The 72089-nt window shown below is 40.0% G+C and overlaps 4 protein-coding genes across 4 annotated transcripts; 3 read left to right on the forward strand and 1 right to left on the reverse strand.

Annotated features, from left to right (window-relative positions):
* The first annotated feature begins 14561 nt into the window (after positions 1–14561).
* Positions 14562–33257, forward strand: LOC131682966 (uncharacterized). The gene is made up of 4 exons (XM_058964797.1): positions 14562–14819; positions 32360–32597; positions 32657–32787; positions 32846–33257. Exons 1-4 carry the CDS (start codon positions 14726–14728, stop codon positions 33145–33147), a joined length of 765 nt encoding a protein of 254 aa, XP_058820780.1. The 5' UTR covers positions 14562–14725; the 3' UTR covers positions 33148–33257.
* A 1798-nt stretch (positions 33258–35055) lies between these two features.
* LOC131679391 (uncharacterized) lies at positions 35056–38282 on the forward strand. Its single transcript, XM_058960104.1, has 2 exons — positions 35056–36152; positions 36245–38282. Exons 1-2 carry the CDS (start codon positions 35056–35058, stop codon positions 38280–38282), a joined length of 3135 nt encoding a protein of 1044 aa, XP_058816087.1.
* A 15830-nt stretch (positions 38283–54112) lies between these two features.
* LOC131679044 (uncharacterized) lies at positions 54113–55327 on the forward strand. The gene is made up of 4 exons (XM_058959581.1): positions 54113–54426; positions 54488–54734; positions 54798–54928; positions 54986–55327. The coding sequence occupies exons 1-4, from the start codon at positions 54315–54317 to the stop codon at positions 55279–55281; spliced, it is 786 nt and encodes a 261-aa protein (XP_058815564.1). The 5' UTR covers positions 54113–54314; the 3' UTR covers positions 55282–55327.
* Positions 55328–58401: 3074 nt separating this feature from the next.
* On the reverse strand, positions 58402–59931 carry LOC131679392 (uncharacterized). The gene is made up of 3 exons (XM_058960105.1): positions 59834–59931; positions 58866–59234; positions 58402–58660 (listed from the first exon to the last, which is right to left on the reverse strand). The coding sequence occupies exons 1-3, from the start codon at positions 59929–59931 to the stop codon at positions 58402–58404; spliced, it is 726 nt and encodes a 241-aa protein (XP_058816088.1).
* Between the last annotated feature and the right edge of the window lie 12158 nt (positions 59932–72089).

Here is a 72089-nt window from a genome sequence, read left to right on the forward strand (position 1 = left end):
CCATTGCTGAGAAACACGAATGAGAATTTGTCCGTTACATACACACACACACAGACACACACACACACACACAGACATTGTCCCAAATCGTCGAGCTGAGTCGATTGGTATATAAGACTCGGCCCTCCGGGCCTCGGAAAAAATCTTGAAAGTTTGAGCGAATTCTATACATTTCTTTTATAAGAAATGTAAAAAATCCCCAAAAGTGAAATATACCTATTAATGTGAAACACAGTGAATAATACATGCAATAAAGACCCATTTTTATCAGTCTCATGGTGTATTTTAGGCTGACAAAATGGGTACATTGACTAAATCGGGCAATTTTTTTCTTTATAATAAACTGAAGCTGTTAAAATATTCTTCTCGTCCCTTGATGTAGTCTGATAACTATTTCTGATTATGATGAACTTTTTACTTTACATATTTCCATCTCCATGATAAGGAAAACGTGCTCAAGAAAGGATTTACTCGAATTCAGTCTTGTTCGTCTGCTAGAGCCCATCAAACATATGTTCATATTTGGCTGATAAAATCGGGGTTTTAATGTATTATAATAGATATTCAGCATTCGAAGACGTTTCTTGTGAACGAGTGTAGAACGACTTTGTTTTTACTTACTGGAAGTCAATTATAAAATTATGCAGAATTAATTTTTCAGAAAATAGTAACAGAGTTCGTGTCTTTAGCGAATTTGTTGAGACTTGTCATGAATATTAACCCGAGAAAATTCACCATAAATACTTCTTGGACGATATATCGTCAAAATTCTTTTATCAAATGATGCGCTGTTTAACGTTTGTAAAACTCATTGAAGATACTAAACTTCCGAAATTGGCGGTTTCAAAATGATGCTATCTTGACCTTAAATTACTGTTTTTGAACATTTGACCTATACATATAATTGGTCATACAACAAAAATCAAATGCCCATCAAAATCGATCAGGACCTGCTAGAGTCGAATGGAAATCGTCATTTTTCATAAATTTCTCTCTAAATTCGGAAAGTGTTATCCTCGTTATTAATCATATTACGTTTTCGTCTCAACTCGATGCATTCCCAAAATAAAAACCTGTTTTAATCCACCTAGTGGTGCAATTGTGCTTGTCTAATTTGTCCAGACTACGATTCCATGGCTGGTTATGTTCAATACAATGGTGGAAATGAATATTACATGTTCAGTACGATTTGCACATACATACAACGGATCGACAGCTACGATCTTGAGATACTATGTGATACTGAAACATCGCTTGAAACCAGCGGCGGATTATGGAGAAAGATCCGGGAAAATTTTCAACTTGTTAACAAATTTTAAACTAGTTTTAATTTTAAGTAGCAACCCCTCACTGCATATTCTCTCCGGGCCGGTATCATTGACGATTTTTAGAGTGATTGCATAACCTTTCTATATGAGAAAGGCAAAAATGTACCAAAGTCCAAAAAGGTCAATTTTTGTCATGCATTTTAATGTTTCATGCATTTTAAAGTCATTTGGCATCCAAAATACAAATTTGATTTTGAAAAATTTTCATTTCAGTTTATATGGGTATTTGCTGTGTGATTGCACTCTTCAACTCGTAACTCCGGAACCGGAAGTCCAATCAATAGAAAATTCAATAGCAGCCGATGGGAAGGTTGTACCTTTCATTTGAGACTAACTTTGTGCAAATCGGTCTAGCCATCTCTGAGAAACAGAGGTCAATTTTTTTTTCCACATACACACATACTCACACATACACGCATACAGACATATACATACACACAGACATTTTCCGATTTCGACGAACTGAGTCGATTGGCATATGACACTCGGCCCTCCGGGTCGGGATTAGATTGACGAATTTTAGAGTGAATGAGAAAGGCAAGAACATTTTTAGCAAATGTTGAAAGTTATGCAATGTTTTGGTGAGCAGTTCTATGTTTCATAGACATTAAATCAATTTTAACTTCGCTTTCTATTAAATAAAGACCCTTATTACAGTACATCTCTACAAAAGCGAGCTCAATTTGAAAAGAAATCTGAGGATTATTATTGATTACAGAACTCTGGAATTTTCTATTGGAATGTTTTCAGGCAGGAATTTGATATTGATGCTATTAGACAACTGTGAAATCAAGACCAATAGAGCAGTTACATATCAGGACCCCATTCCGACAATTTATCAAAAGTCCTCATGATGTTTACAACAACAGGTTATCAATCTACGGATCAGATAATTGTTATTGTAATATTGAATTAAATCAGTCTGCATCAATAAATTTTCAACTTCAATCCAATATTTTTTTTTGGGTGTGGTGGGGGAGGGGGGTTGTATGGTGTTAAACTCCAAAACCTTCTCTTGGCTATGCCGTTACTTGGGGTTATTTATTTCGCTTTTCTTTTTTCGATATGTTTCAGATCGATCCGATGGTTATAAGTTAGAAAAATTGCAGTCAGAAGGTTCGCACAAATGAACATTTTTACACTGATAAGTTATCAAGTTCCTTCCAGACAACTTGGAAGTGTTCGGTGATTATTTCTAGCGGTTGTAGATAGAAAAATGAAATAAAAAATTCGTTTTATCGAAATAATGTTTGGCTTATTTCAATGGATAATTACTATATTGAACAATAAATAGCCAACAAAGAGTAAGCAACAAACAACAACCCATAACTTTTAAAGTATTCAAAATAGATATTTGAAGTCTTCAGTAAAGTTATTCGCAAAAGTAAGAGCTACAAATTTGCTGAAGGCATCATTTAGATATAATCACTTCCAAGAAAATTTGTGAAAATATCTCACTCATAGGGGGATTAATCAGCAACAGCACAATACCAAAAGAAAGGGCATATTACCTCCATTAAATTCTCCGAAGATACAATTGACCTAAAATAAGCCGTTTTGGCGTTAATAATAGATTATATGTTTTTGGTCATATTTCTGGCAATGGGAAATGATAAAAATCTTTCGTCCGTATTTAATGTTTAATATCTCTTTTGATAATAGTCCGATTTCAACAATCTATAGCTTGTTCGAAAGGTATTCGTTAAAGCTGTCTAAAAACATATAAATTGTTATTCTGTCATGTCAGTTTCGGCAGATAATTGAAAAAAACTGCAAAAAACGCCATTTTTACGCATTCAAACATTCATATCTTGGAAACTAAACATCAGAATCAAAAACAAATTAATAGCGTTCATACTGTTTTTTAGTTCTTTCATTTAAAATTGGTTTGGATAAGATCGGTTCAGCCATTGCTGAGAAACACGAATGAGAATTTGTCCGTTACATACACACACACACACAGACACACACACACACAGACATTGTCCCAAATCGTCGAGCTGAGTCGATTGGTATATAAGACTCGGCCCTCCGGGCCTCGGAAAAAATCTTGAAAGTTTGAGCGAATTCTATACATTTCTTTTATAAGAAATGTAAAAAGTGAAAAGTGTGATAGTGATGCCGCAAAAATCGAAAGAGAAAGTAAACAAAGAGAGTAACTCATTGCAGATATGACGTTTTGAAAAAACGCTCAAGAAATCATTTTCTTCCACTCTTCTCTGAAGCACATAATGAGAGAGCGATGATTTTACTGCAAAAACCATTCGCTATGGGAAAATAACAACGCGTATATCACACACTCTCGTGAACGTAAACTACTGACGCGTTTAGTGTCATTGGAATTGAGCTGTTCGCAGACAAAAAAGCGTAACTGTGTATGAAGACAGAAGTTCTTACAAACAGCACAGTGGTATTCATGTATAGAATACACCACCTTTTTGGCAGACTCAGCAAGCAAAACCAACTAATACTTTTACATGCAGGCAGATAATATGGTAGCGTGTATTCTCAATCAATTTATTTCATCATGAATCAAGCGGTGTTGGTATAATGCCGTAGCTAGGCTTGGTCTACATTGCGAAGAAAGCATGATTCTAATTCGGAATATGCTCGAAAGGATGTAATGCCTTTTTTGCATTGGGAAATTGTTTTGGGTGTGGTACTTACCAAGTTTTCCGAAAAGTTTATTTGTATACAAAGTGAGTCCGGAAAAAATATTGTTTACGATTTTCCTATAGGCAGTTAACCCTAGAACGTTGCACTGGGGTACCAATGTACCCCCCGCCGTCTTTGGAACCGTGCGAAGACGAGAATTCGGCATTTATCGACCAGGGGCCCTAACCATAATTCAATTTTAAGTTCATAATAACAGTGAGAAAAGATGGTAGAGCCAGTTTGCTTTTGGCCTTCGTATAAGCAGGAGTCAAAGTTAGTGTGGGGCACATTTGTACTCCAGTGTACGGTTGCCGTTAGTGTTTCGTTCTGTCGGTGGAAATATGACTCGTGACAATACCAGTTTAAATACTGATTGTTTTACTACTTAAGTAACAATTAGTGTTATGTAATCGTTTTAATTATTTATTCAATTAATATTGAAGTAGAAAAAATTCGTTTCATGTACGCTGAGTTTAACCTTTTTATTTTCTATTTTCAATAGTTTTAAAGATAATGGCTTGCAAGTATAATCTGCGCACAGTAACTATTGTAACAGTAGCGTTGCGGCTTACCAATGTGTTACTGGTCAGAATTTTTTTTTCAATTTTCGCCCCATTTCGTGGTATTTTCCAACATCCGATTTATCGATTTTCACTCTTCCGAATAATTACACTTTTTCAAAAATTTGAAAATTTCATGTTATTCTGTTATTGGACCATTCTTTCAAATTTTAGAATCATTTGATTATTTTCAAATCTGTTGAAAGTTCGCAAAGTTATAGTAATTTTTTTGGAAAAATATCAAAACCACGATTTTCTCGCTTCTTTTTTGCTCAAGTCAATTTATGTACCATTGTTTAAATAAAGTCCGTAGTTTCACCTAAAAAGCTCTTTTAGCAATTAAAAAAAACAAAGAAAATGATATATTATTAATATGTTTTGTTTGTATTTTTACCTGCGAAAATTGCGATCAAGCGCGTGGAGTACGTTTATACCCCAATGCAACGTTCTAAGGTAAAAAAGTAAGTGTAACGTTCTAGGGTTAAGGGCGGTTAAATGACGCATTTCGAGGGCGATTTAAGGGCACTTAGAGCGGCAAAAAATGACGCGGGCAAATCGCCCAAATGATTCGTTAGCCAGCAACTTGCCCTTTTAGACTGGGAGGGACCAATAATGGTTTTTATTATTAGCACAGATTTGCAAGCATTAGTTTTTATACCGATCAAATTTCATAGGGCATATTCAGCAACATGGGTTTTTACATAGGACATTCAAAGTAAAATTTGGAACGGAAACAATCGGGGATATTTGACAGCGCAGAGCGTTTTGACTTATTATTTCAAACTGTTTTGTTTCGAACTTTGAAACTGATATACAGGGTGTTTGGTTCATGGTTAAGAATCTCTCGGGGGGTGATAGACTGCCATATTTGGAGAAAAAAATTGTTCTACACATACCATCAAATCTCAACCGTTACAGAGTTGTTGAACTTTTTGTGTAAAAAACTTATTTGTCTTAAAATACCTCTAACTTTAAAAGTATACTTTATATTTTAAATGTTTCAGTTGCATTCGAAAGGTGAGAAAATTACCTATTGAATGGTGTTCTCATATCTTTTAAGTAATTAGTTTTAATTACCTTTTAGCTGTAAAGTAGTTAAAAGTTAGTGTTTTTGGGGAGGATTTTGCTAATTTTCTCGAAATAATGAAGTATGATTATAGCAATATCCATTATCCAAAAGTTGGGTTTTAGGACGATTCATAATTTGTTCTTGGACGTCAGATTTCTATCTCTTCTCATTTCTTTGTAATTTCATTACTATGCTTTTCCTGTAACCGACTTGCAAGTGCTTAAAAGACTCTAATCTAAAAAATATGATTTATATCGTTATTTACAAGATTTCATTGGAAAGCTGAGAAAATGTCCTATCAGTGTATGTACAAATACCTTTTAGTTAAGTGTACTAAATGATTTTTTACTAACGAAATAACTCAGAATTTGTGTTTTTTGGAGAGTTTTTTAATTATTCTAATTATTAATCAACAAAATTTATCGTTACTATTATTCATTTGATGCCCCTTAATGTTCTCTATAACGTTTTATTAGACACTTTGTCTATATCTCTTTTCATTTTGCTGCTATGTAATAGTTAACACAGCAAGAGCTCGCCACAAATGTAGTGGGTTCGAAATCGTTATTTTTGCATATGAAACGATGCGATAAAAACGATTTTGCGTCGAAACCAAAAGAGATAATTGAATGGAGTCAAAGAAAGAACTGTAGAACTTGCTGAGATGTATTATTTCCATGATAATAATGGTGATGTTTATTATTTACTATTTTAAGAAAATTAACGAAAATGCTAATAATAGCACTAACTTTAAACTAATTTACTTTTAAAAGAATACTAAATTCACTTAACTGAAAGGTATTAATACATTTTTCACTGTAAAATTTTCTTGGCTTTCGAATACAAAGAAAAAAAGTACAATGAGTGCCATAATTTTTCAATTAGAGCTGGTACTAGTGAAAATTAGATAAAAATATCCAAGTTGAATAACCCAAAATCATGAAAATAAGAAAAGGTAAGTGTATCATGTCAAAGAACGAATTAAGCAGCTCATCAAGACTAACAATCTGAATTATTAAAATGATAAGGTTAACTATTAGGATTTTCAAGAAATGAACGAAAAATCGTTTAAAATTGTTTAATTTTCAATAAATTACTTTGAAAAGGCTACTTAAACTCATTAGCTGAAACATGTGAGGGCATCACTCAATGCGAAATTTTCTCACCTTTTGAATGGAACTAAAACATTTGAAATACAAAGTATACTTTTAAAGTTAGAGGTATTTTAAGACAAATAAGTTTTTTACACAAAAAGTTCAATAACTCTGTAACGGTTGAGATTTGATGGTATGTGTAGAACAATTTGTTTCTCCAAATATGGCAGTCTATCACTCCCCGAGAGATTCTTAACCATGAACCAAACACCCTGTATGCTGCCGTTCTGTTTGTTGCTTCATTTGACAAACATTTTGACATGTGTTTTGAATAAAGAGTATTCAGCACACTACACTTAGAATTCGTTAAATAAACATTGAGTTTTGTTTTCTAAACTTGAAAAAAAAATCATCCCAAACGACTTTCCGATGACAATTTACGGAACAAGTTAAAAGAAAAAAACTTAAGTGTATTCTACTTCATTGCAGTTATGTCCCTGACATTACCTACCCAATTTTGTGTTCTCATCGTTCATCTAGCACAACTTTTTACTGATCATATCAAGACAAAACTTTTTCCACTGAAACACGTGTATTTTCCAAGCAAATCACAGTAAATTTTCAGCTTGTTTACGTCTCCCCTCTATGAACAGTCTGTTTTAAAGTGGTCCGATAAAGGCCTTCCGTTGGTCAATTAAGCGTTGCCTCTAGAGCACTTTAGTTAGAGTGTGGCCATGAGAAAAAAGAAGAAACATAAAGTATCCAAACGAGCACGAAATTTGACGTATCTCTGTGGTGTATATGTCAAATTTCATGTTCGTTTGGATACGTCATGTGTCTTCTTCTTTCTCATGGCCACACTCTAACTAGAGTGCTCTGGTTTCCCCATGCAGCGATATTTATCAAAGGGCGTATGCTAAAAAGTTTTAGATTGCAATTTGAAATCTTAAATTTTTTAGCAAATTAAATAAGGAACAATGAGTATCCGTCAGTGTCATTCTAAACTAACAAACAACCTCTCTAATCTATGTATTGTTAGGCATTGTTCCGTGGATGACAGTTGTCATTTGTTTAACAAACACTTATAATCCATACGAAAATGACAGTTCCGTAGTTCGTAATTTGTTATTATGTGTCAAGATTGAAATGATGGACAAGCTTGCTTAATATATCCATTCGGTGGAGTAGTCGCTGTCACTTTGTAGTCAACCGTATTGTCAGCCGTTGAACTGGCGGCAATGAAATGCTTATATATGAAATATGTAGGGATATGGAAGGAAAATATGTACGTATTGCACCAAACAGCAAGAGACAGCGAGTACAAAATGATTGTTTTGGTTTGACTTTTACCGCACGGAGGTTCACAATATCCGCAATTAGAATAAAAACACACATGTTTTCATCGTTATTATTATTTTAGAAAAAGATACTACTTTTTGACATATAGGGTGATGTGCCTATTATGGCAGTAGAGCCTATTGTGACCCTATTTCGTACCCCTTGGATTCGAACCAAGCATATGAGATCAGGCATGGGAAAATTCGTTCACTCGCGCGACTGTTGCTAACTGTGGATCACAAAGTAGTCAAAATTTTGTGCTCACTAATTAACCATAATCAACGCACGAAGGGAAAAGTCTAATAACTTCAGAGCAGGTCACTAGATGGGCAAACTGCGAATCAAAAGTGAAGCTTAAAAAATTTAAGAGCAGCGTCAATTCTTCGCTCGTGAATGATTGTCACGTAGCTTCGCGAAGCTCACAAAGGTTTCTTCATGCAAGATTAAAACATAGTACCTATTTTTGCACTGGATTTTTTGCTGACAGATCGCGTTATGGGTAGTTTTGTGATACACTACTAGTAATTTGATCTACTGAAGTTCCTTGCGGCCTATTTATTAGCAGTGCATTGTTGCAAATTTTTAAATCAATTGATTATCAGCTAGTTTTAAAATGGTATATGGTTTTCCAAGTATTAATTATATTGTGCGAATATGAAAATGAAATAAAACTATATAATGAAAATCCTATGCAAACCGCGAACCGCTCGAGAAGAGCTTCGCGAACGAAGCCATCCGCGTTGGGGAAGGAAACAATTAAAACACAACTGATGTGCTTCTTCGTTGGTTGTTATAGCTTTGAATCGCATGTGTCCGTAACGACAGGTTGCTAGGTATCATCTTCGACGCTAACAGAATGCATCACAACTGAAGAAAGCTTGCTTGCGAAGCGCGAACGATCGGTTCACGATGCGATTTTTCCCATGCTTGTATGAGATAATGACACTATAAATTTGGCTAAAACAGGTGAGAAAAATAAGCTATAGTTATATTCTTTATTTGTTGTGCACATATGTATTTAGAACTATCCTCTAAATCCAACTTTTAATTAAAACAAAATCACCTTATTGAAATATCTACTAATCCGCCTCATTCACGTAGTGAACCGAAACTGGATGCAACGGCGCTTAGCAAAATAAACACTTACGAGCCAGCATTTACCGCCTCATATCTCGTTATTCCGGCACAATTTCACGATAATTTCACTTTAAAATCACTCGTCAAACACTAGAATAGGCCTTGTGTTATAATAGGATAAAACTAAATACGGGGGTTCCTATTATTGGCATGTTTTGCTGATACACTACCACAATCAAATCCAACTTTTTGTATCCATCATACAGAAAAGAATCACCAGTGCGGCCAAACCAAAACATGAACTTGTAAATATAATGTAATGCAATTTCAGGTATAAGTAATCAATTACTTCAAGTTATTCAACTAATTGTTGATTGCAGATATTTTATTTTCATCTGCACATACAATTCGGATCGGGAGAAAGCAATGTGTGATGTGAAACTTGTCATTCAAGTTGCTAACGTTCGAATGGTTTTTTTCTGCGTGCGCAATTCTGGGCGCTCTTCTACTAACAGCTGATGAGTTTCATTGATGTGCGATGTTTACGTTTGTTTTGATCGGCTGAAAAAAGCAGAGTGATTCGTTTTACAAATCACACGTTGGCGTCCATGATCTGGATATCTAGTTAGAATCGACACAAATGGAATATGAGGCATTACGTTTCAACTAGATGGTTTTTCGATGAGGTGGAAATTGGCACACCCATGAGGCGATAATTGAATCGTTGAGGTGGGAATAGATGCACAGAATGGAACATTTATTTTCATTTATGCTGAGAATTGAGGCAATTCTGCAAAATAAGCATTATATAGATGTTTAAGAAACAGTACACTGATACTTTATTCTGAGAAAGGTTATAGATAATAAGGCTTCTTTTAAAGTTGTTCAAAAAATAGTGCGACCCTCTCCCTAATGGTGCCAAAATAGGCTCATCACCCTATGTGAATTGAAATGATACAATACCACATATAGTGCGAAATCGCATGCACCATTCGCATATCCCCTGAATTAAAAAAACGCGTACTTTGAGACCGAGCATAAGTAGCCGCTTTCGAGTAAGTTCACAATATTGTGCTTACGGGAATAAATCTAAATATCAACGCAACTGATTTGACATTGGTAAACTGAAAATTTTGGTTTTCGTTGAAATATTTCGTTAGTATTTTTAAATCCGATTCAATGTCGCGCACAATATCCAGGCAGTTATTGTTCGGGTAAAACAACGCTGTGTCATCAGTAAAAAGACGGGGAGTCCCTTTTAACCCGAGTCTACCTCGGTCATTGATATATAATAAAAAAAATAGTGGCCCAATATTACTGCCTTGGGGTACTCCTGTGTCTATTGGTTTATAAGAGCAAAAAGAGTCTCCAATAGATACGAATTGGTTCCTATGCATGAATAATATGATTTGCCAATACCCTGATACCATAGCATTCCAACTTCTTGAGCAAAATTGAATCGGTTGAAAAATGATCGCGTAGAAATTTTTCTAATGCCAAAAGTTCCGGAAAATAGTTTTTTGCCATAAATCAAGATTTTGAGGGAACATTTTTCAAACATTGTTTTGTGTTGCATTTGGCGAGATCCACAACCTATACTAGGTCACTATAAAAGTACAAAATCACTGTAGCATAGTGTAATTATTCTTCCGCGGGGCATTACATAAAAGGATAAAGCCGGGTGGAATATAATACAGGTATCTATTCATCTATAGAAAATATGATCTTAGCAATATGTACGAAAGTCGCTCAATTTCCAACAATTGGAAACGAGCAATTTGAACTACGAACAGCCGGCCATCGGGAGTATTACATCTCATAAACACTTCAATGATCATTTCCAAAGTTTGCAGTACTAAGCAAGCGTTCAAAAAGTATAAAAGATATCCCAAATGAATGTGAACAAATTCACTGCGAAATGTTAATGACAAGTTGGCATGTTCACTCTCCCTATCAGATACGTTTCCATAAATGTAAACCAAATGCCAAATTGCAAATAACATGTTTATTATGCGTAATAAATAAAATAAACATAACAACAAGGGCTCTTGATCCATCGGTGGCTCAGAAGAAGAATGGATGGGAGGAGAACAATACTGGCAAAGATCGACTGCCAGCGGTTCAAACTCGAAAGTGTGACACAGAGTACTGCACTGGATGATTTTGAAAGAAAGGACCAGGAGTGCGATTTTACGAAGTTTTAGCTTCCGATGGTCCTACATTTTCCGACAGTGTGAAGTTCTGGAGTATTGAAATGTTTAAAGAAAGAAGAAACCTATCACGTTGATACACAATCGGGAATAGCGAATCAGAAAAGGTGGCTATATGTTAGAGATTCACTCAATACAGAAATGGTAAAGGCTATGATGCAAAACCTTGAGGCCCAGGCCCAGGTTAAGTCTTCGGTATGGAGCAAAACCTTGACCTACTCCTAGCATGTTGCTAGTCGCCTCTTACGACATGGGAGCAGGTTTCCAGTGGTTCTATTCTTGGCTTGTAAAAAAAAATTTAGCCTGCCGGACATCCCACGGCTTTGGCCCTAGTTACTAACACAGAGCTGTACAAACTAACTATTACAGTTAGTCCACGGATCCGGCTGCATCCTAATGATCTCCTTTTCTCCCGATGTTGAAATCTTGTCTCCGGCCATCCAACAAGGTTGACTAATAGAAACCGACCAAAATCACAATTCTTTCTGCTCAAAATATGCGGTTCAGTGCATGAAATTAGCGGGGATCAATCACGAACGAGCTTCGGTCGGGTGTTTCGTTGTGTATCCTACTTTCTATCAATCAGAAATGAAAATAATGACCTCTGCTAGTAGTTGGTAAACGACACAAACTGATTCATCCACCAGCCGTGTACAGCTCACAAATATATCCTTCACGGTATTGTACAGCCCTTCGTGGAGACGCTCTATACGCTCTAAACAGCCCAACACGAATGATAGTTAAACGAATCTGTAGCGGACCTATAGGGGAAGATTTTATCAAAAGTTGCTAAAAATTTTTTGACAAACTGTAACATCAGCCGGAAGTCTATCATAGTAACCATGCAGTGCCAAAATTTCACAACCGTATATCAATAGCAGCCTGAGAAATAAACAAAAACAAGAACATGTTCTTCTAGTGTGATTGATGTGGCTTATGTAATCAGGATTTTCAACTCACATAAATGCTGTTTTACCTTATTTATCAGTGCAATCCTGTGTTATTTTTACCGTTATTCTAGGTCTACTTATCAATTCCCCTTTTGCTACATTTATATCTTTACTCCATCGATGCAAAATTTTTCAAAACAGTTTTTCGCTATTAATGCATGTCATACATAGTCCAAAATTTAATACAACATTGCTGAAAACATGTTTTCGACAAAATGATGAAATCTATGTTGTACAGTAAAAGATATAGGCTTTCAAAATCTTACACGACTTTCCTTCCAAAATTTTGAAAAGGGAGTCGTTAGTTACGACAAAAAATAATCCAGATCATTGCTGATGAATCTGCGTCGTTAACAATGCTCCCCACACCTTATTATGACGCGCCTCTCAGACATGATTTTATGTAACATACCAACAAGCTAACGTGTGCACTATACCATCTAATGTTTTGCCTAGCAAGGCACGTGTGATGACCGTCTACGGTTGCTTCTTCGCAGGCAACCCATGGCGCAGTTTTTTTTTTATTAATTGCTGACCTAATCAACTTCTGTATGTACAAAAAAATAAATAAACGCGGAAGTGAGACGTTTAATCGCGATGATACCGTTTCATACGCAGACATCATTGAAACGCAAATTGTGTTCGAGTTCAGTTTTGAGCCCGGGTTCACTGAAACGGCAAATGTTATTTAACACGTCCGAATAAAAAAAAAATCGGATTAGCTTTTTTTAATGGACTGTTAGATTTTGTATATATTTGAAACTATTAAAAGGAATATCTTCGAATTTGAACACACGCAAAAAATCTACGAGCATGTAGATTACCTCCTATGTAACATTACCTCAAACCGTTTGTGTTTTTTCCGAGAATCATTTATTCTCAATCTACCACTGCTGAATCGGTATACGAGCACTTGTGACGAGGTGTCAGTGACAGTCAGTCAGTCAGTCACTCTCGCCTGGAAGTTTATCAAATTATACCAATCTGTACGTCAATTTCAATCTAGCATGCGGCTTTCATAGCATCATCATCTGTCGTCTCGAATCAGCGACACGTTGACCGAGGTTCCAGCGGGGCGAAGATGCGGTGACACTTTGCCTGTCTGGAAACCCTTTCTTCTTTACCTTCCGTTTTTGCTCTCGTGCGATCGATACTTCCTTATCACTCGCTGGTGGTGGTGGTGGTGGCGACCTTGAATGAGTCATTTACCGGCAGTCAAGGTGAGTACGTTTGTTTGCCTTTTCTTTCGTCTCCCCATGTTCCGATAAGTTCGTTACATTGGAGAAAGAAGATAGAAGTAAGACTTTACATGGTAATGCCTACTCGTTCCAGTTACCTTACCTAGCAACGTACTCAACAAAGGCACATGATGCTATCTTCACGGCTTGATTTTATGAGCTTGTTGTCCAGCGCATGCTGCGATCCTCTTATGCGTAGAGATACCTACCTAGAAGTCGAAAAGCAACAACTAGCCGGAGTATAAAGGAAACATTCTCACATTTTTGTCATTATCGTCATTTCGCTGAGCACACTTGCTATGAGCAGTCGGGAAAGACTATATACGTACTCCTCGGCGTACTCTCTTTTCTTCAAGCTATCAATGTGTTATTAATTGCACTATAGCAAAGAGGGAGGTATTGTCGATCAGGAAGCAATTTTGGTATGTTTGCCTTTCAAATATGTATCAGGTGTAATATCCTCAAAAGCTGCTAGTAATTTTTGTTTGGATCAGCATGCTGGTTTCGGAGGCATGGGTTAATGAGCGCGGTCATATATGAGATTCCCATGAAAATCTATAAGGCTTTAAATGCATAGAATTGCTGATCTAGCCGAGTTGTAGTATCAAGTATGAATCAAACCCTATCAATTTGGATATCAAAATTTTTGGAACAGGCTAGTTTGGATCTATGATCGATACATAAACAGGCTCCTTTGCAAATTTGTTCTTTTGCTCTTTTGTTCCTTCACTCCGCAGCTTCTTCGCTCTTTGCAGATTTATTTATACTGAAATTTAAAGACTGTCTCCGTCCAGTATTCAATCCCGTACGGTTCCAGAGCATTTGATGATCGTTCTTCGTCCATAGTATCGTCGATCTTGCAATATTTTCCCGCTCTGCTGGGAACGGCCGGCTTCTCGGCTGATTATAATTGCAATGACTATGCGGATGGCGATCGTCATCATCATCACCTCCATCATCAGAAGCTGACCATCATCGGGTTCTCTTTTCTCCAAGAGTTTTATTGGTCCATTCCTCGCAGCCGGTTCTGTTAGGCGAAACCCGGGCAAGATAGAATTTCATTCGTGAACTTACTTTCGCAGCCGAAGGGAGTGTTTGTTGTGAGGCGTGATAAGTGTGATTATATTGGCTTCGAGACTGAACCGTTTTTTTTTTATTTTCTTCGCTGAGGCGTACGTGCAGTGCAGTACCGAGTGATTGAAGATTATGATTTCGGGTTCCGGGAAGCTGTGGCGGCAGGTGGCGTTTGCGGTGGCACTGCTGGGAGGAGGGATTCTAACGGTCGTCGGTGGATTTCCTCGTAAGTGCTCCAATTTCGATCATGCAATCAGTGTCAATGTGCAAACTGCAGTGTATGTATAAGAATAGAACTGTGGCCGACGCGGTCATAAATCATTGCCGGAATCGGAGAAGCAAGCCGCAAAAAAGCCGACATGCACCTACCGCGGGGTGATGTACGACGATTGCCGGAAAAGGAAAATTGTTCCGCGTTGTCTGAAGTGAATAAGCACAAAGGAATAAGAACAGTGCGTAATTGGTTCTCGTTGTCTTTCTCTCTTTCGCTGACTGTGCGATAAGAATGAGATGGGATCGCCCTGGTAATTATTTTCAAGTTATGACCTGACGCGGAAAGGTATCCGAAGAATAAGGAAGAGACGGAAGGAGTGAAACGAGGAGAGGCGAGTTATTCACTCTCGACATTGGCCTTGAAGCATCGTACACTTGATCGTGCAAAGCGTATGTAGCAGTGGTTTGGATCATTGTTCGAGGAGGGGTATGGTATGCGATGGGATGTTCCACGGTCTGGCATGGGTGCAAGTGGAATTAAAAAAATATCGAGTGGCAGTGACAATGTTTTATTAAAATTACAGCTGTCTCGAATTATCTCATTGTGAGATGGCACTATTTTTATATGATAGAATAACTAAAATAAGGTGAGGTCTGAATTTTATCGCATGTTCAACCAAGGACCGCAGGGCCGCATCTCTAATACCATTCGACTCAGTTCGTCTTCGTCGAGCTCGAAAAATGTCTGTATTTGTGTGTATGAGTATGTGTGTATGCATGTTTTATTTTTACCACATTCTTCAATATCATTGAGGTATATATATGAAAGAGGTAGTTTCAAAAATACAATCGATATTCGTCTTGTATTTAATCATTCGCATCATTTAGTCATATTTCAACAATTTCTGGATGGGTCAATTTCTAACGACTCAAATTCGACTCGTTTTGGCGCTAGACGGATTGAGGCAGGCAGATTGCCTTTCCTTTGCTGATGTTATTAATTTCCAACCGATTGTGAATTTCGTCAGAGATAACTGGACAACTTTAGTACGTGATGTAATCTAACCGGAAGCAAGTGCGCAATTGTCACGCGACACGCGTCTAAGATACTCTTGGCGTCATCTTGGATTCGGCGCATCATACATCAATTAGTTATGGAATTTTTTGGAACTAGAGTCAATCCGGCACTAACTTAGTCGTATCACTAAGTTAGTGTCGTATTCTGATGACTTGAATCAAATCCATTCATAAATTCATGAACAAAAAATTACGATTTCTTGAAATGAACGATATAAGTAAAATCGTGATCATGATCCTGAAATTATGGATAATAAACATCGTATTCATGCAACTATTTGTGTTTTCAAAAAACAAATTCGCGCTAAAAATGTACATGGCGTTACATTTCGTTACGTTTAGTTGGGTTACTGTAGTTGTTCGTTGGAAATGTTTTCGTTTCTCACACCTGTTTCTCATATATTGCTGAATCGATTCTCACAATCTTATTCTTAAATGAAGGGTATAGTATTCACATTGATTGCTACCGATTGTCATTTTAACGAAGTATTGGTTCCGGAGTTATAAGTTAAAGAATACGTTCACACCATAAATTTCCCAATTAAACCTTTTTGCCCTTCTCCTATTGAAAAATTATGCAATCACTCTGACAATCGACTTTTCAACAGAGGTCCGGAGAGCCGTAACTCTTATACCATTCAACTCACTTCCTCGAGTTCGGCGAATGTGTGTGTGCGTTGTACATACGTATTTGGCTAACAATCGCACATCGGTTACTCAAGGTAGATAGTATTGCTAGGTTGCTTTTGAATTAAATTCTGATCCGACATCCTGTTTCAGAGTTGCTGGTTGACAAGTGCGATCATACAGTAAATTCCCATATAAACTGGTACTGTCATGATACCTAGAAGATGTAAAACTTATTAAAATGCTTGTTAAATTACTTAAATTCGCTGGCCTGTAGTCACTTTGATCACATTGGTCACCTAGAATGTCTTCATGCCCCGGAAATCTTGCCAACGTTCAGAGTTAATTTCACGCCTATTCCTCAGAGAGCATTCTTGACCGTTTTCCATCATATTCTATATATGAAGTGATTGGTGCGATGCTTCACTGCCCTTATATGCAAAAGTGACGTAAGCGCCACTTAGGTCAAATTTCATTTTTTCATATTCCTGAGTTCTCCACAAAAATCCACGTCTTTCAGCGTAATTGTCTTTAAAAAATTATGCAAAATGGCCTTTTAAAACGAGAAAAACAAAGTGACGTAGACGTCATTTTTTTTACCAAAGTGACGTACCGGTGAGTTTAACAAAATAAAACAATTTATTCTTAAGCTGTTGTATCATAAGTGATGTTGGGAGCTAGATAAGCATCATTTTGTGATGTAAATGGCAAGGGTGGTATTATAATTAGGCTAGGGTGGTATTCAAATTAGCTTTTCAGCACGATAAAAAATTTTGGAACCATTTATTTATTATGAAGAAGTCTCCAATGCAAGTTAGAATGCTTCTTTAAAGCAGCGTGCTTTGCCTTTTTCAACGTGGATTTTTGATACCACAATAATGTACGAATGTATCTTGGTGAAAACTTTTGTTCAAAACTTTGACCGCTGTTGTTCTATATCTCATCATTTGGTGCATAATTGGTACCCAACCAATTAATTTCAAAACCAATTCCAACCAGAACACTTGCAAATGATCTGGAATTTATTCAAGTTTCATAAACCGTAAGTTGAACTGTATCCGGCTCCAAATTTATATGGAAATTTTATGGGGTCAGTCCAAGGCAATTTTAAGCCAGTTTTATCAATTTTTCAAAGTATAATATGAAGACTGGTAGTAATATAACATGAACATTAATAAATTGTAAATTGAAAGGCTCTAAGTTAATGTTGAAACCATCTGAGAGACGTTGTGGATTCATAATTAGTAACCCATACCTTTAAAACGTTTGTACCTGAATACACCTGTTATTTGACACACTCGATCTACTAAAAATATAATCATATATAGTCATCAGATAACACGGGGCCAGAATATACTAGGAAGACTTCAAATGTGCTTGAATAGTTTGTAGACAACCGATATGATGTATTTTGATGAGCCGTGTAACAGGAATATACACTAAAATAATTACCAAAGAAGTGGGAAACCGGAATTATCTGGACCAGTCGTTAAGTGGAACACTGCATCCAAATGTCTTCAAATATGATTGTATTTTTCACAGATCACAGAATTTGATGTGCCGCATGACAGAAATAATTACTAGAATTGTTTGGTCCGATCTTCCATTTTCCAGAATTGTTAATAAAGTGTCCCTATTTGACATTGAATTTGCATTTTCCATAAATTATAGAGTTGATATTATTTGATATGTCGCATGACAGAAATGTTTAACAAAAATGTTTCATCCCGGGCGACTTTACATGTGATAGCATTGTTCGTAGAAAACCGAGCTGGTGTACCTTGATGTGCCGCGTGACAGGAATATTCATTTAAAATTTCGTCCGTTGAAAAAGAATCCGGAATCACCGAATTGATTTAAAGTTTCCCCGTGTGTCCGGATTACTTTACATTAACGACGCAGAATCCCTATGGATAAAGACTCGACACGTCAATCGTTTGTTTACCATTTATCTGTCAGTGTCATTCCTAGCGAGCACGAGACCTGTCAACGGCCCTCGTTCCAGAAGGATTCAAAGCGATTTTCTTCGGATTGACTACTTTTGACAGGTCTCGTGCTCGATTGGAATGATACCTATAGATAAATAATAAGAATAAGATAGAGATAGCGAGTCTTTATCCAGAGGGATTCAGCGTCTTTACTTTACATGTCTGCATTGCTTATAGATCATCGTTAATGTGCCGCATGGCTGGTATCTTCAAGTATTAATTTTTTTTTGCAAAAATGGGTAGCGCATTCCGTATTCACTAGGTCTTCCAGTCCAGAACCGCTTCTACGTTGCTTGAAAAAGGCCATAGTGTCATAGTGCCATAGTGTACAAATGTTGGATAAAATATACGATACATTTTATAATAATGCCTGACTTGCAGCTAAACTTCGGAAAATTGATGAAAATGTGCTGAATGGCCCTCGGACATAACCCACAGAACATCCGTATAGATACAAAACCGACCACCTGACCAGACCACCACATATAGCCTCGGAAACTAACCATTTTCAGATAATTGTAATTATAAATGTAAGTATAAATTCATAACCATTTTCAGATAATTCAGTTGAAACAGTTGATAATACACGACACGTTTTACCCGGCACTATTGGTTTGTATACGTACGTCAGAATTGCATAAAAACAGCGAAATGAAATCGCTATTTTTTGCAAAAGTGACGTTAGCTAAAATTTACAAGGATTTTGCAAAAAAGTGAAAATATAAGCAATTGGCTATTATCTACGATAGATTGTATACATTTTGTACAGAACAGATAGTTGAAACATTATTCGTGCTTTTGAAAACATCACGAAACACAAAAATTTGTTTCCTGAAAAATATTCCTATTGGCGCTAACGTCACAATTGCATAAAAGGGCAGTTCAATTGGCTGCTATTGAATTTCATTCCGATCTGACTTTCGGCTCCTGAGTTATAGCTGGGTTAGTGCGGTCACATAGGAATTTCCTATATACCTGTACATTACTTAAACGGTTAAAAACCACAAAATGTGATTATTGCAACCACAGCAAATAAATCAATTTCGACCGAAGTTCTGGCAACATTGCCCAGACCGACTGTCAAATGAACTTTTTGTTGCTTTGATATTTGAGTTATTAGTGGATACGCGAAAGTATTGCGAATCTTTTCTAAAATTCACTTTGCGACTTTTCAGCCATGGACCACCAGGCCGAGCGTCAAATTACGCGCTCATTTAATGTGCACCACTGCGAGTGTAAAAATACTTTGACGTTTTTGCCTTTCTCCTATAGAAAGGTTATGCAATCACTCTGAACATCGGCAACCTAATCCCGGCCCGGAGGGCCGTCCCGTCTGTCATATACCATTCGACTCAGTTCGTCGAATTCGTCAAATGTCTGTGTGCGTGCGTATGTGTGTGTGTGTATGTATGTATGTATGTATGTATGTATGTATGTATGTATGTATGTATGTATGTATGTATGTATGTATGTATGTATGTATGTATATATGTATGTATGTATGTATGTATGTATGTATGTATTAGACCCCTCCACATTTTGAAAAAGCTTTGAAATATACATGGGTCAGCTCAGATTTTTGTTCTACATGTGAATTTAAGAAGTTTCGCCAAAAATGACTTAATTTGGACATGATGTAGAGGTGTCTCCCATCAAAAATCGTGTTTTTGCTATGTTTCCATAGTAAGATCGCTTACACTCCGATTCAATAGGCCCTATATGCCCACATATCATCAAATGTTGTTCCTTAGACATATCTTAACATGTTTTAACAGGTGAATATAGTTCTAATCGCAATAGAAAACTTGTTAACTGGATTTTTATATAGAAAAGTATATCAAAATCAAGAAAAATTAGTAGTATTTATGTATGTATGTATGTGACCAAAAATAAGCACATCGGTTACTCGGAGATGGCTCAACCGATTTCATCAAACTTAGCCTCAAATGAAAGGTAGAACATTTCCATAGGCTGCTATTGAATTTCATTAAATTCCGAGTTCCGGTTCCGGAGTTACGGGTTTAAGAGTGCGGACACATAGCAAATTCACATTTTTGCCTTTCTCCTATAGAAAGGTTATGCAATCACTCTGAACATCGTTAATCTAATTTTTTTTACTTACATAGGTTTTCTGTATTATAACAACGTCGTAGTTAGGGGGATACGGTGAGGGGAACCCCCCCCCACATAACTCACCACCCTTCCCTAAACCGCCCTCTACGCGAATAAAATTTTCTAATTCCTCTAAAATAAACTTTCCTTGTGGGTCTGAAAAACCAGCAAAAATTTGTTTTTGAAATGATTTTGAGTTGAGAGACTAATTTAAAATTTCTTTACAATTTGAAAATCTTTGGCGGGGTCCAAACCCCCGAACCCCTTCTTCTGGATCTGTCGCTGGTTTCAAGTGAAACACATAGCAACTCAAGTTCGTAGCTGTCGATTCATTGTACGTATGTGTAAATCGCACAGAATATCTAATAGTTCCATCAATTTACTAAACATAACCAGCCATGCAATCGTAGTTTGGATAAATGAGAAAGGCAGAATTGCACCACTAGGTGGATTAAAACGGGTATTTAGGAAAGAAATACAACATGTTTCATTTTTTGCCATCCTCAAAACAAAAATCATTACAATGTTAAAACCATCAAATGAAAGTGAAAAAAAAAACCAGATATGTGTTTGGAAAATACTCCTATTTTATGGAATGATTTTTTTGTGTGAAAATACAGATATTTTCAAGACGCTCATAATTTTGAACGAAACGAGCCTACGGGGCTTTTCGGACCCCCTATTCCGTCAACCACCGTTCAGCGGCTTGCGGCTACGCACACGATTGCACACGCCACATCAAAGAAAATACATGAGACGCCAATCGACAGCTGTGACTAACCAGATTAAGTTTCTGTAACACATTTTTTTTACTTCTCAATGAGTTTCTTCAATACATACTTAATAGGTAAACGTAATTACATTGAAAAAAAAAAATAAAAAATAACCCCTACATTGAAAAAGGGTGGAAAAACGTAGGGTTTTACAAATCTTCGCCTAACGCTGCCATGGAGTGGTGCAAATGAACCTTTATGGAACCATAATGTAGCTGACACTTGAAACTATTAATTATTTATATTTTTTCACATCTAGCCATTTAAAAGGGCGATTTGCTTAGGTAAGTCCGAATAGCCCCGGGTACCCCTTATAATTTTCTTATGTCTGCCGCTTGCACTTTTTTTTAATCTAAAGATTTATTTGAAACGGCTCAACGCGTTATCACAACTGAGCCGTGGATCTTTCAATTTTTTACATTATGTAAAAAAAATAATAAAATGCTATGAATGTCGGTCTTCCAGATCTTGTTGACGCAGTTTGCTGCTGCGCGTTGAGATCCTTTTCCTTGGCGGTGAAGCCGCTTGGGGGTCATTCAGTCTACCTTCTCTCGCGTTCTCGTTCCCGTCCATGTCATCATCGGTACTGCTTTCTTGCTGTTCACGATCAGAAGTTCTTATTTGTTTCTTGTTCTTACGGGTCGCTGTTGTAAATCCGTCTTCATCGGTATTTTAGTTTGAATTTGTGTCTTGAATACGCAAATTGGAATAATCCAACATTCCCTTTTGCGAATTAATATTGAATAGTGCCAGGTGGTTGGTTTCCTACCAAAGCGTCAAGAGTTCATTTTCGCTTTCTCGCCAGCAAACCATAGCTTCAGTATTTGCTTCCCGGGAAATCACTCGGAACAAGCCAGTTGCCTTAGGCGCTCACATGTGTTGTGTGAACTGTTTGGATTTTTTTATGTCTAACTAGTGCAAATTGGGTACTAGAGATGGTTGGGTTTCAATTTTTTTCGTACCAGAACCCGACCCGAATCCGAGAGCTTGAAAGTTGAAAAGCCCGAACTCGACCCGAGCCCGAAAGTTTAAAATTTGAAAAAAAAAAAACCGAACCCGAGAATTTCAAAATTCGAAAACCCGAACCCGAACCCGACCCGAACCAGAAAATTTATAATTTGAGAAACTCGATATGAACTTCACTTATTAATGCGAATCAACGAAAGATCCCTAAGATTTTTAATCTTAGGCACCCGAGCTGTACCCTAGGCTCAACTAAGAATTTTAGAATCACTCGAACCTGAAGTAGCACCATACACGTCTAATTATATTTGCCTACGGCGAATTCCGCACTAAATCGTATTCAGAGTTGGCAGCACCCTCTCAGATTTTAATGAAACTTTCTGTACATGAGAACTTTGTGACAAAAAGCCACTTTACATACTTCATTTTCCCCAAAATGATCAAGACTGTCTTTTGAAAAGGGTCAAACTTTTTTTTACCATTTTCTAAAATGGCTATAGTCTAAAAATGTCAAATTTTACAAAAAAATGTTGTAGGAGTTATTATCACATAATTAGTCAAATTTTTGAATAAAAATATTGAAAAAATTCTTCATTGACTCCTGCACTAAAAAAATCGTTTTTAAAAAGTTAAAGTCCATTTACAAAAAAAAAACCATCTTTCATTTGGATGAAACATTGTTTCCTGCCCACCGTCAAAAATTCAAGTTGGGATCTTTCAAAGAAAAAAGTTTATTAAAAAAGCTTTTCTTTGTCTAAACTGATTTTTTCTCAGTGTATTTGATCGAAAACTAAACCAATGAAAGTCATAATAATCTCAGAATCCAATAAAACTCAGTTTATGAGAAGATATTGTCTAATTTAGCAACTAAGTATATTTTTTTTAAATCAAGAATCTCATTGAAAAGAGTTTATGTCATTAAGCAAATATTTCATTATTCTTTATTTTCTTGCTTAGTTCTGAGGAAGGATCACGTGGAAAACCCGTTAACGTACAAGTGCTTGAGCCCTTCGCGACCTTCCACGGCATCTACACACGCGATTATGCAAACATGATAACATCCCGGTGATCAGGTGAACGTCTCAGCGCTCATAATTTTTTTTGACTACATGACCGGGAACTCTAGTGATATGGGGTAATTTACTCCCTGTCAGAATGTGAATTGTACACCATAAACTAAATATCAGAATAACGGTCCACGTGACCATCCAAGAACGCACGCGAATAAGTGAATGGCCATACGGTTACAAAATCGAGTTTTGTACACGCGAAAGTATATGCACGCGAGCACACGCGACAAACACGTTAACATACGAATGCTTAAGCCCTTAGCGATCAACCACGCACACCTACGTTCGCGATCGCGCAAACTTGATAACACCCCAGTAATAAGATAAACGTTTGAGCACTTACGAAGTTTCAAACGCTGTCTCAAACGCAAACCTACAAACGTCCATGTTCGCGCGATCATGAATCCGTCACGTCCGGAAATTATTTTCATCCGTCCTAGCAACTTGGACCAACCAAAAAATAATGCTCTTATCCACTGGACAACACGTTCCATGGCGACATGACCGGTTACTCTAGTGATATGGCAGATCTTGCTCTCTTCTTGCATCTAAACCGAATACCGAAAATTAAGTATCAGATTCACGGTTTGCGCGCGATCATCCAAGAACACACGCGAATATGCGAAAGGCACACGGGTTTAAAATTGGATTTATACGCGTGGAGATACATACACGTTAGCACACGCAAAATGCAAACGCATACGCGAATAAACACGTTAACGTACAAATGCTCGATCCCTTCGCGATTATACACTCTACACGCGCACATATCTGCTCCGTACAACGAATCACATTCAGAATCACGGTTCGCTGCAATGAGCCATAAGCAGTGTTTTAGACCTTTCGAAAACCTAGCTCTACATCTCCAGTAGGACAACTCTCGAAAAAAAAAAGATTTTTAAACATTTCAGTTCCACAAAATTGTTACCATCATAGAAGTACACCATTTTATTGAACCGAATAATTTGATATATCGAAAAGTTCTTGAGTTAGTTTTGTATTCCCCTACCTTGTATTCCCCCCTAGGTTGAGAGGTTTTACGGTACTGCAAACATCATCAAGCATATTGCGTGCATCAGTGCTAAAGAACCTCTGACAGACATCGAGGAGACCGAGAGGAGAGCTTATGGGCTTTTTTTATGTGTGGTATTTTTTCATACTTCGCACCTGCTCAAACACTCGCGAGTCGAGGTGAATTGATTTTTGCTATGGGCCGTTTTTGTAAACATTATTCCACAGCTTAATGGCGGGGTTGTTGGACACGGCTCGCAGTGGAGGTCATTGTGTGTCGATTTATCGGTTGACTTCGTCATCGTGCTAATTATTCCAAAAAACTGTAAAAGTAGAAGCCTATTAGTGTTAATTAAATATTTTGCTCATTTGAAAGTTTACATTCAAGTTTGTTATGAATATATACCAAATTCGTTACTGATACTTTCTGCATGCATCATGCAACTAGCAGTTGGGAAATTGGATTCTGAGATGATTATGACTTTCATTGGTTTAGTTTTCGATAAAAATACACTGAATAATAAAATCAGTTTGGACAAAGAAAAGTTTTTTCCAATAACTTTTTTCCTTGAAATTTTGACGGTAGGTAATTATCTATCTTAGAACAAAATTTCATCCAAATCAAAGATTAGATTTTTTTTCGTAAATCGACTATAAACTTTTAAACTCGATTTTTTCAGTGTAGGAGTCGATGAAAAATCTTTTCAATATTTTTATTCAAAAATTTGACTAATTTTGTGATAATCATCCCTCAACATTTTTTGTAGGATTTGTCATTATTTTACTATAGCTTTTGAAAAAAAAATGGTAAAAATGTTTGGCCCTTTTCAAAAGACAGTCTAGATCATTTTTGAAAAAATAAAGTATGCAAAGTGGTTTTTTGTGACAAAGTTCTCATGCACAGAAAGTTTCATTAAAATCTGAGAGGGTGCTGCCAACATTTGTTCGAGTTGGCGCGAAATTCGTCCTATGGAAAAACGAATTACTCAGCTATACTCGAAACATGCCACATTGTAAACACACCACACACAGTCAATAAACGCACTGACACAGACAATTTGAGTTACACGTATGCAGGGGTTTTACACACAGTCAAAAACTTAACAACACAGAGAGGAGAGAGAAGAAAAACAAACCTCGAAAATACACACACGGATCCCACCTAGAGAGGGGTACGATCACTGATCATGAGTACCGCTGTGATCAAAACAGAAGTGGACACAGAAACAGCAAACACAAATAGTTTTCTTCGTTACGAACCGTTTTCGGAAAATTATTAAACCGCCACGTACGTGAGTCAGTGGCAATATGCAAAGTAATATTTTTCAAATTCAAAAAGCATCGCGCCGATAATCATACATTTCTTGCACATTTCACCCACAGAACAGCTGAATATGACAATTGCACCAGTATACAAAGGTGTGCTTGACGATACCACGGTAACTAGCTTAGTAAGTGTTCAGGTCTATCAATGTTTTTTGTAATGTAATTTTGACTAAGTGTAACGTTTTGTAGATTCCTTGAGTAAGGCGCAATACATGCAGCCGAAACGTAGGATGATAAGTAAATATTCCGTTTGTTAAATATTTCAAAGACTGGAAGCCGAACATAACCCCTATAAAAAGAAAGCAATCAAGTTTGGGACTTTTTCTCGCTATTGAAGGTGCTTTTGACAATATGTCCTTCAATTTCTTTTGGGAAGCAGCATGAGGTCATGGAGTACCTTCATATAACATGAACTGGATACTCGCAATGTGTCTGCGGATATCCTCAAAGTGGTGTGCTGTCACCACTTCTATGGAACCTTGTCGACGATGGCTTGTTGAGACAACTTAATGAGCTTGGGTTTTCGACGTATGGTTTCGCCGATGATTATCATATAACGATCACCGGTATTTGCATTAATACACTTTTTGATTTGATGCAACAAGCAATGGTGTCTCCAATGTTAGACTATCAGTCAGAGCTTTTTACGCAACGAAGGATTTCAACTCGTTCTTTGACTCTGAACTTGTTGCCGCAGATCAAGTTGAGTACGTTGGGGTAATTCTTGACTCAAAACTTAATTGGGCAGCTCACATCGATTTTAGGATCAAGAAAGCTTGCATGGCCTTCGACCAATGCAGACGGGCTTTTGGCAAACCCATGTACATTCAGTGGATCTATAGTTTTACTTTTAAAACTTTCAATGTGAGAATTCATCTTCGCGAGGAATGGCTGTCTGGCTGGATAGAGCGACAACTTGGAGAATACGTAGTTTGTTATACTGACGGTTCTTTGTTGGAGGACCGAGCCGGTGCTGGTGTCTATTGTGGTGAAATGATATTAAGCCAATCTCATTCGCTTGGTAGTTACTGTATCGCATTCCAAGCAGAAATCTTTGCGATTCTGTGTGGTGTACAATCGGCTTTTCGACAGGGAATTTGCGGTAAAAGAATTCATTTTTGTTCCGATAGTCAGGCTGCCCCGGAAATGAATGGGCTGACGAATTGGCTAGAGCGACTGACCGGCTGCATCCAAACACACCAACTATTGGCGTGGCTTGCAAACTTGCGTTCAAACAAAGACTTTTCAGCTGGATAAGAGTCCGAAAATGTCAAAGAATTGCATTTTTGCAAGCACAATTGCAGTATTCTAGTCAGGGCATTGACTGGACATTGCAAACTAAATTATCACATGGCTGCTATTCAGCGCGCTGAGTATTATTCATGTGATCTTTGTGAATCCGATTACAGAGCGTCATATCATTTGATATGTAACTGTCCTGTAGTAATGCAATTACGTTTCCGGATTTTTATTTCTCTACACATAGATGAACCTATGTACAGAAAGCTAAAACTGAATCTAAATATATTATTGTTTCGAATCCACTGTGGTGAAAATCTATAGTTTAAGCTGTATTTGAATGACAATATATCTTCGGGTGTGTTGTCGTTCTGGTATCTCAATATCCCCTCGGGGGTGTTGATGTATCCGCTCACTGTTTAAATCAACATTCTAAACCCTCCAGGAGTTGGAAGTTTTATTGTAGTATCTGCAGGTCGTTCAGCATCCTCCCGGGGGTACAGAATGCTTCGTTTTAATTGTTATGTGTCGTTATTTTCCTTACCCTTAACCTAACCACTTGGACAATCTTTTCCATCAGGGAAATGATGAAAAGACGATTCATAGCAGGGCACAAATCTCCGATCAACATGGGGAACGTGCTATTTGAACCAGGCGCCACTGATACCTGATTCCTGAACAGGATGGTAGTAGACTTTCTCCCATGATATGCGTGTTGTATTACATGCAGTAGGTGCTCGCCCAATCGTTGGACTTCTTGTGTAGGAAAAAAATGTACTGCGAGCCGTTTTGACACATAAAATGTCATTTGAGTTCGGGTTCTAGGGACAAGTCGTTGAAGAAATCAAGGAAGAGACCATGCAACTGAAAAGTGATGTAAGCCAAGTTGGTCGGCATCTACAGACCGGTTCATCTTTCGACATGTTTCGACATTGAAGTAGATCGATGGTTCTCAGTAGATCTCTTACACAGCAAAGTCCGGTCAGTGGGCTAGCCACGGGAGCTAAGGAGGAAAATCGGAGAAAATCGTGATATCGTTGTCTGGAGAAATTTAACCGCCGATGATATGTCCGTCGGAGTAGCAGACTGCTCAATGGCTCACGAAAATGGGCATCAGTATCGGGAGAAATACCGTCGCCAAAAAATTCTCAGCACCAACTAGCAGCTAAATAGGAACCAGTTGCGCCGAGAAGGATGAGAAACCCTGCGAAAGTGGTTGTAAAGAGATGATGATGATCATTATGATCGGAACATCCGCATCGATTCGTATCTCAATATGTGACGACCTGTCCACCAGACCTGAGCAGGTTAGATAACTAGAAACCGCGAAGGTTGGATTGCAAGCAAGAAAAAGCAGCAATGGAAAAAAACATGAACGAATACCACAAAATAAAAAGAGCAAGAGCACAACCATTACTGAAGTAGTTCCTAACAGTTACTCCGGGTGGATGAAACAAGAGCTTTAGGTTTACTCGGTAGACTAAACTACTACAAACCAATCCGACACTACCACGAACCAGCAGGCAGTGGTGTCTTGTGAAGATTCCGTCTCGATAACGGGAATTTACCCAATTTTATCTAGTCGATTGATACTCAAGATTCGCTCCTCGAAGAAAAATCTTCATAGTTTGAGGGTTTCTATGCCTTTCTTTTATAAGAAACATAAAAAATAAAATCCCTTGAGAATTTTTTGCGCTCGGGTTTGATACAACCCTTTCGAAATCATCGGAAGGATATGATTCATTATGTCGAGCAATAGACATAGTTATGTTATCAATAGTCGCATTGACTATGGCAGCACGAGTATCGTGAGTTGTAAGATCGGATATAGGACATGCGTCAATAGCACTATTTGTAAGTACACATGCACGAGGCATTTCACGTGGATTCATCATGCTATTTTTGTTTGAAGGCGGGGTGGCAGCTTTCCAACCTAGAAGTTTTCTTTATGGGAGTCCGGTTCTTTAATCAAAGTAGAGGTAGTTTTTCCTCCCAAAGGGGGGGGGGGGTAAAAGGCCATTGAAGCAAAGCAAATCAATAACCTGGGAAATTTCTAGACCAATATGTGAAATGGGCGGAAGTCCAAATGAGAGTCTCTCTGTGTTTACTTTCTGTTTGGATTATTATGGCGCCAACATAAAACTTTCCAACATTGTTTTAATAAATTTTGAAAGACTCTGATGTCGTCTAGCATATTATGCTAAGAGTAAAGGAGCAAACGTAGAAACGGCCGAGTTATTGATGGAAGAGAGAGTAAACAAAGACAAACTCTCATTTGGACTTCCGCCCTTTTCTCATGTTGGTCTAGATTTGATGTAAACAAACAACTAGGCTAGACCAGTGAAATTAGTCAGCATACACACCTAGAAAAAATAGTGTAAATTTACGTCTCCTGACCCTGACATATACGAGCATCAAAAATGACTTAGTTTTACGTTTGATTTTAGTTTTACATGACGTTTAATTTCCTGACTCATGTAATTTTACTCTACATAGAGCGTTTGTTCTGAATGGTATGAAGTGTAATTTTATGTCATTGTGCATGTAAAGTATATGTATCATGTAAAATTAAACGGAACACGGTAATGTTATGTCATTTCGTGAATTACGAGTTGTTGAATTGTGTCATGTTTGCAATTACGTCAACGATAAAATTCAGATTTTTTTGGTGTGTAGGAGTGTCATTCCCAAGTACACACAAAATTATTGTTTCAAAGCTGAACTGATAAAGAAAGTTAAAGCAGAAAGCAAAAATGCGCATAAATGAGACTCTACCAAAGGCGTCAGAAGACTACGCCACGGTCCTGTTAGTCCAGAAGAAACAACAAACAAGACTTCAAATTTAAACAAAAATAGCGAAAAATATTGCAGTCTCTCGGTTTCATAGGCATAAACGGGAACGGAAATTTTGTCATAGCCAGTAAAGCAGGCCGTCTTTTTAAAGTTGTAGCAAAGATCGTAGAGTAAGCTAAAACAATTATCATCGAGAATGGTACGGGTTAGACCATGAAAATTGAAGTCGCCTCGAGCGTTAGATTCTCTGTTTCTTCTGAATTGATCAGTTGCTGTGCTTCGGATTTGTGTCAGAGCTCCCTCTTGCCGGTATACTTAGCGGTCATTCAAAAGAGACAAAAAATATTGTTACGAAGACTCATTTGCTTGTATTTAGTATAATACTGCATGCATGACGCGCGGGACCAACAGACAACCGATCATGCAGACGATCCTTGTCGAAGAAGATGCAAAGCAGTCTCGCCAAAAGGTCACCCGACACTAGTTTGAAGATCCGGTGTGATTGTCACTAAAAATCGTCGCTCACTGGAGCAAGAGGTCATTGAAACAGACAACCCCGTCCTTCAGTAGATCCACGCACGCCAAGCTCGAATCGATAACTACACCATCGATTTCAACTTTGTGAGCGGGCATGTAAACGCGTTAGTTCTTCATGAGCGGGTATGTAAACGCGTTAGTTCCTCAGGAAAGTCTTGTCGCCATTTGTTTGCTTTAGACAAAATATCACAATCTTGAGCTTATCTAGGCGAGATATGTAGCACAGCTAAATATTTCAGCGTCTTGCGGAATATTGGAATACTTCCGAAAGAAGATCAGATACGGTCAAACCCAGTTCAATATGTTCGATTTTAAATATAAGCGAATCTTGTTCGGTATCCATTTTAGGATCATTGGGGTCAATTCAGGAGTACACTTAATATACGGTAGAGTGCCAATATTTATGATCTTCCTTAAATTTCAAATCGGACACACCTCAAAAGTCCCCAGGCAAAAGTTGAGCGCAATCGAAAAACAATGTCATGAAGCAAGCGTCAAGATCTGGTGTAATGTTGAAAAAATGTCTTTGTGGTACAAGGAAGATTTTTGAATTGAGATGTGACTTGAGTTTGGAAATGAGGTTTTTATTTTTTTTTTTGTATGCCAAATGTTTTAGTTTTTTTAGGTGAAAAACTGAGATTCCGCCAAGGGCGCTAGAAGACCACCCTACGGCTCTGTGTGACTAATGCTTTGGATGACTTGGAGCGACTCTCGAAAGCGCTATTTTTTATTATCTCTCTAGTAAATGTCCGGACAATCAATTGAATTGGTAATCATTGTCGGTAAAAGATTTTTCAACAGTAACTATGTCGCTAGCAGTCAAATATATAAAAGCCTACAAAAGTCGTTTCGTGGGCTTTGTAAAAAATAGTATATTCTAACGAAAGATAATTTAATGTGTCACATTCATGACAGAACTGCGAATAAATTCTGTAAAATTAGCCGAAAATTCTGTCTAACAGTATTTTCCATACATCTACTCTAGCATACTTCAAGAGCAATTTGGTTTAAAAACTATACCAACATTCACTATAATTAACCTTATTCTTTAGAACGTCCTTCGGAGTTATGGTTAAAATTGGTCACAATGCAGTTAGCTTCAGGTTGGTAATTACGAGTCATAGCACTTACAACAAATCGTCGCTGCTGTATCAACTAGTTCAAAATGGCATTTCGTTACCTCGTGATCTATGTAATTGTTCACCAGTCCTGAAGTGTCAGAAAACGATCTACATTTCCTCTATCCTATCGAAACTGGCACAAAACCTCACACGTACGACGAAATCCCGTTCTAACGAGAGCTTGTTACGAAGCCGACACAACACTGCACTTGTTTCTAGCGGCTATAGGTGACAATTTCACCCCATTCTTCCGCTGAGGAACAATCCTTCCGAATCGTCTCAGGTATCGTTTTCCGATCATTCAACTTTGCCGTCGGCCGACGTCAGATGCATTTCTTTTCTCATTCGATTATCTTTATTTCATTTATTCATATTCTTCGGTCGCACATTTCCAGGGCAGATATGGTCGTTGCAAATGGTATTTTGAGTTAATAAGTTTATATTTTATTGATTCAATATGAATAATAAACTTTTTCGTTGATATTTGTGAACTATTTCTCGTAAACAAATGAGAAATGCTCCAAATCGAACCCGTTGCTTCTGGTTCCCATCAACGCGACAAACGGTATACAACAAATTGTTGATCATTCACGATAAGCTTGCGATTCCCATGCCTACTAGATGCGAACAGCATACGCAAGGTGAACAACTTTTGGCAGGTCAACACAGAGCGCGGAAAGGTGCTACAAAACGGTAGCAGGCCTGCATAATGTGGCTTGTGCGTACAAGTCAAGCCTCTAGCTAGACGCGAACGCGGCCCCACCGCCGATTAAAGTAGACCGATGAGCATAGGTATTAGCGAACGGTGTGTCAATTGCGCTATATTTCTTGGAACTTTAGAAGCTTCTGTTGAAGTGATTAATTTTTATATGAAATCATGGAAAAATATTCATTAATTATCATCTTCTAATTCCAGGAGGCGAAACGAATGGGTGCCTGCGGCATTCCCCATCCCTTAACAAGTGCATCGAGCGATCCGTTCAGTACTACATCACGTACATGTCGAACGGTAAGATTTCCGACCGATACTACGTGATGTCCATCGATCCGCTAGCATTCCCAAACACCACTTTGGTCCGAAACAGAAATATTCAAACGTACTTCCTAAGCAGGGAGATGAGAGGATTCAAGAATTCATTCGTCACCGATGTCAAGTAATGTCGATCGGTGTACTCGCAGCCGTGCTCAAATCATCAACCACTCTTTCTTCCAGGGCAGATCTCAACAAACTGGAATTCCTGCTGCAAATTCACATGCCAGCTTTGGACGTGCATGGATCATACAGGGCGGAACTGGCACACGAACGACAGATCGCTGAATGGGCTAAAATGTTTTCCTCGATTCGTGAGAATTCACCACTAGTAAAATCTAACCCTGTAATCTAAAAAGTTTTTTCCTCCAGGCAACTCCACCCTTCGGATACACCTTAAGGGAACGACGTACGAAAGTGACGACCGGATATACGTCCGGGTGAACATTACCGACTTTGATCTGACGATCGGCGATCATACGGTGGGATTCGGTTGGTTCACCATGAGCGGCAATTACTCCGAGCATAGCCAGAATTTTGATTTGGAACGTGGCCGTAACATTCTGTCGATTGTGGAGAATGAGTTCACCGAAAGTTTCCGGCAAAAGTTCCAGCTGTTGTTGAATGAGATTTTGCGATTAGCGCCTTTCGAGCGGTTCTTTCCCAGTCAGTAGTAGAGGTAACCGGCAGACCGAGAGACGTTATCAGTGATGCGATGAGTACAGAGGGGAATGTAAATAGAGCTTTATTTGTAATAATAAACAATATTTATTTTTGTACGAAATGCTGGTTTAATCAGTTTATACTTAATGAACATGTCCTATGGAACGAGTGAAATGGATTCCCACGGAATACTTACACAATAAAATAATGTAGGTTTCACTGTTAGGTGAAATTTGAACATAATTAATTTTACAGAAGTCTTGTTAAATATAAATAAATGTTCAATAACTATGTATGTTAAACAGGATTGTCTCCGAATAAGGTAAAAAAGATTACTGAGCGACTTGTTAAACTACAGTATTAGGCGAAGTGTAAAGCTTTGTAAACAAGTTTGTGGCCAACCGTACCTTGAGTCGGGCCAGGCAAGTGTTCTTCCTGTACGAAGACAATCTGGGCGGCAAACTCCAGATTGTCTAATTAACTGAGTCTGTTGGTTCTCTTGTGTCTTTCAGCACCAGAGTTTCTTGATCCCTTAGACTCCCAGTTCTTTACCATTTAGCACCACTTCGGTGATTCCGAGGGAACAATGCGTTCTGCCGATACCGATTCTTCTTCTGTTTCGTCATATTTCTTTCGGACGAACCGGTAGGGTTGTGTGGTCCGCCCGGCGATTCCAGGTAGAGCATGGAGCACTGGCGCCCGACCACTTGTACCCAGTGCTCTGTCGCGATCAACTCCACTAGTCCCCGGCGGTAGAACTAGCCTACTTCAGCGGAGGTTTTCCCGGTGAATATTGCTCTCCCGAAACCATTGCTCGAAGTTCATCGCGCCATTTCCGCTGTAAGGTGGCCATGATCTGTGTCATCGCTCTGTTGAGCGTGCTTACTTCGCTTATGATTTGGTGGATAACATTAACCGGGGATGCAGATGGGGATCATCCCAGTGATAACGCATACTGCCTCTGACAACAGCACTCTGTTTTGGAGCAGCTCATCAGGATCTGGTTTAGATAGTCGGGAATTTTGTGCAGCGATGTAGCGATGGCTTCCCAGCTGGCACAGTTAAATGTATTCTTCACATCTATCGTGACCACAGCGCAGTATTGATCTCCTCTTCTCTTCTGTTTAAATACCTTCTCAACACTCTCAAGCACTGTCCGAATTGCATCCACTGTCGATGCTCCTTTGCGGAATTCGAAGCATCTTGGACAGTCCGCTCTGACCCTCCGTGCCTTTCGTCAGCTTGTTAAGGTTGATTCTTTCCAGGAGTTTTCTGAATGTATCCAGCAGATATGAGCCTATACGAGGCCGGATCGCCCGGTGGTTTCCCTGGCTTCGGTGCAACAATACCAGCTTATGTACCTTCCACAATTTGGGGGAAGTTGCCTTCATTTAAACACTTCTGCAGCATCATTCTGAACGTGTCCGGATATGCCAGGATCACAGCTTTCAGCACCACTTTCTTTGCTTTCAGGCGCTTCGATGCTTCTGCGAGCTCATCGTTAGTCACTTGCAAATCGTCCACGTTTGCTCCTTCTTCTTCGCCGTATGGTGTTGGTGGCCAGATAGTTGGATCGTGCTTCGGGAAAAGACCCTCAACGATTATGTTCAGCTTACCCGGGTACATTTCGGCTGGTGTCGTCGCCCTTCATATTCGCCATCACGACTCGGTACGCGTCTTAAAGCGGCCCTATCATTCCGAAACGCCGCGTTGCGCCCTTCTCTATCTGACTCCGATACTGCTCTCTGAGCACCCCTTCTGGCTATGAGCCAAGCAGTGCGTAGCATATTAAGTGGAACGAGTCCACCTGTAAGCTGGACGCCGTGTATGGTGTGGTTCCAGTTTTCGTGGCATTATGGCGTCCACAGCCGTCACAATCCTTCTTACGCTCACTCGGTGCAAGTCCCGATAAGAAGGCGATGTACCAGCAGTTCATCCACGAGTACGTGAGATTGGGACATATGCGGGAGATTGGCCCCGATGAAATCGACGCCCAACCGCAATACTACCTTCCACACCACGCTGTGATGAAACTCGACAGCACCACTACAAAGCTTCGTACCGTATTCGATGCATCATGCCGCTCGAAGTCCGGTATCTCGCTGAACGATGTATTACTTCCTGGTCCCACAATCCAGGACACTCTCGTGACCATTGTCCTCCGTTTTCGAATCCACCAGCTCGTGATATCTGCGGACATTGAAAAAATGTACCGGCAGATTTTGGTCCATCCCACCGACCAACCGCTGCAGCGAATTCTCTGGCGCGACGTTCCCGAGACTCCACTGAAGAGCTACCAGCTCCGCACCATCACCTACGGCACAAGCAGTGCTCCATTTTTGGCAACTAGGGTGCTGCAGAAGCTCGCCGATGATGAAGGGCAACATTTTCCGCTGGCGGAACCCGCTGTCCGCCACGACTTCTACGTCGACAATTTGCTATCCGGTTCTGACGATGCTGAATCTCTCGCCGTTACCTGCAACCAGCTCATTGCAATGCTCGCTTGCGCAGGACTTCCTCTCCGACAATGGTCTTCGAATTGTCAAGCTATTCTTGATACCATTCCGTTGGAGCTCCGAGAGACGAAAACACTACTCGATTTGGACCACGAGTCCTCTGTGACTGCACTTGGCCTCCGCTGGGAACCGTCGACCGATTTTCTTTCGTTCAAGACGCCGAATTGGAAGGAATGCACGGTTCTGAACAAACGAACGATCCTCTCTCAGATCAGCAGTCTTTTCGACCCCTTAGGTTTGATTGGACCGACCATTGCAAAGGCGAAAATCATGCTGCAGAGTCTTTGGAAACTCCATCTCGACTGGTACACACCCGTGGCTAACGGATTCGCTCACGAATGGCAGGAATTTCACCAGAAGCTTTCAGCACTTGCCCACATTCGAGTTTCTCGCCATGTGTTACGTCCGGGTTACGACCGCTTGGAGATTCACGGGTTCAGCGACGCTTTAGAGTCTGAATGTGGCGCATGCATCATCATCCTGCCAAGGGCCCTTGTACAGTTCGCCTGGTGATTTCTAAGTCCAAGGTCGCTCCGATGGGGACTCAAACCATTCCACGCCTCGAGCTATGCGCAGCTTAACTCCTGTCCAGACTTCTGAAACAAGTTCAGGACAGCATCGACATTGCCGCCACCATATATCTGTGGACCGATTCTTCCATCGTCTTGAACTGGATATCCGCAACTCCATCGACATGGAAGACGTTCGTAGCCAACCGAGTGGCTGAAATCCAAGAGCTGACGTCTCACGCCGTTTGGAATCACGTCCCATCCGAAGACAATCCCGCCGATTTCGTTTCTCGAGGAATGGACCTCGATGAACTCCTCGCACCAATATTCGCTCCTTGGCCAGCGAAGTACGTCGTCGTAGCGACCTCAAACTCAGACCAACCGGAGGTCCGACAGACTATTGCCCTTCCGGTCGTGAGCGTAGAACCGTCAGATATCGTCGATCGCTATTTCAATCTTCGTCAGCTACTTCGGATCGGCACACTTATTCGGCGTTTCGCCGCTAACTGCCTTCACCGGAAGAATCACCAACCAATTCTTGTCGGCCCGTTGACGGCTCTTGACATTGATCGCACTCTGCTCAATCTTGTCCGTCGCATACAACAGCAGCATTTTGCCAACGAGATACGCCAACTTGAAATCGTCGGAAAAGTTAACCGTAAATCCAAGCTACGGTATCTGCACCCGACACTCGTAGACGGCATTATTCGTGTCGGCGGTCGGCTTCATAATGCTGCAATACCTGTCGATGGAAGACACCCGATCGTCCTCCCGAAACATCGTCTCACCGACATGATCGCCACGAGAGAACACCATAAGACGCTCCATGCCGGTCCTATTTTACTGCTATCATCGTTGCGCCAAGGATTCTGGCCTCTCGGCGGACGGAACTTGGTTCGCAACATTGTTCACGGCTGCATGGTATGCGCACGTGCCAAACCCAAGCCGTTGCAGCAGCTGATGGGGGATCTGCCATCTGTTCCGGTCAACCAGGCGTACCCGTTTCAGAAAGTTGGCGTTGACTTGGCTGGGCCAATGTACGTGAGAACGTCACTCCGAAATAAGAGATCGCCATTCTTCAAAGCCTACATCACCGTATACGTATGTATGGCTACCAAAGCCGTGCACTTGGACCTTGTGTCGGATCTGACCACTGGCACATTCATTGCGAGCCTGCGAAGATTCGTCGGCCGTAGAGGAAAGCCTGCGCATATCTACTGCGATAACGCCACGAACTTTGTTGGAGCACAGCGAGAACTGGAAGAACTGCGGAAGCTTTTCCGAACTCAAGTTCACCAAGATGCCGTGCGCAGACAACGGAATACAGTTCCACTTCATCCCACCTCGCTCTCCCACATTCGGTGGAATCTGGGAAGCCTGCGTGAAATCCTGAAATCCGTGAAGACCCTGCTTCGCAAAATCCTCGGAAATGCCCACCTAACCGAATCCGAGCTGCAAACCGCATTGATTCAGGTCGAGTCAATGCTAAACTCTCGCCCAATCACGCCGTTCCCGGACAATCCATCCGATGAGCTTGCTCTGACTCCAAGACATTTCCTGATTGATCGTCCGTTGAATGCGGTACCTGATCCAGATTGTCGTGAGGTTCCTGAATCCAGGTTGTCTCGATGGGAACGAGTACAACAGCTAACTCAGCACTTCTGGAGTCGTTGGCACAAGGAGTATCTCGCCACCCTGCAAAATCGCTACCGCTGGACAGAAGCCATGGACAATCTAGCCGTTGGTTCCATCGTCGCTCTCAAAGATGAGAGAGTACCGCCGTTGAAATGGCCCCTGGGACGCGTGCTCAGCGTTCATCCCGGCCCTGACGGCCTTGTCCGTGTCGCCACCGTGAAGTCGACCTTCGGCATCGTTCAACGCGCCATCCCGAAGCTCTGCTTACTTCCAGTTGAAGTTGCGCCACCCATCGTAGCACAGAGTCCCGCACCAACTAGCAACCCCACGTCAACAACGCCAAATGAAGGCCCTTTCTCAGGGAACCGAGCCGCCGGACAAGATCCCAGCCCTTGCTCAGGGAACAGAGCCGCCGGACGAGATCCCGGCCCTTGCTCAGGGTACAGAGCCGCCGGACGAGCTCCCGGCCCCTACTCGGGGAAATGAGTCGCCAGACGAGATCCTGGCCCAAGCTCGGGGGTATCGAGCTGCGAAATGCGAAAGAAATATTCATCCGTTACAGATATCTCGAATGTCTGACCAGATAAACTCAAAACAGTGATCCCCTGTCTAACGTAAGCAAATGACATTACTGGCGTCAAGTCTTTTATGAAGGACTACCGTGTCTACATTACAGTGGAACATGGTTATATGAAAAAAATTAAATTTTGCTCCGAGTAACTTTTTGGGTCCCATTTAGCTCCCAGAACAACTCTGCAATTTTTAGCCTGATTAGTGGAACTATATTTTTGCGCCCTCTGTTTACAGTTTACAAGGGACTTCGTATGGGGAAATCGTCTAGATGTCTGATTTTTATAAGGCCAAGGAAACAAAGTGCCTTGAAGATTGATGAAAATTTCACTTTTCATAGCAAAATTGAAAATTTGCTGAATTGAACAACCATATATATAAATATATAAAAAAAATTCAACTTTCTCTTATTATGTACAAAAGAAGCCTCAATTTATTCCTAAAAACTCTTGCGAAGTGGCCAAACAGTATAGATAAAATATTTAGAAACATTAAGAGAAGATTCAAACGAAATTGCGTATAATTTGACAACCACAGAAGTGGTGCTAGAAAAAAAGAATATTTTATCAATCGTCAGAGCATCATTCGGGTTCTGCTTAATAACTTTTTTCTCAAGCATCAGATCGTTTCGTGGTTTTCGAAACATAGTTTCTTTGTTAAATTTCATATAAAAACCACATAATGATTCATTTTTAAGAAGTAATGTAAACTTTAAAGGGTGGGTGCAAAAATTTAGTGTCAGGGATCAAGCTAAGAATTTACACAGTTGTTCTAGGACCTAAATGCTACCTAAAAGTCGCTCGGAGCTGGAATCTAATTTTTGTCCCACCCTAGTCTATGTGTCCGTTCACATAGTTAAGATCGACGGTGTGGGGTGAATGGGGTTGGCTGTTCCAGTGAGTGAAGATTTTGAAAGAATTGCACAGAATTGGACAAAATTGTATGTCCCTTCAAAGTCGTATCGGGCGACCTTTATCGCGATTGTTTTGCCTAACTACCGCACTAAATACAAGAAAACGGCGTTCTTGTGAAGAAATCTGTTACTGCTTCTAAAAGTATAGGTAAACGAGATTCCTTATTGAGGCTAACCATTTTTTCTTGAGAGGCCGAGAAAATGCTGACATAAAGCTGAAGAAAACTGCCCCTGATCTTGGAAATTTGAGATGAAACAAGGTGCTTACATCGTTTCCTGGAACAACAAAAATCCTAAGAGTATCAACATTTAAACCAGGGATGCATTTTAGTGCAGAACTGGTTGGACCTTGGTTAGTTACCAAGAACTTTATTGTTTTTCTCTCGGCACTGAGGAGACTTCAATTTTTACGGTACGACATGGAGTTTTGTTTTTTTTTTTTTTATTCATTTCGTTTATTTGATAGGCACAAATGCGTTAGCTTGGCGGTGCCAAATTCTTTTGTTTTTACATTTTGGATATTTTAAAACTAGGAGGTTACAATGGTGAGATATTTTTTTTTTTTCATTTTGGATATTTTAAAACTAGGAGGTTACAATGGTGAAATATTTTTTTTTTAAAAGAAAAATTTTACAGCTATCTTAAGACTAGAAATAAGATTCTATATACAAGAGAGGGAGCAAAAGATTTTTTTTTATGAAAAATTTTAAAACAAGGAATTCAATAGTAATAGTTTTTTAGGAAATATTTACAGTTATCTTAAAACTAACAATATAGTTTGGTACACAAAAGGGGGAACAAATGTTTATGAGAAAATTCACCGGTGTTTTAAAACTAGGGATACAATTCTATTTACAAGATGGGGGACAATAGTTTTAACAAAGAGGTAAAATTACAACTATCTTAAAACTAGGAATACAGAATACAAATTTGAACTTTTTTAGCGGAGACTTATGCTTGGTCAAGATATTCAGAGGGGGCTGTAGAAGCAGTTGTATCAAGGACAGGGGAGAGAAAGCGTAGATGGTGACCGGGAGAGAAGAGCAAAACTTGCAACTTTCGGGCAAACGGGAGATCAGCGAGACAAATTAGCGCCTCAGTCTAGTAGGTCGGATTGGCGGATGGTATTCTTCGGACCCGCGGGGAATCCTTCAAAAGTCATCGGACCTCGAGTCGCTCTCGCTTCAGTTTCCGTAGTGGTAAGTGCGACGGCGGTTACATAGTTGCAGTCTGGAGCTGATCGGTCCCAAAAGGCAGGAGAAAACTTCTAAAACGAGAAATAAAAAGAGAGGGGCTAAATTGGGATATTTATCGTTTTTATGAAAGTATAAATAAGGGACATATAGGGGAAATCACGATTTGCCAGCATATCTCGGACTGGGACATTGGGTGGTCTACCTCGGGCCCGAAGGGAATCCTTTAACTGAGACCTGGCGTCCAAATACCCGGCGCATACCCAGACAACGTGCTCGATGTCGTGATAGCCCTCGTCACAAGCGCACAGACTACTCTCCGCAAGCCCAATACGCCGCAAATGCGCATCCAAGGTGTAGTGGTTGGACATAAGTCGGGACATTACACGAATAAAATCCCGACCCACATCCATCCCCCTGAACCAAGGCTTCGTTGATACCTTTGGGATAATGGAATGTAGCCATCGTCCAAGTTCACCATTGCTCCACGAGGTTTGCCAACTGCTGAGTGTCCTCTGACGACAAATACTAAAAAATTCGTTGAAGCAGATTGGTCTTTCGTATATGTCACCATTTAATGCGCCCACCTTTGCTAATGAGTCGGCCTTTTCATTGCCCGGAATAGAGCAATGAGAGGGGACCCAAACAAAGGTAATTTGATAAAAAATTTCAGATAACGTACACAAGGACTCCCGTATCTTCCCCAGGAAATATGGGAAATGCTTTTTGGGCTTCATCGCACGAAGAGCCTCGATGGAGCTGAGGCTGTCCGAAATGATGAAGTAGTGATCTGTGGGCAGAGTGTCGATGATCCCAAGGGTGTACTGAATTGCAGCTAACTCTGCGACGTAAACTGAAGCGGGATCATTGAGCTTGAATGAAGCGGTGATAGTATTGTTGAAGATACCGAAGCCAGTGGACCCATCGAGATTTGATCCGTCAGTGTAGAACATTTTATCACAGTCGACTTCTCGGAATTTATTATAAAATATATTGGGGATCACTTGCGGGCGTATATGGTCCGGGATTCCACGAATCTCTTCCTTCATGGATGTGTCGAAGAATACAGTAGAATCAGAAGTATCTAGGAAACGAACACGGTTGGGAGTATATGAAGAAGGGTTAATGCTCTGTGCCATGTAGTCGAAGTACAAGGCCATAAATCGGGTTTGAGAATTAAGCTCGACGAGCCTCTCGAAGTTTTCAATCACCAACGGGTTCAGAATGTCGCATCGGATGAGCAATCGATATGAGAGTTCCCAAAATCGATTTTTTAGCGGAAGAACGCCCGCCAGCACTTCGAGACTCATCGTATGGGTCGAGTGCATGCAACCCAAGGCAATGCGCAAGCAACGATACTGGATTCTCTCCAGTTTGATGAAGTGTATGTTCGCAGCGGAGCGGAAACTGAAACACCCGTACTCCATCACCGACAATATCGTTGTTTGGTATAACCTGATCAGGTCTCCTGGGTGGGCACCCCACCATGTTCCAGTTATTGTTCGGAGAAAATTGATCCTTTGTTGGCATTTCTGTTTCAGATACCTAATGTGACATCCCCAGGTACCTTTAGAGTCGAACCATACCCCGAGATATTTAAATGTGAAAACCTGATTGATCGTTACACCCATTAATAAAAGCTGGAGTTGCGCCGGCTCACGCTTCCTAGAAAAAACAACCAACTCAGTTTTCTCCGTGGAGAACTCAATACCCAGCTGAAGAGCCCAAGCAGACAAATTGTCCAAGGTATTTTGTAATGGTCCTTGCAAGTCGGCAGCTTTGGGCCCTGTGACAGAGACCACGCCGTCGTCTGCAAGTTGCCTTAGCGTGCATGAATTGGCAAGACAATCGTCAATGTCATTCACGTAGAAATTGTAGAGCAGGGGACTTAGACATGAGCCCTGGGGAAGACCCATGTAGCTAAATCGCGATGTTGTTAAATCGCCATGCGAAAAGTGCATGTGCTTTTCAGACAACAGGTTTAGCAAAAAGTTATTTAAAATTGGCGAAAGACCATGCTGGTGCAGCTTCTCTGACAGAATGTTGATAGAAACTGAGTCAAAAGCCCCCTTAATATCCAAGAAGACTGATGCCATCTGCTCTTTGTTAGCATAGGCCATTTGGATTTCTGTAGAAAGCAACGCAAGGCAATCGTTCGTCCCTTTGCCTTTGCGGAAGCCAAATTGTGTATCTGACAGTAAGCCATTTGCTTCAACCCAATTGTCGAGGCGATACAAGATCATTTTCTCGAACAACTTCCGAATACAGGACAGCATTGCAATCGGCCGATACGAGTTGTGGTCGGAGGCTGGTTTTCCTGGTTTTTGGATGGCGATGACCTTCACTTGCCTCCAGTCATGAGGGACAATGTTACCCTCAAGAAACTTGTTAAATAAATTCAACAAGCGCCTTTTTGCAGTGTCAGGCAGATTCTTCAGCAAGTTGAATTTGATTCTGTCTAACCCTGGGGCGTTATTGTTGCATGATAAGAGAGCAAGTGAGAACTCCACCATCGAAAACGGTGTTTCGTTCGCGGTATCGTGAGGAGACGCGGCGCGGCACGTTTTCTGTACCGGGACAGAGTCCGGACAGATCTTCTTGGCGAAAGCGAATATCCAACGGTTTGAATATTCCACATTCTCGTTGGTTCTATTACGGTTACGCATACGTCGAGCCGTACCCCAAAGAGTGCTCATCGCTGTTTCTCTCGTTAACCCGTCGACGAACCGGCGCCAATAACTGCGTTTTTTGGCTTTCATTAGACTCTTCATTCGCCTTTCTAACGACGCGTACTGTAGATAGCTAGCGGGTAACCCGTCTTCCCTGAAGGCCTTATATGCAGTGGACTTTTCCGCGTACAGCTCTGAGCACTCTTTATCCCACCACAGGGTGGGAGACCGTCCATGGGTATTCGCGCTGGGTACTGGTTTAGTCTGAGCTTGATTCGCACTGTCGAGAATCAAGCCAGCCAAAAACCTGTACTCTTCCTCCGGAGGAAGTTCTTGAGTGGATTCGATTTTAACGGATATCGCGGTCGCGTAACTCTTCCAATCAATGTTCCGTGTGAGGCCATACGAGACATTGATTGTTTCCGATGGTCTTGAACCGTTAGCAATTGAAATCACGATAGGCAAATGTTCGCTACCGTGGGGATCAGGGATCACCTTCCACCTGCAATCTAACTGTAGCGATGTCGAGCAAAGCGATAAATCCAACGCGCTTGCGCGTGCTGGTGGTGTAGGAATCCGCGTCATTTCTCCCGTGTTTAAGATGGTCATGTTGAAATTGTCGCAAAGGTCTTGGATTAATGTTGATCTATTATCATCATGAAGACAGCCCCATACCGTACCGTGCGAGTTAAAGTCTCCCAGAACTAGCCGCGGTGCCGGTAAGGATTCCGTGATATTACAAAGCGTTCGGTGCCCTACCGAGGCTCTAGGAGGAATGTAGATGGAAGCAATGCAAAGGTCTTTACCTTTGATTAAAACTTGACAAGCGACAATTTCAATGCCTGGTGTCGAAGGGAGGTTAATTCGGTTGAAAGAATAGCACTTTTTGATCCCCAAAAGTACTCCTCCATAGGGGTTTTCTCGATCCAGACGAATTATATTAAAGTCGTGGAAGTTGAGATTTATATCGGAAGTTAACCAAGTTTCACATAATGCGAAAGCATCACATTTTAAACTATTTAGTAAAAATTTAAAGGAATCGATTTTCGGGAGGATACTTCTGCTGTTCCACTGTAGAACAGTGATCGAATCGGTGACCTCGTTCGATGACTTAGCCATCGAAGGATACGATCGCTGCAAGGAGGGGCCATTTAGTAGTCAACTGCTTCAAAAATGTTTGCACTATAGGGAGAAAACGTATCAGAAGGCTTTTAAGAGGATCAGTAACATTGAAAGCTGTGAAAATTAAGTCCACTATGTCAGAAAATTTCATTAGTCCGCTACTGGACGGAGTATTTGTTTGAAAAAAGGGAACACTTGGGGTTTTTGGTGTCCCTGGAAGTGGTGGATACTCCTTGTTAGAATTAAAATTTCCAAGTCCTGGAGCAAATTGCTTCGGCTTTAGTGCATCACTTCCGTTGGATTTATTGATTGTAGTTGGCGCACTCTGAGTGGACGACACCTTGGCACCCTTACGAGGCAATCTAGGGGAAGCTTGATTTTTCCTCTTCCTGGACTCCCCTGGGTTAACCAAAGATGTTCCCTCTTGTGGGTCGTCAGATTCTTGCTCAACGCCAGCCAAAAGAGCAAAGGAATTTTCGGAAGGGACAGATGGCGAAGCATTCTTAAGAATTTCTGCATAAGAGCGCTTCGAGCGTTCCTTAAGGGAGCGCTTAATTTTATCCCCGCGCTGTTTGTACGCGGGGCATGATTTAAGATCATGCGGAAGGCCCCCGCAGTAAATACACTTCTCAGTTTCTCCACTGCAAGCGTCATCCTCATGTTCTCCCTCGCATTTGCCGCATCGTTTCTTATTGCCACAATAGGTGGCTGTGTGGCCCAGCTGCTTGCAATTGCTGCAGTTCATTACCCGCGGTACAAACAGGCGAACCGGTAGACGAACCTTATCCAGGAGGACATAGTTGGGGAGGGAAGACCCGGAGAAAGTCACCCGAATCGAGTCTGACAATGAATAAGTTGTCTTATTATTCTCAGTTTTTGCTGAATACAATTGCTTGCATTCCAGAATCTTCACATGTTCAAGTGAGGGGTCCTTAAAGCAACCAACTCCATACTTCAACACGTCTTCGCACTTCAAACCCGGTTCGGCAACGACCCCGTCGATCTCCACTGCTAAACAAGGTATATACACCTTAAATTGCTTTGTAAAGCGCTCGCTGCGAGCAATCTGGTTTGCCTGGTCGAGGTCATTCACTAATATGCGTATCTTATTAGCTCTAACACGTGTTATCTGAGCTACGGCCGGGTAGTTAGCAGTCAGCTCCCGTGAGATCTCTAAAATATTAAGCGATTTCGTAATGGGCCGGAAATAGACCACCCAGGGCCCAGTTGAACTGGGTGGGTATGTTTTAATACGAGGAGGACTGGGGGAATCAGGGGAGGGAGTAATTTCGGGTTTATCCGGTATATCCATGGGAATATCATTCCCATCCAATGTTACTTCGCCCTCGGCCATTTAGGCACGAGGATAGCACGTGGTGTAAACGAGAGATGAAACTTATATTCAGGGGAAAGGGATCTAAGAAGTAGCGACAGATCGGGGGAAAGGGAAATGAGAAAAAAAGATACTTAGCTTATATAGCGGCTTGTCCGGTTATTGAACTATTCACTTCACCAACCTAGGCACCGGCGAACAAAGCCTGCCGCAAACAATGACTGGCCTTCACAATGTATATATTTATATTGATCCACTCTATGCACAGCACAAGAAAACGATCTGCTTCGATCGAGAGTTCAGACGATTGTGATGGAGTTTTGTTCACGATGATAAATGAGCTAACTTTTTTCTACAGCATTAAGGGGACCTTCTCCTGGATTCGGCGGAAAATCAAGCAATATTTGAGAATTTTTTTGTGGAAAAATTAAAAGACACGATCTTCTGCTTTAGATATTTTATTCGCTATTTATCGTTAGTTAGAAAATGATTTTTTTTCGAAAATTCAAAATGGCGTCTTAAAAATTTGCACGAAAGTCTATTTACAGACGAAACGGATAATATCCACCGCAATATTTATGCATTTCCATTTGCTAGTTTTTTTCCGTTGGAAAAGGAAGTCTTGGATAAATTCATATGGCGACAATCAAATGATTACCCTTATCATTTTTCTACTTGAAAAACTTTTCATACGCGAAGCAAACTAAATATTTCATCCCGAAACGTCACCTACAGCGATCGAATTCAAGAAATAATACATTGCTTGTTGTTTGACAAAATTTGAAACTGATGAAAACAGTAGCTCAAATTTAGTTTAAACTGAAATAAATTGCATTGACTTCGTTAACTCAAGTGGTACAAAGAAAGAAAGATTCAGCTATTCCCTTTTAATAACGGAGTAGCAACAAGGAGCGGTCGCACAAGTTCAAGTGAAACAAAGCAAAAAAAAAATCTTTTTGATTTTTCCAAAAAAAATAGCCAAATTATTTGAAAAAAATGAAACCATTGTAAGATAGCATTTCTAAACACATTTCTACTAAAGCACCTTCAACCCAGCGCGCTGGGTTGTCAATGTTCCAGATTTTTTCAACGAAACAGACATCCGCGCAAGCCCTACATTTTGCCAGATTTTCTCAAACATTCAGAATTATTAAATTGAATCGCACTCTGAACAATAAAGTAGTATGGGTCAATTCTTGGCTTGTGTCTAGGTTGAGTTTGTCCGGAGTATGAAAAAAGTGATATCAACCTTGTGATGGACACTAGCCCCTTGCAATTTCATACACCCCTTTGGAATCTCAATCCGATGAGTTCTTAAATTCCTGAAAAAATGTTTTAAAATGGATTCCAAAAGACTGGGATTCAGGTACGACTTTTAGGTTATAAATTTCTGAGCATTCTGAGATACAAATGTTTCGATGCCTATCTCTGAATTATCAGAAAAGCTGTAACTTGCAATTTTAGAGGCATCTGCCTTTTTACCGTAAGATTACGTTTGTCAGATTTTTACAGACATTTTTTTCGATGGTGCCAGATTTTGATTCAAAGTACTTGTCAACGCTGCCTGTACCAAACAAAACAGAATAGAGCTACGTCAACAACACTGATAAAATTCGCTATATTGAATCTATTGATTCCACAGATGATTTTTTGCAATTTGTATCAGCACATAAAAATTATAAGCCACATGTTATCATGTGCAAACTATTGAAATTCATGTGGCGTACATCAAAATTATAAGAGCTTGCCACATAGAAATTTGTTTCATAGCAGATTTTACATCAAATGTATGTGCGTGATTAATACAATTTACATTTTTAGCACATTTTTGTGCATATGCAATGCATATCATGTGTGTGTGGAATATATAAATATTAAGTTAGGATTTTTAGCAGTGTATAGAGACATCCTCCCTCCCCTTCCAGAGAATTTCCCACTCATGAGTCTCCGTGAACCCTTGTCTGAAGCCTGCTCGAATGATACCGGCTTGAACCTTCGTTCGAACCGGTCTCAAATCTTGATAGCTCCTGTGTTACCTAGAGTTTTTCAACAGCAACAGTCTTTCTCAAGACTACCTATTTTTTCTACTCAATCAGTCTTTTTCAAGACAAACATTTTTTCAAGAACAATTCAGCCTAAAGAAATATTTAATTCTTCCAACATGCCTGGGTCCTCCCAGAAAGGCCGTGTGCCAGAAATTAAAGCTAAACGGAAAAGGGTATCTTCTCCACTCGAAAATTCAATTGACTGCAGCAACTCATTCGATGTTTTATCCGAATGTGAAGCTGATGAAATTTCTAAATTTCCTCGCATTGTGCATAATGCCAATGAGAAGAAAACGCAATCACCTCTGCCTATAACAGTGATGATCTCCGACTTTAAAGCCTTTCGAACTGAGCTTTCGACGTTCCTTCCGAACGTGAAAGTCTCTTTTCAGATTGTCCGAAGAGGAGAATGTCGAGTTACAGCGGAGGAATTAATTGGTCACAAACGACTACTCCAGTATCTTACGGAGAAGTTATACAAATTTTATTCATATGATTTCAAGACTGTTCGCGCACATTCAAGCGTCTGTAGAGCTGTCGGATATTTATGACAAGGGAAACTGTTCGGTTCGCGGTGCAGTAAGAACTCGCGGTCACTACTATTAAATTCAGTTGGTTTATTGAGGAGTAGTAATTATGTGCACATGCACTGAAAGAACGGTACTGTTCTGTAGATAACACAATGTATTTTACTACGACATGATAGCTTCTAGCTGTTGCTGGTAACTTTTAATAGTGACTGACTATAGATAATAACTCTTGATACTAACTAACCTTGTATGATGACTGACTGTTCTGATTGTAATTTGTACTATATATAGGTTGCTACCACTATTAGATGAACACAACTGTTCTGTTCAGGAAGTAAGAATCTTCTAGAATATAGCTGTAGTATGGGTAACGAAACGTAGCAAATTGTTCCGTAACGCTTATCTACTCGATTCATTATGCTATACTTAACTGTCCTGTACTACAGTGAAGTCTCACTACCTCGTATGAATCTAATTCAAAAGCTGGCGCAAACAAAGACAAACAGACCATTCAAGGCTGTCTTGAAAGGGCTACCGCAAGGCCAAAGTATGGACGAAATATCCAACAAATTGAAAAATTTACTTGGCTTTTCTCCTTCACAAGTTATTCTTATGAAGAGAAAGGCTAGCGGGATAACACGCCAGTACGCTCTGGAATTATCCAGGAGCTTTATTTAATTCATTTTAACCGTAATGAGGTTGATAATTTGAAAGTATTTGAAAAAGCACGTTTTATGTTCCACGTGCGAGTAAAGTGGGAACATTATAGACGACATGGGGGCAGAATTCAAAATCTGACCCAATGTCGTAGATGCCAAGGCTTTGGGCACGGCACAAAAAATTGTCATTTGGATTCCAAATGTATGATCTGTGGTGATAAATCGCACACGAAAGATACTTGTCCGGTGAAAAAATCCACAAAAAGTTTCAAATGCGCTAATTGTAGCGAAAATCATAAATCGAATTTTTGGGGTTGTCCTGTTCGAGAAAAAATTATAAATTCTCGTTCTAGACAACAAAAACAACAAATAAAAAATGTACCTACTTTGTCAGGTACACTTCAAGAAAACACGTCCAAACGTGTTAATCCCATTCCAAATAGATTAATAACTTCTTCTACCTCCGTCACACCATGCTACAATGGTGTGTCATCTTATGCTTCAGTGGCAAGTAACAAGGCCAAAATAACGGCTACCGTTACCACGCCTACAAACTCGTTTGCACCCAACGCTTCCTTTAGTCCAATGGATCTAGGTAGCGTAGCGGAAGCAAAATTAAAATACCTGCAAGATTCTATGTTTCCTATGATGATTGCTATGTTAAATTCTACCTCCATGTTTGAAGCTTTTCAAGCGGGGTGGGAATTTGCTAACAAAATTGTAATGAAATTAAAGTTTAACAATGACTTTAAATATTCATTTAAATTTATTAAATTGGAATGCTCGTTCATTAAAAACGTGCGAAGACGAATTTTTCAACTTCTTGAGGATACATAATGTGCATATGGCCGTTGTGACTGCAACTTTTTTAAAACCAAATATTAAATTGAAGAGTAACTCTAATTTTGTTACTCATCGTTTTGATCGAATTGTTGGATCCGGCGGAGGAATCGTAATAGCGATTAATCGCAGGATCAAACATTCCGTTACGCCGTCTCTTGACACCAAGGTGATCGAGAGTTTGGGTATCGAAGTTGAAACTGATCTTGGTATCATTTTTATTGCTGCAGCCTATTTGCCTTTTCAGTGCACTGGCGACCAAATTAATTTCTTGAAAGAAGACTTACAAAAACTTACAAGAAATCGGTTGAAATTCTTCATAATCGGTGATGTTAACGCCAAACACAGATCCTGGAATAATGCTCAAAGCAATCCCAACGGTAAACTACTTTTTAATGATTGCTCTGCTGGTTATTATTTAATTTTGTTCCCGAATGGTCCTACATGCTATTCGTCTGTAAGGAATCCATCAACAATTGATTTGGTTTTGACAGATCAATGTCACAATTTGTAGCGAATTGATTACACATGCTGACTCTGATTCTGATCATCTTCCAGTAATTTTTTTACTTTCTGTTTCCAATCCCATTAGCTCAGTATTCAATTATCACAAAGCGAATTGGGAAAGGTACAAAACTTACATTGCGAATGATTTTAATCATGACCTTGATTTACAAAATAAAGCTGACTTTGATACGGCATTACAAAATTTAAGTGATTCTATAGTTGATGCTAGAAATTTATCAGTACCAACAACACAGAAAAAATTTAATACTCCTATTATTGACGACGATCTTCAACTTCTGATTCGCTTGAAGAATGTTCGAAGACGTCAATATCAACGTTCTCGTGATCCTGCTATGAAATGTATCTATCAAGATCTACAAAAAGAAATTAAGCATAGATTCACACTCTTAAGAAATAAAAATTTCGCGAAAGAGGTTGAACAAATCAGCCCAAATTCTAAACCTTTCTGGAAACTTTTCAAGGTTCTTAAGAAGCCTCAGAAACCAATTCCAGCTTTGAAGGAAGGTGACCACATAGTTCTTACAAACGAAGAAAAATCTCAAAAACTTGCTCAGCAGTTCGAAAGCGTCCATAATTTTAATCTTAACGTTGTGAGTCCTATTGAAACCGAAGTCTTACAAAAATATGAAAACGTTTCAAATCAAGTATTGTCTCCAGACGATATTGTTGAAACAAACTATGATGAGATCAAATCCATCATGAAAAAGTTAAAAAATATGAAAGCTCTCGGTTATGATGGAATTTTTAACATTCTTCTTAAAAACCTTCCGAAATCACCATGAGATACTTGGTCAAAATATTCAACAAATGTTTTGAATTAGCATACTTCCCTGAAAGATGGAAAAATGCCAAGATTATTCCTATTTTGAAGCCAGATAAAAACCCAGCAGAAGCATCTAGCTATCGACCAATTAGTTTACTCTCTTCCGTTAGTAAATTATTTGAAAAAATCATCTTAATTAGAATGCTGTCACATATATCAATGAGTATTCTAGTTTTCCTCCTGAGCAGTTTGGATTACGCATTGGACATTCAACTACTCATCAACTTGTGAGAGTAACTAACATGATAAAGCCAAATATCTCAGAGGGCTATTCCACTGGAGTTGCTCTTCTAGACATCGAAAAAGCTTTCGACAGTGTTTGGCACAAAGGATTAATTGCCAAAATGTGGGATTCAGATTTTTCTATTTACATAATACAGATAATTAAAAATTATCTTACTAACCGTACCCTACAGGTTTCTTATCAGAATTGTAAATCTAATAAGCTACCCGTTAAAGCAGGCGTCCCTCAAGGATCAAGCGTCGCACCAATCCTATACAATATTTTTACATCTGATCTTCCAAATCTACCTACAGGCTGTAAAAAGTCACTTTTCTGTGATGATACTAGCATCTCAGTCACTAGTAGGAGTCTTTGTAGTATCTGCAGTCGACTGCAACAAAGCTTGAGTATTTTCAATGATTACCTGAAAACCCTATTTTAATCCACCTAGCGGTGCAATTGTGCCTTTCTCAATCATGAATCACGAGAATGTGTGCGTTGTTCATATTCATTAAAAACTTTTAAATGCATATATTACATTTTATTATTATACAACACATGACAACTATATACAAGAAAATAAATCATTATTCGAGCTCTAAAATTTTGAAAAAGAAAAAAACAGCCATGGTAATATTGAACTGAAAAAAGGTGCGAAATCGGCAAAGTCCCAAAAAGTCGATTTTTATAAAAAAAAATTTTTCGAGATAACATAAAATCTCGACGTTTCATGCATTTTAAAGATGTTTGGCATCAAAAATACGAATTCGATTTCTGAAATTTAATTTAGTTTGTCAAAATCGGTTCAGCCATCTCTGAGAAAAATGAGTGACATTTTTGGTCACATACACACACATACGCACATACACACACATACATACATACACACATACATACACACACAGACATTTGCCGAACTCGACGAACTGAATCGAATGGTATATGTCAGTCGGCCCTCCGGGCCTCCGTTAAAAAGTCGGTTTTCAGAGCAATTGCAATACCTTTCTATTGAGAAAGGCAAAAATGGGAAATTTCCACTAATGCGGCAAAACCACAATTGATTGTGTTTCCGCATAAGCCAAGAGCTTCTTCTCTTAAACCAAATAATAGCCATATTCTTAAATTTAACGGTTTGAATTTAACGTGGTCAGATCAAGTTAAATACTTGGGTTTGATTTACGATAAAAAACTCACTTTGAAGGATCACATTGAAGGAATCCAAACAAAATGCAACAAATATATAAAATGTTTATACCCTCTTATAAATAGGAATTCTAGGCTCTGCCTAAAGAACAAACTATTAATTTATAAACAAATATTTAGACCGGCAATGCTATATGCAGTGTCAATCTGGGCAAGTTGTTGTGCTGCTAGGAAGAAAACGCTTCAAAGAATTCAGAATAAAATTCTGAAAATGATTTTGAAGCGTCCTCCCTGGTTTAGCACAAATGAGTTGCACAGACTCGCAAACATAGAAACATTAGAAATTATGACGAACAGTATTATAAGTAACTTCCGACACAAATCGTTGCAATCTTCAATTGCAACGATTAGCTCTCTTTATAGTTTATAAGTTAGTTTATAAGATTTGTTTAACTCCTTATTCAGAAGACAAGTAGGTTTATAACATCCTACTGAAAAAAAATACTTAACTGCGAAAGCATATTATAACTTAAAAATAATTAACTGAATCATGTAAACAATAGGGATGAAATATAACCACTTGTGGCTGAACACCCAACATACTAAATTAGAAATGTAATGCAAACAAAACAATATATTCAAATAGAAAATAATATAAAAAAGCCTGCTTGAATCAAACTAGAGAATCAGTTCGACACTATAATGCTCACTAGTTGAATTAGTGAAAACATGCTGAAAATGTTTGTATGATCCACAAATAAAATAATAATTTGTGCCGGATGTCGATCTGTGAGTTTTGTTCCTGTAGTCAAGAAACGCACCATTAACCTATAGTTTGCGTAAAACATTTGCGTACAACATTGCATCCAATCGATCAGTTGCGTCGCGCCGCTTGAAACCAAGCACGCTTGAAAGCAGAAGCAAAACTGGCTCGATCGCTCACAAGTTCGACTTCTCCCTGACCTAGACCAATTCGCCGCGCGTACAACCCATTCGTAGAAGGCGTCGCCGTCATCACTTGGTACAGCAGCACTCGCGTCGCGTCATCAACCAACGCGTCTTTGCTTTCTCGCCGCCATTTGTCGCAACGGTTGACCACGACACGACGCTGCCGGAGATGTGAATGAAAAGCCACACACCACAAGCGAAACGAATCGAAATGGGCCTCCGCAAACCGCACGACTACTTTTTTGAGTGATTTATTTTTTTCATGCTGATAGAGTTCGAATCAGCGAAGGATAGCACCTAGACAAGCACAAAAACGGCCGGCTGGCCACGAGCTTCGTCCCATATCTCGCAACTCGCGACATTTCATCAGTAGTTCATTGACGCAAATTTACGAAGTTTCTCTCAATGAAAGTTGATTGTTGGCCGAAAATAATTTATCTGATAGTTCGGCAGTCTGCGCCCTCCTAATTTAGAATCAGTGTCTGGCATCGGAGGCAGTGATTGGGTGCGGGTTGGGTGTGTTCGCTTGGAAATAGAACGCGAATTGCAGTTCAGCAGGGAAAAGATCACGCATTCGATGGACCTGTGACGGACTGACATGCTTCACGTAAATTGAGAGCATCGAGTGTTTGATCCATTTCTGCAGCTGCAACTCAGGGACCACACTGACTTGTGTGAGTCAGAGCGAGACGATCTGCTCTGTCCGCGTCCGCTGAAGCGCCACCGTTTAATTAAATCAACGCGAATTTCAATTGGCCGCAGTTCGCAGTCGCCGGAATGCTCAAACGTGGTCGTGACTTGCCGAGGAGCAGATCGTGCAGGAGAATAGCGATACTTGTCCATTCCGGAGGGATGTTTTTTGGCAACAGATAATTTTTGCAACATATTAGAACCGAGCAATGTGAACTGGAGCGATTGATTGTCTCGACCACAGTCTCAATCGATCGTTGGTGTCGTGCGGAGTTCTAGTCCCCGTTTTATGTGCCTTGGCTGTGATTTTCGGAGTAATACAAACAAAATGGTCTCTTTGAACGTTTATCTTTTGTTGCTGGCCGGTGTCCAGTTTGCCATGACTGCTCCAAACCGCGATCGTAAGTTTTGGCAGGATCGGTGAAAGACCGCAGAATAAGATCATTTCAATTGTTATTTCAGGACGCCGTCAAGATACGGAAGGCTGTTCGAGGAGTTCGCCGGATCTGAACGAGTGTGTCGGAAACTCAATACAGTATTTTGTTAACTTTATGGCTAGTGGAAAGATAACGCCGAAAGTGGCGATCACCGCGTTTGATCCTTTGCTGCTGCCTAACATGACGATCAGTCATCAGACGAAGAATTTCAACGCCATTTACGTCAATCGGTATCTGCTGGGTCTGAAAAATAGTTTTATTTACGACACGAGGTACGGTATTGGCTAATCTAGGTCACACGATGGTAGTTTAATTGTTTGTTTACTCCCCAACAGCGTCGATCTGGACAAATTTGATTTTAGTACAACATTCCTGATGCCTGCGTTGGAGCTTCTCGGAATGTACTCTGGCGAATCGCTTGACGATCAAGAAGCTACTGAAAATTCAATCCTAACGATCTCAGTTCGTAAGTTCCTTTACTAATTTGATTTCGAATAACTGCTAATGCTTTTATTATCAACAGGAAGTTCAACGGCCAAATTTCGCGTGAAAGGCGAACTCTTCAAATCAGCAGCACGCGTAGAATTCCTCCGACTGAACGTAACCGACGTGGACCTGACGATGGGTCCGTACGTGATCAATGACCTGGACCACAGTACCCACATTCCCCGAGTGAATCGACATTTCAACAGCATTCCACGGCCCGAATTCGTCAAACTGATCGAAAAAGACCTCCGAGTGCAGCTTAGTTCCCGGCTGCAGCACATTGCAAACGAAGTGCTCGCGTTGGCGCCATACGAAAAGTTTTTCCCTGTATGAAAGCACGACACACGATAATAAAGCGCAAAGATCCTCCTCACACTCACCCAATCGCAGTAGCCATCAATTGCCAATAAAAACAATGTATCACAGATCCCTCGCCCAACCAAGCGCCACCACCGTCGGCGTCGGTCGGTGCTGCTGTCAGAAATGCAATTCTGTCTCTTTCTCCCACCGGCGCGGTGCTGACTCCGAAGATGAGTTGATTGGTTCAATCAAAATGGCATTGATGCAGTTCAAAAGCCTTCATTCGCACATCGTGGACGAAAACAGACGGCTAGTGAAATGGAAGTGCATCGGTGGTAACCTGCGATGCCGTGGATATCAATTTACGACTCAACTTCTGTTGTTTTTGTTGTAGAAATTGCGTTTTTGTTTTTGTTTGGCGACCAGCATCACCAAGGAGATGCTGGCAGAAGCAACAGCAACAGTCCAACGACCCTTGAAGCGCGCACAGGATAGCTGCCCAAATTGGAGTCACGTCGCCGCCTGCCGTGCAGCTCTGTGCTTGTGGTGGGGATTTTTTGGGCGCATTGTCCGATATAGGTCGGCTGTTGATCTTGCTGATTGACCTCTCGAGAGGGAAGAAGGCAAAATATCGTCAAAAATAAAAAGGTGCCAGACGGTTGTGCATAATTAGATTGTTTGGCTGCGATGAATTTTGACAATTATCTGCTGGCCGCAGGTTGCGGTTTTATGTAGGGTGGCTGGAAATGTAACTTATTCAGTGTGGTTCTTTTGTGAACTTTTTCTTAGCTATATTTGCAGTTTACGATAAGGCTACTACTTTTGGGCTTCGCATTGTTGTGTCGAAACGAATCGGTTGACAAAAATTCATTTCGAGGTCAATACAATTTATTTATTTATTTGTTCGATCTTCGGTAGATACCGTACAGATTATAAAAAAATAGAACATACTATCTAAATTAACTAAAAATTCCTAATAGCTAACTTATAACTAGATTTGGTGACATTAAATTCGAACAGATGTGAAGTTTCGTTGAATTTGTAGCAACATCTATCCACAGGATTGTTTTGACCGTAAACAGTACGATGTCTAGGAATCCACAAAAGAGGACGATTCTCTAGAGCGCGAGGAGGTACAAACACATTAATCCGTGCAAGAATATCTGGGCAGTCAATGTTATTACACAACATATAAAATATAAACATACTTTGCAAGAATGTGCGGCGGAACTCTAACGTCGGTAACTCAAGCAGCATGCATCTATCGTTTTAAGGACATACTGAATAGAGCCACAATATGGCAGCTAAAATGGCTGCCGTCGTTTCTGCTTCTTATTTTTATTTCATCGTCAAAATCAAAACATTGCATTGGCGCGCAAGACAAAATCTTTTTTAACTTGAATGTCTTATCTCAGATTGCTTAGAAATTGTATCACTGTATGCAGGCATGTTAGCACAATCTGATGAATAGATTCTCTTCACCGAATTTTGATTCGTTTGGGAAATTTGTACCTTTTTATTTTTTAAAACAAATGAAACACGTGGTGCAAAAATCAGTCAGCTGATTGCTGAACGATACGCTTGTGTGCGTGCCATCTCATATCGGTATAGCACTTTCTAGCCGCACACAGATGCTGAACGTAACCCGAACATAGCCGAACATAACCGAACCTTTGTTGTGATTTTCGCATCGCTTCACCTTAAGGTGGGTGATGGGCAGGGTCGTTCCACGGCAAATTTCTTAGAGCGTATCGCACGAAACATCTTTGTATGCGTTCTAATCGGTTTATTTGGACGTTGTGATGTGGAGCCCACATTTGCACAGCATACTCCAAAATGCTTCGCACCAATCCGCAATATAGAGATTTTAGTGCGTAGAAATCGTTAAAGCCAGCGGTATTTCGCTTCAGGAAACCAAGTGTTGCGAATGCCTTCACCGTCGTTGCGGTGATGTGATCCGAGAAGCTAAGCTTTCTATCAAAAAGCACTCCCAAGTCACGAATGGAGTCCACTCTTTCGATGACGCGGCCTTGGAGCAAGTACTCATAATGAGATAGAGTGGATGATCGCCTCAAAATTATCATTTTACATTTGTCAACGTTTATCTGCATACCATTCAACAGGCACCATTGTTCAATATTAAGTACATCATCTTGAAGTGCAGCAGAGTCAAGTCCAGAAGCAATGGAACGAAAAATCTACAAATCGTCGGCGAAGAATAGTTTTCCAGATTTGATACGAGCACAAATGTCGTTTATAAATAAAATAAAAATTAGCGGCCCTAGGTGACTTCCTTGAGGGACTCCGGTTGGCATGTCGAGCAAGCTAGAACGTGTTGAACCAATTTCAACGAAAGCACTCCGACTAGACAGATATGATTGCAACCATCCAGTTAACCACGCAGGAAATCCTAGTCTTTGCAGTTTCGGAAGAGCAATGTTGTGAGGTACTTTATCGAATGCTTTCGAGAAGTCAAAATATATTGCATCGGTTTGTTGACGCTTCTCAACAGAGGGGACCAAGATGCTAGTGTACATCATCAAATTCGAAGTTGTAGAACGTTGCTTCACAAATCCATGCTGACATTCGTCGATGATGTGAGAAGCAGCAGCGTACATCTCATTGTAAACAAATTTTTCAAGGACTTAGCAAAACAGTTCAAAAGTGAGATTCCTCTGTAATTTTCAACATTATGTATGTCTCCAGCCTTGTGAATTGGAAATATAGCCGCTTGTTTCCATGCACTCGGGAAGACGCTTTCAGTGATTGAGCGGTTAAAAATAATGCTGATCGGCAATGACAATGATCGTGCACATTCTTTTATGAATATCGGAGGCAAACAATCCGGGCCTGGTCCTTTCGATGGGTCGACACTCGATAGAGCTTTCAACACGTCTGCTTCAGTCATATTCAAGCTAGGGAGACTGATATTGTATGATGGTAATGTGTCTATATACTCTTGTGAGGGAGAGATAGCTGGGTTGGTGAATACCCCACGAAAATGTTCTGCAAAAAGGTCTGCGGATTCGGCTGTGGATTGCGCACTGGCATCTCCAAGATAAACATTTACGGGAATGCCACCAGCGCGTTTTCTGCTGTTCACAAACTTCCAGAACGTCGAGGGGTTGTTCCGAAGGTTGCTTTGGACGTGACTTATATACTCGCCGAATGCACTATTCCGGGCTGTTTGGTATTGAAGTTCGGTTCGGCGAAGAACAGCTTTGTTTTCGTCGGTCTTATGACGGAATGACGATGTTTTCGGAAAATGTTGCGTAGACGACGAAGCTCGGAATTCCACCACGGATATTTGTAGTCCGTCTTTCTGTTGACACGTTTCTTAGGAACTATGCGGCATAGTATCTCGTATAGAGTTCCGTAGAACACCGCGACAGCATGATCCAGATCGTTTCCACTTAAGGTTGCACAGAGAATGCGCAAAATTCGCAAACGAAAAAAGCAGTTTTTTTCCACACCGTATGTCAGATCTTCATAAAAATCAATCAGCAGTACTGTAACAAAATTCTACATACGCTGATTGATTTTTATGAAGATCTGACATACGGTGTGGAAAAAAACTGCTTTTTTCGTTTGCGAATTTTTGGCATTCTCTGTGCAACCTTAACAGATCGAACCAGTCAACAGCATCGAAGGCCGCAGACACTTCTTCAAAATTGCAGCGATTGAAGTCAAAATTGAGACCGTCGACGGATTCGGCAAAAGCGTCTTCTGTTTCAACTTGCATGTTAAACCTCAGCACGAAGGGTTTATGGTGAGCGTCCACTTTGAGTATAGAGGTCGGAGGCTCGAGAAGTTCGACTAAATCGTCGTAGTTCACGAATGCCAGATCGAACGTCCGTCCATTTGCGTTAGTGAGCGAGTTGATTTGACACAGTCCCCCAGCGACTATCGTTTCCGTGATAGCTATCTCTTGTTCGGTTGTGGCATTTTCAGGCAGGTAACATTTGAGATCATCGTCGAATATCCATCTGAGATGGGGAAGGTTGCAATCACCTACAATAAGTACACTGTCTGAGCTACTAGCTTTATCCAGAATTTGTTGAACTGCAGAGGAGTGGGCATTGTACAGGTCTGGAGTGCTGTTCGGCCGCAGATATATACAACAAATATATAGAGCGCTATTTGGTAGTGAAATGCGCACAATAACTTGTTCCAAGCATTCAAAACCAGGCATTTTTATTACAGTGCCGGTGAGATTATTTTTTAGCGCAATAAGAACGCCACGACGTAGTTGACTAAAGGAAGAGTTGCGATCGCAACGATAGATTGTGTAGTTCATTGAAAGTTCCGAGTTATGTATGTCAGCACGCAGCCAGGTTTCTGTGAGAACAATAACATCGTAATCGCAAGAGGAAAGCGCCAGCAAGAAGTCCAGAGTTTTTGTTCTCATTCCTCGAACATTTTGATAGTAGACGGACAAGAAACCGTCCGACTTAGAATTGGCAGTCAACTTAGGATTGGAATTGACGGCTTGAGTGGGCAGGCGAGGCAAAGTTGTGTCGATCAAGTGTCGGTTTGGAGCTTGGCTTATTTGGACACTGGCAGCATGTGGCAGAGCAGGCTTTACTTTGCTGCCTTCGGTGTTTCTGCTATCGGTTGAGGAGGGGTGGGATTCCAAAACCCCTTGAATCTTCGAACTTGCGGAATCGGATACCAACGGGCCATGTGGAAGCAGTCATCGCTTTGTCTTTTCTATCAACAGGCAATCCAACTTTGAAGGAAACAAATGTTAAACTGCGCACATCTCGTCCTTTAGGAACCAGCTTGTGTACTTCGACGTTGTTGGTATCCAGTCTTGACTTGACCATTTCTGTTACCGTATCAGCTGGTACCTGTGGCATTACCCCGGACAGGTACAACCAAAACTTTGACTCCCCATTCTGAGTAGAAGCTACTGCAATCGATGAAGCATCACTTCCATGGACGTCGGTACCAGACAAAAGCTTTTTTGCTGGCCTAGATACAACTTCATCAAAATCATCGTCCCTCTTGCGTTTCTCTCTTCTATCAGATCTAATGAAAGGTGATTTTCTGTTCACAACCAATGGAGTGGCAGGGACCGATTCCATCCAATATTTCAAATTGCTGCGAATTTCAGACTGGATCTCGGTCAAAATTGTATCGTGGATATCAGTCTTAAGAGCCTCGATAATATTTTCATTGGCTGCGTCTATCGATTTTAAAGCAGTAGCAAAATTCGCTTTTTTCAGGAGAGTAGAATAAGCATTACACATCCAGCACAGATGCACGCTGCTCTTCACTGCCAATCTTATATCAGTCGACATGCCTGAGCAACGCAAGCAAAAACGCGCCGAGCAGAACCCACCACAAATAATAAATTCATCGGTAAAGGTACCAGTGCATTTTTCACAAAGTACATTCATAATCAGAAAATCACAGAATTGAATCGCTGGTGTTGAAAGGGCTAATTTTGTAATATTCTAGGTTTAATTTTCGGGATGATTACCCCAAGCAGAGTCCGAGTAGCCAAAAATCAAAACAAAACACCTCCACAAACAAACGATACACACGATTCACAGTTGGTTCATCTGTAGTTCAGCGATGAGCAAAAACAGTAGCGCTACTGGGCAATCATATGAACAAACATCGGTCGGCAAGCTGGTGCAGGCAGGGTCAGGTCGAATCGAAATGAAAACAGCAGAAGCAGATATTTATTCCTCCCTCTTGTGGTACAGGTACATATAAATTCACTTCGACACTACGATTTTAGTATGCTCGGCTGGAGCGGTTCAGGCTGGAGCAGACGGCTGGTGGTACGGTGGCGGCTGGAGTAGTGGTGGCTGATAATTTGCGGGGCAACTATCGGGTTGAACGAATTGATGGCAGCAAATCTTACAGCGTTCCCCTTCAAGCCGCGTACAGAGAGACCTTTTTCTGGGTTTTGCGCAGCGGTAATTCACAGATCAAAAACACACACGTTATTAGCGTTCGACGTTAAACATTAGGTGACGGAAAAATTGTACTAATAAACGGTTTAGCACGGAAAACTGATTAAATTTTGCGGAGCGGACACAAATCAAAACAAACGATCTGAAGTGTTGCCATACCTCTATAGAACTAAGAAAAATAGATTTTTAAAGTTTCTAATTTCCTGGAAAATAATTCTGAAAATACCTTTGGAAAATCTGAATCAGATTAAAAATAATTATTTTAGTCAAGTTTATAGTATTTTTAGCGGTTCAGAAATTATCAGCATTTGAATTACTCCAAGATTTTCGATTCACGCGATATTTAACGGAGCTCCGGTCTCACTCTCAGACGGACCCCTTGTGCTGTCAATTGTCATTTACGATATTTTCATTTTTATTTACGTGCACGCATTTTTCGCGTAAAACAGAGATCCAGTAGGAATAATTACATATAATATATAAGAATCGATAGGGCTGCCCTAAACTGGCTGCCGCTAGTCTGTGGCGCAGACGTAGAGAGAATTATGGCTAGAGAGAATGATTAGTGTTTAACTAATTTCTTCAAAGGCCTAGAACATGTTTGATGGATTATGTCTGGGACATAACCGAAGAGTCATAACCGTTATTCTGGGTGAGAATGGGCCAAAAAGAATAAGTTCATGTTAGTTCTTGAATTACGACTATAATATAACTTAAAAAGAGTAACATATTATGAAGGTAGGATCTTGACTGCTGGCTTCATAACTATTCAGAAAATAGTTGAAAAAAAAATCATTCCACTGAATCAAAAACTTTGGTCTATTCCCCATCCCTTAGATCGAGCAACAATGGGTGAAAGTAATTGAAGTTTATTTATTTTTTTACGAAATATTTATTTTATAATTAATATCAACAGACACAGTGTGGTCCTAATGATAATTTCTTAATCTATTTAAAAAGTCAAATTGTAATCTGCTACGTGGAATGTGAAGATCGAACTCGGATGAAACTCTGTTGAAAGTCCGCTGCAAACCAATGATGGCACCGTTCACTCCATAGTTAGTCCGGCGAAGAGGTAATCGGAGGAATAAATTATTGCGAAGGGCGCGAGGGCGAACGTTCATGTTTATCGCACTGAGAAGCTCGGGGCAGTCAATTCGATCTTGCAAAATATCCGAAATCGTCATAGCACGGAATAGATCCCGTCGCACTTGCAATGTATCGAGTCCAATAAGCAAACCCCGGCTTTCATAACTTGGCAGCTGGTGAGGGTTGCTCCAAGGCAATCGACGAAGGGCAAACCGAACAAATCTGCGCTGTACTGCCTCAATTCGATGGACGCCGTTGAGATAATGAGGGTTCCACACAACTGAACAATATTCCAGAGTTGATCGAACGAGTGAGCAGTAGAGAGATTTCAAGCAGTAAATATCTGAAAAGTGCTTAGATATTCTCATTATGAACCCCAAACAGCGTGATGCCTTTGCGACAATATAGCTGATATGCTGTTTAAACGTCAGTTGTTCATCGAGAAAAACTCCGAGATCTTTGACGCAATTCGCTCTGTCAATTGTGGATTCAGCTAGACAGTAATCGAATCGAATTGGCGTTTTTTTCCTCGAGAACGTAATGACCGTACATTTCTTGGGGTTTAGGGTCATTCGGTTGATCTCGCACCATTCCGCAAAGGTTTCCAGTTGGCGTTGAAGGAAAGCTGCATCATGAGTATTCCGGATTCTATGGTATAACTTGAGGTCGTCGGCGAAAGACAACCGTGGTCCTTCTAAACAAAAGTTAACGTCGTTGAAATACAGAAGAAAAATCAATGGACCGAGATGGCTGCCTTGCGGAATACCAGATGAAGCACAGAACTCTTCGGATACACAATCACCTATCTTGACTGCTAGACGACGATCACTGAGATACGATTGCATCCAACGGAGAATATTAGTACCAAAGCCGAGTCTATCCAATTTATGCCACTGCAATAGCGTGATTTATCTTGTCAAAAGCAGCTGAAAGGTCCGTGTAGATAACGTCAGTTTGAAGGCCGTCCGACATAGCATCTGTAACATATGTTGTGAACGACAGAAGATTCGTAGATGTTGAACGTTTCGGCATAAATCCATGCTGAGTCTCGGAGATATACTGTTTGCAGTGGCTGGAGATGGGTTCCAACACAGTCATTTCAAACAGCTTAGGAACTGCGCTTAGCGTTGTAATACCACGGTAGTTGTCAACTACCTTTTTATCACCTTTTTTGTGAACTGGAAACATGAAGGAGGATTTCCAGAGTTCGGGAAATACTCCGGTTGTTAGCGACAATTGAAACAGATGACAAAGAGGTTCAATTAGACCGGCAGAGCATTTTTTTAGAATAATAGTTGGTATACCATCTGGGCCTGCCGAGCTTGAAGCCTTCATTTTCCTAACCGCCAGTTGTACCATATTATTGTCGATATTGATAGAGTTCAAAGACTGGTATGATTGAGGTATATTGAGAGCCGCGCGTGAAGCCTGGGTCGGTGTCAACTTCTCGTTGGAGAAAACACTCGCGAACTTTTCAGAGAATAGTTGGCAGATCTCCTGTAAACTAGAGCTCATACGTCCTCCATAGCTCATCGTTGAAGGCAACCCGGATTCCTTTCTTTGCTCGTTTACATGCTTCCAGAATGTTTTAGGTTCGGACTTCAACTTACGTTGCACGTTTCGCAAGTAATCGGCATAGCAACGCTTCGATGTCTTTTTATAGACTTGGTTAACATGAACGTAGTGATGTCGCAGCACGTAGCCCCCAAACTTGGAGTACTTCTTCAGAGCGGCTCTTTTAGTCGCTTTTAACCGTCTCAGCTCGGCAGTGTGCCACGCTGGGTGCTTAGATTGAAGGCCACTTCTTTTGGGTACATAGCGATCGATAGCATAGCTCATAACATTGGAGAAGGTCTGCACTGCAACGTTGACATCATCATTGTCGAGAATTTCAGTCCAGTGGATATTCGACAGGAAGTCAATAATGCTATTATAGTTGGCTTTTCTAAAATTATAGCTGACGGTGTCAGAAGCATTGCAGTCATGCTTCACTCGAATGGCTTCAAGCAATATATGCAGGGGAGGGTGGTGTCTAACAGTCTTTACCAGGGGGAACGGTGCTGCGGTAACTTTTGGCGCGTAGTCAGATTTGCTCGAAAAACAGAGATCAAGGATTCTGTTGTTCTCGTTCACCACATTATTCGTTTGGCGTAGCAGATTTAGACTGTAGCAGTCAAGCAAACTGGTGATACCAGCATGAAAAGATGACATTTCGGGATCAGCGAACATAAATCCGTCAGAAGCAGAGCGCCATTTTAATCCGGAGAAATTGAAATCACCAACAATCAGGATCTCATCAACCGGGCTTGCTTGAGCGGAAATCCGTTCCAGTGACTCAGTATGTGAATCAATCAATGTCGAATCGCGAGTGCGATCCGGTGGAAGATAAATCACGCAAAGATAAAGTGCGTAGCCAGCCAGTTTGATTCGCACCCACACCTGCTCGACACAGACCCCCAAAGTATCGTCAATCAGTTGCGCTTTCAATCGACGATGGATAGCCACAAGTACCCCGCCGCCGGTAGCCTTGAGACTGTTGCGTGAGCTGCGATCAGTTCGGAAAACATCGTAGTTGGCACCAAATGCTTGCACTGACAGAGTGCTATCGCTAAGCCACGTCTCTGTGAGGGCGATTATGTCGAAGCATTCATCTGAACTTGCTACCAGATAATCTTCGATTACTGAATTCATACCACCGGCATTCTGGTAATATATTTGTAGGTTTGAATGCCGCGATTGATTGTCGTTGGTATCGATTTGGAAGACCCCTTCACCACTCCTGCACACAGGACCGTGACGACTGGTGAACGCTGGCTGCAATGGCTCGACTGTGGCAGGGGGATCAAGGGCTTCCATAGTGCTAGCTGCAGTGCGTCCCAGGGTGCGATGAGTCATACCAGCATAGCATAGAGTGCTTAGTCCTTCTGTGATCGTTGTAGAGCCGAGTGTGCTGTGAAGAGACGAGCTCGTTACGATGGGATCCAAGTTACTCACTAATGAGAGAAATGTTGAGAAATCGGATTACAAATAAGATAACTTGTATTTAGTAGTGATTTCATTGAAAATGAATATTAATCCACCTTCATGTGTGATGAAGCCTTGAGAAAATTTATTCCAAGGATAGAAATAAGTTGTAGCTGACAGGATGGTCTTTCTTTCACAAATTTTCGTGTTTTTGACACTCATCCCTTGTTATAGGTTGCCGACATTTCAGACGCTCCCCCTCCTAAAGATACCTTATGGGAGAAAAAAGTTTTCATCAATAAATGACACTGTTACAATTATAAAAGGTCCAAAGAAACTTGACACAAATCCGCCGGGTGGGGATCATTGATTCGCCAAAAAGCAATAACCGTTCCTGGCTAAGAAAATTGTTCTTAAAGCGATCCAATATTCTTTCCAAAAACTAAAAACGTTGAAAAGATGTCATAAATGTTTCTTCATTCGGTGTGAATACATACACTAACCTCTGAAGCATAGCTTGTTTTTGATCGTATTACTTGGTAACCCGATCCTCTTGAAAGTATCTCAGGGAGCCATTATGCTTACAGTGGCTGTTAGATGTCTGTTAATGATTTGGTAAGCTTGGTAGGATAGGGAACTTGTTCCGTGGCATGTTGCGGATGCTGAAAATATAAATTTGCAAATAGAATGAAAATGATCGTGCAATGCTCGAGTTCATTCGTCGTTTTCTGCAACAAAGTATTTTCGTGCATGAAACAATAGTAGGTTTCGTTCATTTCACCAACTAAAAATCACTTGATGAACGAAAGTTTTTGTAAATTTTACATATTTAGTGTACATTGCACGAATGTTATCGTTGACATCGAAATTATTTTTCGTGAATGAAACGAATTGTTTGGTTATTTTAATAAATGTTTGTGTATAGTACAAACGATTTTTTTTAGCAGAAATATGAACGATTTTTTTTCTACTTAAAAATTACATTAAATGATTGAATAAATGACTAACAACGATTTTATAATACTAATTGTTACTTACGTAGTAAAACAACTAGTATTTAAACTGGTATTGTCACGAGTCACATTTCCACTGACAGCACGAAACCTGACAAACGGCAACCGCACACTGGGGTACAAATGTACCCCACGCCAACTTTGACACCTGCTTCCACGAAGGCTATAAACAAACTGGCTATACCACCTTTTCCTACTCTTACTAGGAACTCTAAATTGAATTATGTTTTTTTATTCATTAGTTTTTTTTATTTATTTATTACATGTACAATCCAGAACAATTACATTCTTTTCGCAGTTAATCCGCATATTTTGGTAACTCTTTATAATTTAACTGGTGCTTCTAAGAAATTATTTTGTGTTCGTACTAAAAGATGTTCAGATAATGTTTAAAATGTCGTTGAAAAATGTCCTTCTCATTAAAACGTGCGTTTCTAATAATTCCTCTTTTTTCTAAGTTAAATGCAATCACTTCTGCAGTCAACCATAGCGCTGCTTTGTATCTATATTCTCTACTTCCTATGTTAAATGATATGTTTTAACCATACCATATGGGCTCAGAAGACGTACAATGTTTAATTATATGACTAACTGTTTCAACTAAACCACAACTCGAACAAAGCTTTGATTCTACTCCCCTTATTTGATTTTGAAATAATTTATTGTTATTTGGAATAATATCCTTCAAAACATAAAATATTGCTATTTTACTTCTCGAGTTCAGAAAACTACTATTCAAATTTTGTAACAAATTTTCCCATAGCAAGTATGGCATGTCCTCCTTCGTTTTACATTTTATATTAAGTTCATTAATAAATTGATCGTAAAACTTTTTACTGCTGTCTAAATAATATTCATTTTTTAAATCGTCTGATTTTGTTATCCATTCCATCATATTCCTAGTCAAAAAGCGATTGTGCTTATTCCCTAGCATGAAGGAATCTATTTGTATACCGTCATTTAAATTAGCTAACAATATTTTTTTTTTATAAAAAGAGAATTGGCTTTGGACTCTACATCTACAAGTGCTAGACCACCTTTCACTACGGGTAAGTACAATTCGTTTCTGGGCACTTTAAAAATATATCCCTTCCATAAAAATCGACCACATACTGTTTTTATTGTTGCAATATGCTTATTATTTGGCGGGAAAACTTGACAAATGTACCAAAGTTTAGCTAAAACATAAGTGTTAAGCAACCATACCTTTTGAAATATGTTCAAAAAACGCGTTTGATGTAAACTAATGGTATATTTCAACGTATTTATATACTTATTATAATTAATTTCAATTAAATTTTGACATAATGAGACTTCAATCAAGGATCTTCAATATGTTTGTTTCTTTAATCAGATGTGGTCCAGAAGTGCAGCAATTAAGTCGTAGATACTGTGATTTGTCCAAATTAAGTTTAATTGTAGAATATATACTTAAATAACTAACTGTAAGACAGTATCAAACTCGTTGATCAAAAAATTAAAATTATCTGCATAAACAACAATTTTGATAAAATTGTTTGCTATCAGAAAACCATTAATGTTTTCGTACAGCATTCTAATGAGCGGTTCAACATAGAGTGTGTGCCATACTAAGCGGACATCTTTGTCGTACAGAACTAAGAATGCGAAATGAAGGTTCAAAATTTTCATGAATAGTTTGCTATCCGTGTTAAGCATGCTTACTGGTCTACTATTGGCTATATCGCACGCATCACCTTTCTTTGGAATCAGTGCCATGACACCAGCTGAAAAGGGAGCCGGAGGATATAGACACCATCGAGCAGGTACAAATTGAATAATTTGACCATGTCCACTTTCAGGGTATGAAAATGAGCATTGTAAAACTCATAGCATAAACCATCAGGGCCAGGGCTTGTTCTTTTGGAAGCCTCTTTGATGATTTTTTGAGCTCGTCAGCTTCAATCGGCTGTAGTAAAGTTTGATGATCATTATCGCTCAAAGCAGTTTTAATAAATTTCAGCACATTTTCATATCCCAAATCTTCATCAGGACGTTTTTTGAAAATTGAATTTGAAATGTTCATGCAAAAAGCTGGATAACCGTTTTGATTCAGATGTTATTTTTCCCTTTATTCTCAACTTTAGGAGGTTTGATGATGATAATCGGTTAATTCTTGTTGAAATTTGAAATAAGCTTAGTTGCTCCGTAGACAGTAAAGTATTGGCTTTTATTTTATAATTAGATAAATTCATTCTTCTATTCTCAATTACCATCAGTTTTGATTTAACGGTAGCTAGGTCTAAAGAAACATCATCCCCAGCACGCTGTAACTCAAATAACTCATTTATACATGTCTAGTCTAGTCTACACATACACAGCCAATACATGTAGGGATCCTGGAAAATTGCAGACGTTCGTTCACAATTTTTCTTGTCATTATTAATGTTTGTGGCAAATATTGAATATGACACAAGCATTAAAGTGGCCAGGCCAACTGTGCAGCGTACAAAATAAAGATGATTCAAAATTATGCGGCAATCCAATTATTCATTCAATGAATAATTTAATCAACAGATTATTTTGAACCTTGAATAAGGAAGAAACGTGGACAACCGTACACAACCGTTTCAATTTGAAGGGGGTTTGATAAATCGTTGGGAGTGACTTTGCTAAGAGGGTTAATGTCACTCCTTTGGTCCTAGGTTCCTGGGATGGGACAGAAGTATTTACACCTTGCCCTAACAAATAGGCCTAGGTTGTGGCACCTTTACTCGCTCTCTAGAAAAAATATAAATTTGAAGAATAGAATTTAACTTTTGGTATATAGTCCTTGCTATTATTTCATTGTTCCTTCCGCGACGAACCACAGTGATCAAAAAAAACAAAGGAATCAACGGTTCACTTACTTACTAGTCATTACTAAAAGCTTTATTTTATTTTGAAAGAAAAATTAAATTCTCATTGAAAAAAATGAAGGAATTGGTAATGTTGAAAAATCACTAGAAAATCAGCTTTTTTCCTCCATTATACAAGCATAAGCATGGAAAGTGCAATTCACATAGTGATTTCACCGACACAATTAATAATTATAAAATAATCACGCTAGGCGATTTTTCTAAAACAAATTGGAATCTTCTCACCCGCATAGTTGGACCTTTTCGTGTTTGAGCACGAAAAAAACTGCTTCAGCGTACGAATCTTCCTTATCCAAATCGTTAATCCAGACACGGTAATAGGCTTGATTTCGCTTCAATCACCTGCCGGACACAGTTCACGGTCTGATTCAACTCCTTGAGCACGACGTCCAACACTTATCATATTTCACTTCACCGTAAGCGTACCTTTAAAGAAATATCTCAAATAACTCATTTATACATGTATAATAAAAGTTTTTCTCTCGATGAAACTGTTGATTAAATAAGTAACTTTCTTTTTTATAAAATTTTTGAGCGTTTGATTTGAGGACTGTATTCTACCAGATTTTCAAATCATAATAGGAATTTCTTGTTGTCGTTGTCATAATAGGAATTTTTGTTGTCGTTTTTCAATAAAGCAGAATTCAACTTCCATTATCCTCGTCCTAAAAAGAACAATTAGATTGATCCTGGACTTTGTATTTAGCTATAACGCAATGATGATCGGAGAAGGACATTGGTATAGTTTCAATTAATGTTACTGTCTCATAAAAGGCCATTGGGGCATAGAAGCGATCTAGTCGTGACTTTGATCCATTTCGAAAAAAGGTAAAGTTTGTGTTGTTCTGTTTCATTTGCTTTTCAATATCGACCAATTACAAGGATGATTTGTCCCTCATGACTGGAGGCAAGTGAAGGTCATCGCCATTCAAAAACCAGGAAAACCAGCCTCCGACCACAACTCGTATCGACCGATTGCGATGCTGTCCTGTATCCGAAAGTTGTTCGAGAAAATGATCTTGTTTCGCCTCGACAATTGGGTTGAAGCAAATGGCTTACTGTCAGATACACAATTTGGTTTCCGCAAAGGCAGAGGGACGAACGATTGTCTTGCGTTGCTCTTAACAGAAATTCATGCTAGCAAAGAGCAGATGGCATCAGTTTTCCTAGATATAAAGGGGGCTTTTGATTCAGTTTCTATCAAAATTCTTTCTGAGAAGCTGCACCAGCATGGTCTATCACCGACTCTAAACAACTTTTTGCTAAACTTGCTGTCTGAAAAACATATGCATTTTTCGCATGGTGATTTATCGACATCACAAATTAGCTACATGGGTCTTCCCCAGGGCTCATGTCTAAGCCCCCTTCTCTATAACGTTTACGTGAATGACATTGATGAATGTCTTGTCAATTCCTACATGCTAAGGCAGCTTGCAGATGACGGTGTGGTCTCTATTACAGGTCCTAAAGCCGTCGATCTGCAAGGACCATTGCAAGATACCTTGGACAATTTGTCTGCTTGGGCCTTCCAGCTAGGTATCGAGTTCGCCACGGAGAAAGCTGAGCTAGTCGTATTTTCAAGGAAGCATGAACCAGCGCAACTACAGCTTCAATTTATGGGTCAAACTATTGCTCAGGTTTCAACTTTCAAATATCTCGGGGTCTGGTTCGACTCTAAAAGAACCTGGGTATGTCACATTAGGTATCTGAAACAGAAGTGCCAGCAAAGGATCAACTTTCTCCGTACAATAACCGGAACATGGTGGGGTGCCCGCCTCTTTCAAACTCAATGATCCTGCTTCAGTTTACGTCGCAGAACTTGCTGCTATTCAGTATACCCCTTGGGATCATTGATACTTTGCCCACCAATCATTACTTTATTGTCTCGGATAGCCTCATTCCATATTTTCTGGGGAAAATCTGGGAGCGCCTGCGTGCTTTGTCTGTAAGATCGTAAAAGATTACCTTCGTTTGGGTTCTCTCGCATTGCTCCATTCCAGGTAATGAAGAAGCGGACTCTTTAGCTAAGGCGGGCGCTTTATAAGGTGACATATATGAAAGACCAATTAGCTTCAGCGAATTTTTCAGTATTATTCATCAGAGAACCCTCGAAAGTTGGCAAACTTCATGGAGCAATGGTGAACTGGGAAGGTGGCTACATTCGATAATCCCTAAGGTATCGACGAAACCTTGGTTCAGGGGAACGGATGTGGGTCGGGATTTCATTCGCGTGATGTCTCGGCTCATGTCCAATCACTACACGCTGGACGCACATCTCCAGCGTATTGGGCTCGTGGATAGCGGTATCTGCGCTTGTGGCAACGGTTATCACGAGATCGAACATGTTGTCTGGGCATGCGCCGAGTACTGTTCTGCCAGATTTCAACTATTCGATTCCCTTCGGGCCCGAAGAAGATCACCCAATGTCCCGGTATCTTTTCTCTTATCATTCCCAGAAGTTCCCTCTTCCGCCTACCGTATCCCAACGATGGTCTGATACGACTCCAACACGAGACAAAACATCCGTCGAATGAACCAACAACACAAGACCTACAGTACATCACACGCGCAACGTGGTGTGTTTCCGATCCGTATCTGAGCCATACTACGAAATCGTCTGGAGGAACCCCTGCCGGCTCGAGGAAAACAGCCCGGCGTCCCAATACTTGATGCATCCGTTCGAATCTGTAATCCTGGGGCGACATTATGCAACCATTTCGAATCGACTTTGTCATACAAGCTTGCATACAATAAACCTTTCGTTTCGAGATGCGCAATGCCACCCCTGGCCGTTGATTCCTGATGCCGGAAACTGAAAGTTTATATCTCTCCCGCCTCCCCCTGTCAGCCTTGTCCACCGTCTCTCCCATGTCTCTGATGCACAGATGTATGACTTCACCCCCTTCTCCCCTTGAATATCTTCCCAAAACTTATGTGCCCCCCTATCTTTTAGTTTTAGTTGATCAATATTT

The sequence above is a fragment of the Topomyia yanbarensis genome, chromosome 2 (genome assembly GCF_030247195.1).
Source record: "Topomyia yanbarensis strain Yona2022 chromosome 2, ASM3024719v1, whole genome shotgun sequence".
NCBI classification, from domain to species: domain Eukaryota; kingdom Metazoa; phylum Arthropoda; class Insecta; order Diptera; family Culicidae; genus Topomyia; species Topomyia yanbarensis.

Bases quoted from the DNA above. Each gene is read 5' to 3' on its own strand.
- LOC131679391 (XM_058960104.1), top strand. From the start codon at position 35,056: ATGTACCAGCAGTTCATCCACGAGTACGTGAGATTGGGACATATGCGG. The intron at 36,153-36,244 runs GTTCGCCTGGTG...ACTCCTGTCCAG, and splicing joins CTGCCAAGGGCCCTTGTACA to ACTTCTGAAACAAGTTCAGG.
- LOC131679044 (XM_058959581.1), top strand. From the start codon at position 54,315: ATGTGCCTTGGCTGTGATTTTCGGAGTAATACAAACAAAATGGTCTCT. The intron at 54,735-54,797 runs GTACGGTATTGG...ACTCCCCAACAG, and splicing joins AGTTTTATTTACGACACGAG to CGTCGATCTGGACAAATTTG. The intron at 54,929-54,985 runs GTAAGTTCCTTT...TATTATCAACAG, and splicing joins AATCCTAACGATCTCAGTTC to GAAGTTCAACGGCCAAATTT.
- LOC131679392 (XM_058960105.1), bottom strand. From the start codon at position 59,931: ATGGCCCGTTGGTATCCGATTCCGCAAGTTCGAAGATTCAAGGGGTTT. The intron at 59,235-59,833 runs GTAAAGCCTGCT...TCCCCATCTCAG, and splicing joins GAAACACCGAAGGCAGCAAA to ATGGATATTCGACGATGATC. The intron at 58,661-58,865 runs GTTGCACAGAGA...TGCAACCTTAAG, and splicing joins GACTGGTTCGATCTGTTAAG to TGGAAACGATCTGGATCATG.
- LOC131682966 (XM_058964797.1), top strand. From the start codon at position 14,726: ATGATTTCGGGTTCCGGGAAGCTGTGGCGGCAGGTGGCGTTTGCGGTG. The intron at 32,598-32,656 runs GTAATGTCGATC...TCTTTCTTCCAG, and splicing joins TCATTCGTCACCGATGTCAA to GGCAGATCTCAACAAACTGG. The intron at 32,788-32,845 runs GTGAGAATTCAC...TTTTTCCTCCAG, and splicing joins TAAAATGTTTTCCTCGATTC to GCAACTCCACCCTTCGGATA.